Here is a 72,089-nt window from a genome sequence, read left to right on the forward strand (position 1 = left end):
ATCTTGACAGAAATTATTAGAAGCAGATGGCATGGGGTTGCATGGGGTTGCAGCAGGTATCCCATACCTGCCCTACTGTGGAACGTAGTTTAGGGGATTAATATCTGCCCTGCTCCAGGTTAACTAAGGGTATATTAAAATATAACACGTGTCTGAGTCTTGATTGATTGCTAGCAGGTTAGAAAATACTGTCGTAATAATAATTATAGGCCTAATAATAAACATCATTAGGCTATACTGGTAACTTAACCACAACATAGGATCCCACATTGGTATCTTCTGTTAAGTTTTATGCAGTTGGACACTTTTGGGGAAAGTACCTTTTGTTCTTGTATTTAAGTGTAGGGCCCAAAATGGCAGAAGAACAACTGCTTTCTCCTGTGAGGTGAAGAGCGGGAACCACTTTCCAGTCCAGGACCATCTCCATTCACATCTGTGAAACACGTGACCTCTCCCAACCCTACATTTTCTGTCCAGGATGCCCTCTTTCCTAGCCATTGAGGAATTCCTTGTTTTTCCTCTCAGGGAAAGACACACACAAGCAGTATGACTTTCTCTCTTGGCTTCCACACTTTTATAAGGAAGTCCCTGTAACAATGAAGTAATCATTTACACTTATTATTATTGTTGTTGTTATTATTATTAATTTTTTATTTTTTTGGTTTTTTGAGACAGGGTTTCTCTGTGTAGCCTTGGCTGTCCTGGACTTGTAGACCAGACTGGCCCCGAATTCACAGAGTCTACCTGTCTCTGCCTCCCAAGTGCTGGGATTAAAGGTGTGCGCCACCATGCCCGGCCATTTACATTGACTAAAACATCCTTGTCAATTCCACTGAACTGGGGCTCCTGGGAGCTGAGAGCTTATATATTACCTCTGCACTTATCATTAGTCAACTTAAAACTTCCATAATTTTGAAGGCTTACTTAATCGAGGGGGAAATAGACTAGAGAAAAGGGTAAATGAGCTGCCAGAACGTTGGTTATAAACGTTGCTTTGATTATGTAATGTTTTGTGTTTAAAACAAATGATGCTTTACTAAATTAATAAACCGATTGCTTTTTGTTCTTACTGTAACAGGGTGTAGTCCTTTTCCAGTACTTGAGACTACTTTATGTATTAAAGACCCTCAAAATGCGATGCGTCATCTAATAAATAAATGACCCTTAGTTCAAGAACCCCCAAGCAACACTCGGCAGTAAATCATACCATTCTTGCATTGTTATAACTTGGTAAGTGAGAGAGAGAGAGAGAGAGAGAGAGAGAGAGAGAGAGAGAGAGAGAGAGGGAGGGAGAGAGAGAGGGAGAGAAAGAGAGATTAATGATGATTAGATTTGAATTCTACTTTACTTTATTACTTTTTTATTTCTTTTTTACATTTGCTTTAGGAGATTTAATAGTAATAGGACAGACATTTTAGTGTAGTGTAACTGTAATTGATAGGAAATAGAAGGGGACACTGCCCATTATCACTGAGATCTTTGTGTCCTGTCTGTAGGTAATCAACAGGGATTTTATTATCTTCTTGGTTAAGGTGAGTCAAGTATTTCATATTTCACTTTGATCAGCAGTGCCATGCCTGCGGTATTTCACTGCAAAAAAAAAATTAATATTGTCCACCACTGAATTAAAATGGCAGAAGAGAAAATTACACAATTAAAAGAGGTTGAAAAATGTCTAGCATGCTCTCATTATGGTCAGTAATACCAGCCTTCAAATGAACTGAAGTTCAAAATGAGTTTGAGCAGGAGAAAAGCAAAGCAAAACAGGGGGGTTCCTGTCTTTCAGCCACTTAATTAAAGTAAGACCCTGTAGTTAACAGCTGCTCTTTGTCTTGTTCCCAGAAAAGAGAATGAAAAGTAATGATATAGTCGCTGACCCACGGATTGCTTCTGGAGAGTGTACATTTCCATCCATTGCTACTGACTCCCCAGGGTCAAGCACTGGGAAGTGTCCTGAGGGTTATGTTTGGACTCAGGAGTAGAAGGCAGGGTGCTTGGTGACTGTGTGGCTGTGGGGATGGCATCTCACATATATGTAGATTCTGACTCTAACGGTAGTTATTAAAGGCTGAGTCAGAATCCAGTTTTCAGGAGCACAGGGGTTCTAATGGGATGAAATACTACATCATAAGATGATATCCACAACCATCCTACTTATGGATTACAGCTTTCTTACACAAATGAGGGCAGCGAGATTAGGAGGTTAAACGGCTTGACTGACAGCCAGTTATTAATCAGCAAAGCTGAGGTTTCAACCCAAATGGATTGACTCAGAAAGCATGATCTTTTACTTGGCTGAGAGGTCATTGTTGTCTGTTTGTCACAGGGTTTTGCTGAACAGCCCAGGATGGGCCTCATACTCACGTTCTCCCTCCCTTAGTGTCTGGAGTAGATTACAGGCATATGCCTGGATTCATAAAGGCACTATTTTAATTCCAGTTACCAGGAAAATTCCATGGGTATATTAGGGCATTTCCCAGCTTGGAAGCCTAGGTTATTTTACTTAGGATAATGCCCTTAGGGTTCATCACTGTGTACCACATGCCATATTTTCCTCCTTTGTCAGGCTGAGTAAACTGGTGTGTCCCTATAATCCCATCACTCGGGAAGCAAGTGTCAGGCTGCCCTTGCCTACAGAGCAAGTTCCAGACCAGCCAGTAGCAAATAGTAAGGCTCTGTCTTAAATGCAACAACAAACAAACACAAGCCAAAGTAAGAAGAGGAGGAGGAGGAGGGGGGCGGGGAGGCTGGGCGGTGGTAGTGCATGCCTTTAGTCCCAGCACTTGGAAGGCAGAAGCAGGTGGATCTCTGAGTTCTGAGTTGAGGCCAGTCTGTCTTACAGAGCAATTTTCAGTGCAACTAAGGCTACACAAAGAAACCTTGTCTCTAAAAATGAAAAGAAAAAGAAGAAGAAGAAGAAGAAGAAGGCAGAAGAAAATGGCTAACAGTTTCCCATTGTCTGACACACTACATTTTATATATCTCGCTGTTGGACATAAGACTTGCTTCCTCGTTTAGCTACTGTGAGTAATGCTTCAGTGAACAAGGGTGCTTAACCATTTTTTAAAGCGACTGCTTTCATTTATTCAGTAGAGATTTTTAGTTTTCCCAGGCATGGTGACACATGCTGTTAATCCCAAGAATACTGTCTCGGGACTTCAGAGATATGCAGTTCTGGTTGCAGGCCCCATCTTTATACCCTTGAGTTACAAAAAACATGGAGAAAAGCCACCTTAAATCATCATTAGAGAGGCAGAGGCAGGCAGATCTCTCTGAGCTCAAAGCCAGCTTGGGCTACGTAGAGTTTCCCAGGACAGTTAGAGCTACATATTTCAACCCTGTTTCAAACGAATCAAACCAAACAAACCAAGGCAACCAAACAAACTAACCAAACAACAACAAAAGAAAACCACAGAGGATAAGTGGCCTGCCAAAGATGACCTCATGCCCCTCCTGCATTATTCCTTTGCCTTCTTAATTGTTTTGGTGCTGGCCATGATTTTAGCATATGGGAAGCCCATGTTCTAGCACTTAGCCACACACCTAGGCCCCCTTTGCCTTTTTAAAGTTGATTACGGTGATGGTGGTGGTGGTGGTGGTGGTGGTAGTGATGATAGTGGTGATGATGGTGATGGTGATGATAGTGATAGATTTTTGAGACCTAGTCTATATAGCTCTGGCTGTCCTGGAGCTCACTATGTAGACTAGGCTGGCCTGGAACTCATAGAGATTCACTTGCCTCTGATGAGACTGATGGACAAAGCTTGCCTGATTCTGGAACTGAGAACAAAGCCAGTTTTAGTTCTGTGATCTAGATTCCTGTAATTTTTGTCCCGTGCCAATATTCTTCTCACTACATTCTTATTTTTGAAAAAGGCATACGAGCAACAATAAAGTATTGTTAACATGTTAAAAATAAATAAAAACCATCCAACCAATCACACAAAGGAATATTGTTAGCTTGTGATACAGAAAATTTTGGAGTGTGTTTAACTTTGACAGAGCCTTTCTCTGTCCTTGGTAAACTTAGTTTGAGTGGGAAGGTCCCAGAAGACTCTAATGGTCAATGTAGCTGAGAGCCGGTGGCTTCCAGGTAGTTGTCTCTTGGATCAAGGAATGCAGTTCAAGAGCACTGAGGGAGAGTTTAAGTGAGAAGTTTATATTGATGCTTTAGGTTGAAGTGAAGACAGTGCAGAAAGACCTCCTTGGGCTGGGAGGGGGAGCGGCATTGAGCTGCCAGCATGGGGGTGGGGGAGTGGGGGGTTGGGGGTTGGGGGAGGTGGGGGTGGAGTGGGGGGTGGGGTGGAGGGGGGAGCTTTATTAAGGATTTGTGGTGGAAACTTCCCTGCCTCCTCTCAGTTCTAGCCCCACCTTCGGGTATGGCTTCCAGGCAAGGGAAAGAGGTGATGAGAAACCAACAACCAGAACTCTTTTCTAGCATTCCAGGAAAGACATTCCTAGAACTTGCTGCTTTGGGGTCCCTGATTTACCGGAGTAGTTTCTAGCTCCTGTCCTCATCACATATAGTAAATTTTATTATCTTTTATGTATGACTTTACACACATATATGTATATATATATATTTAAAATATTTTAATTTGTTATTTTGTGTGCATCTTGTGTTTGTGTGTGTTGTGAGAGCCAAAATCATGTTTTAAGTTTTAATTATTGTGCCTAAGAGTCACATAAAACAAAAATGCCTCTAACCTGTAAGCTCCTAGTCCAAGAACAGATACCCCTGTGATGCTGGGGCTGTTGTTTTTATATGATTCACAAGCCATCCTCTCATTTCCCTAAACAAGTGTGGTTGATCCAACTGCACCAGATGTACTTGACCACACTTACGAGGGAAGTATGTAGGCAGGAAGTACCTCAGGATGTCCTTGCCCCTTATTGGACAAAGGCAGGAAGTATGTAGATCCTATGAGTTTGCCTTTAGAAGTACCTGGCCAACTTAGCTCATTGTTATTTTCTGGAAATCCTAGGTATGGCCCTGGCCAGTGTCCATCTTCCTAGGCAGCAGTTAATAAAAACTTACTTCAGGTCTGGTTCAAAATTGTGGCAATGGCTTCATTCTTTTTTTTTTTTTTTTTTTTTTTTTTTGTTTTGTTTTGTTTTTTGAGACAGGGTTTCTCTGTGTAGCCTTGGCTATCCTGGACTCGCTTTGTAGACCAGGCTGGCCTCGAACTCACAGCGATCCGCCTGTCTGTGCCTTTGCCTCCCAAGTGCTCCCAAGTGCTGGGATTAAAGGTGTGCACCACCACGCCTGGCTTCATTCTTGTCTATGCTCCACAGTGCCACCATTCAAGTTCTTGGGTTAAATTCAGGTCAGCAGGTTTGGTGACTGGCACTTTTAACCAACTGAGCCATTTTACTGGCTTGTACTCATTTTCCTTACAAAAGTACTGATAGAAATTGCCCAATACACAACATCTTTCAGGCTGTTATCAGATGTAGGGTCTCAGGCTCTGCCTCCTCCATTGCCAGCTTTGCCTACTCAATATACCAATTAAAAGAGCCAAATCAACAGTGAAAGGCAGAAAGATTTACTCAATGTGGCAACTTTCAGAAGAGGAGCAAAGAGATCCAGTCTGCTCTCCGAGTGTATCTTTGGTGTCTTGGCAGGAGGTTTTTTTTTGTTTTTGTTTTGTTTGGTTGGTTTTGGTTTTTCGAGATAGGGTTTCTCTGTAGCTCTGGTTGTCCTGGACTTGCTTTGTAGTCCAGGCTGGCTTGGAACTCAATTGGCACACAGGAAATGAAGGAAAAAAGGGAAGTGGGTCACTGCCCCCAAGAAAAAGATCATTTTTCCAGGCCACACAGATTTGGGGACCTTTGAGTAAACAAAAGTTTTACCAAATGGGGAAGATTAAAACTATTTGCATAAAGGTCTTAACAAGATGGGAGAAATAAAAAGATTTTTTGTTTTGTTTTGTTTTTGTTTTTCGAGACAGGGTTTCTCTGTGTAGTCTTGGCTGTCCTAGACTCGCTTTGTAGTCCAGGCTGGCCTCGAACTCACAGCGATCTGCCTGCCTCTGCCTCCCACCCGAGTGCTGGGATTAAAGGATTGCGCGCCACCATGCCCGGCAATAAAAAAGATTTTTATCATTGTCCTAAATAAAGTTTTATAGTAAGTGATTAACGACTCATATTTGACATTTGTTAGAAAGGGAAAGTTTACATTGAAGGCAAAAGATAGACATAACCAGGGTGTGGTCATGCTTACCAGTGTCTGGTTTCCATTCTGTCTTGCAAAGGCTACAAGGCCAGCCTGTAAATGTCTTCTGGGGACAAGTTCCTCCTCTGGCTGTCCCCACCTCTCTGGCCTTTTTTTTTCTCCCTAGAGGAGTTTCCTGGGAGAACTATAATTTTTTGGGGGGTCCTTTGCCTGATAGCCAAAGGAAAGGACTCTGTGGGGACCAGGAATGGGGTGGGGTTGGGGTGGGGTTGGGGTGGGGGTGGGGTGGGGGTGGGGGGGGTGGGGTGGGGGTGGGGTGGGGCATGAGTGGCGACAACAGAGCCCACACAGGAATCAGACTCCAGAGACCTGACTCAAGGTGCAGCTCTAACTTTGTTGTGCAGTGTACAAGCTGGTGGCACTCAGAGGAAGGATAGCAGGCTACCAAGAAGAGACTTGATACCCTATGAGCATATACAGGGGGAGGAGGTCCCCCTAATTCACAGTCATAGGGGAGGGGAGTAAGGGGAAAATGGGAGGGAGGGAGGAATGGGAGGATACAAGGGATGGGATAATAACTGAGATGTGATATGAATAAATTAATAAAATATATTAATTAAAAAAAAAGAGCCTTTAAACAATTGAAAGCCCAGACCATCCCATGCTAGCCTCCAGTACCAATAGCAATCAATCAGGTTGGTGTGGCTATAAGGAAATGTGTGTTTGTGGTGGTGGTGGGGGGCAAGGTCACCTCAAGAGGCTTCCATAAAGAAGGGGGAAGCGGTCACCACCTCTAGCCTTGGATCTGTTTTGAGGCTTTACTAGTGTGCTAGGAGTCCCTAGTAGCTCAACGCTGTGTGCAGCGGAACCAGGATCTTTCGAGGAGCCTTAGGAGCCACCTAAGGCCCAAGTGACACCTCACTTGCCTCTATGGGCCTTCAGAAGGTTTATCTCGACACTCACAGAAGGACTCACAGCAGGCTCAGAGTTGTAAAGGGGTCCTGAAGGCTTTTGTGACAACTGATAAGTAGCTGGAGCAGAAACCGCCTGTGGAAGTGAACAGCTGGGAGTGTGTGATAAGGAGTAGAGCTGTGGACTTGGAAGTGAAGAGGGCTGGTTTCACCTTCTGTTCACCCTACAACTTCCTAAGAGCGCTTCAGCCAGTCTATGAACGGATACACTCTTTTTGGGGGGTGGGGTGGAGGGTTTCCAGATAGGGTTTCCTTATGTATCTTTGCCTGTCCTGGACTCCCTTTGTAGACCAGGTTGGCCTCAAACTCACGATGATCTACGTGCCTCTGCCTCTTTAGCTGGGATGAAAGGCGTGCACCAGCTCCTTGGAATGAATACATTCTACGGAGACATTTGTGCTCATCTCTTTGGCGATCAAACTGTTGAAATCAGAGTCTTTCCAGGAATATCCTGCAGGGAGCTCAAATGGTAGAAGCTTTGGGGACTAGGGTGGGGGTGAGGGGTGGGGTGGGGGTGGTCTCCAGAGGAGGAATTTGCCTCCTAGAGAAAGATTAAGAACTTTTCAGATGACCTTGCAAGAGATACCTAGAGCTGAGACCTTGAGATAGGGGACTACACCTTGACCTGACTGCTTAGTTATGCTTCCTATTTCCTGCTTCCTATTTGAACCCTACCCTTGTGTCCAACTGGGAAGACAGACATTGTGTGTGTGTGTGTCTCAGTCTCACCAGACCTCTTTGTTTCTCTTCCCTATGTAGCCAAACACATTAAATAAATCTCTGCTTTTGCTTTTCATTACTAGTTCAGCCTTTTAAATCTGGCTTTTGGAGGACGGGTGGCCACAGGTGGCTTTGAGCTGAAAATTGGTTGACTTAATTGAGAAGCTTTAATGTTCCAAGCTCCCTTAGGTTGGAAAACAAGATTTGGACTATATTTACTTAAAGCGTCTCTTTAATCTCCAGGGGTGCTGGTGGGGGCAGGGGTGGGGTGTTTGTTAATTGTTAGTAGTTTTTACTAGACGGTTTAGAGGTGAGTGTTCTTTCCCTCCTCTTCAAATGGAATTAGCGACTTTACTGGTGTTGAGCAATGGTAAACGCAGGTCAAAGCATGCCTCCTGATTCTTTCCCAGTCAGCACAGGCTAGCCAAGGTTGAAGAGTGACGTGGCTAACATTTTCAAATACAGTTTTTTTCCTTAGCCATGGACATCTATTTGGTTCAAAATAATGTAAGACAAAGATTAAAGGCTTAAGAGGAAATGGAAAACAAAAAACCCCATGCATTTCGGGTTGCACTTTACAAAAAAAATTCTTTTACATCTTATAATTTGTGCATTCTGGGAGGTGGTAGTGTACACCTTTAATCCCAGCACTACGGAGGCAGGGGCAGGCGGATCCCAGCCAACCTGGTCTACAGAGCCTGTTCTAGGACAGCCAAGGCTCTGTCTTGCCACCCCTGCCCCAAACCAAAACCCAAACAAAGCTGTGCACCCTGATTCCATTATAACTTTTTGTGGGTGATTGAAGAGTTCCTGGAGTGCTGCTAGATAAAATGGTGAGGGGCAGGGGGTGGTCTAAAGCTGGGCGTGGTAGCACATTCCTTTAATCCAGCACTCAGCAGGCAGAGGAGCAGCTAGGCCTGTAACAGAAACTGTCTTGGAAAAACAACAAGAACACCACCACAAAACCCAAGGGTGGGGGAGGGCTGGTTCTGTAAATGCTCGGAGTACATTTGAATTCCGTATTTAACCAATCATTAAAAACAAAACAAATCAAAAAACAAAACTACGGCATGCCTCTGATACTGCATACTTTAATACACTGCAAAATGGAACTCAGGTGGAACTGGGTATCCTGTTTATTTGCTGAGCTTGCTGCCTCGCTTAGACACAAGACGCCGTTTGTCTTAGGGCAACAGGTATGTATGTATTCAAACAGGTTTTTAGAGAAAACCAAAGAAAGTCTCCTTCCTCAGTGCAACAATAAAGAAAGAATAAGAAATCTAATGAGCGTTTTTTAACCTATCTATCTAGTTATTTCTTTGAGAAACAAAGCCAGTCTAGTTTCAGATATGTAGTCCCGTGCTTGGAAATCAGGTAGTACAGCTTGGGTCGCCAGCCTGCCCACTGGGTTACTCAGTAAACTGACTCCGCCCAGCTGTGGCTCCGCGGTTTGGGCGGCAGGCAAGCCGGAAGTCGGTCGGGCTGCCTCTGCTGCTCAAGGTAAGAGTCGCCTTCTGTTTAGTTTTCTGTGTCAAGAGTCTTGGCAAAGCTTATAAAATTCGAAGCTAGCTGGGCGGCAGCGGAGAGCGCAGGCACCTGCGTTGACAGGGGGCGGTCAGGAGGCTGGAAGAGGAGGGCTGCGCTCGCCAGCAGGTTTTCTTGATCTCCCTAACGATTTGGGTTCCTAATATGCCTCGTGACTTTGACTAAGGAGCCCTAATCCCAAGAAAAGGGTAGTTGCAGGGACAGACAAGGGTGGCAGCTGGGAAAGTATTGACTTTAGTTTGTGCTCTATAAGAGAGATTGAACAATGTCAACTTGCTTTTACGTTTAAACCTAGTGTCTTAATTGCCATGTGAAAGTTACTTTGTGGTGTGTGTGTCCCGCCGCTTTATTTATTTTTATTTTTATTTTTAAAAAATGTTTTGTCATGATGCCAAAGGTCAAAGGCAAAATTTCAACTAGCAAATGTGCTATCTGGAAGGTTTCCTGGAAGTTTTCTTTTCTTTCTTTTGTTTTTTTCAAGACAGAGTTTCAAGACAGCCTTGGCTGTCCTGGACTCACTTTGTAGACTAGGCTGGCCTCAAACTCACAGAGATCCTCCTACCTCTGCCTCCCAAGTTCTGGGATTAAAGGCCTGTGCCACCACCAGCCTGCTGGAAGTTTTCCTAACACAGCTAAACCATAAATTTTCAGTTCAGCTACATTCTTCCTCCCCTGAACTAAAAAGGGGGAAAAAGCAGAACGTTTCTATTATGCTTGGCTAATACAGCGGTGGGATTTCAACCTGTTGGTTTATTGGTAACAAAGCTAGAGTTGGTGGAGGGAGGTTTTGTTCAGCGGAGTTTTAGCAGCCATCTACCAGGCAAATGTATCCTTTTTGCTCCGCCTTCACTGTCATACCTCTCTGTTTAAATTTCAATTTATAAAAGCATTGTAGGCATGTCTTTTCATTTGCTACCCACAAGTCGCCAATTGTGGCAGGAGGATGTGATACAATTTTTTTTTTTTTTTGGCGATAAAAGTTCTTATTAGCTAATACCACATCTAAGAGAAGAGCACAGTTAGGCAAGATTCTAAGGAAAGAAGGCTGTTTTTACCCTATGTATTTTTTGTTTTTGTTTTTTGGTTTGTTTGTTTCGAGACAGGGTTTCTCTTGCAGTCCTGGCTGTCCTGGACTTGCTTTGTGGACCAGGCTGGCCTCGAACTCACAGCGATTCACCTGCCTCTGCCTCCCAAGTGCTGGGACTAAAGGCATGTGCCACCGCCGCCTGGCTTAACTCTATCTTTTTAAAAGGATTTTATTTATTTTATGTATATGAGTACTCTATATGCATGTACACCTGCAGGCCAGAAGAGGGCATTAGAGCATATAGATGGTTGTGAGCAATCATGTGGTTGCTGGGAATTGAACTCAGGACCTCTGGAAGAGCAGCCAGTGCTCTTAACTGCTGAGCCATCTCTCTAACCCCAAGAAGGCTGGTTTTTGTTGTTGTTTGTTTGTCTTGTTTTTCGAGACAGGGTTTCTCTGTGTAACTTTGGCTGGTCTGGACTCAATTTGTAGACCAGGCTGGCCTTGAACTCACAGCGATCCTTTTGCCTCTACCTCCCAAGTGCTGGGATTAAAGGTGTGCACCACCATGCCTGGCAAAAAAGGCTGTTTTAATTGGAGCCCTGACTAGGTCTCACTAGATTGCCCTGGCTGGCCTGGAACTCTCTGTAGATCAGGCTGGCCTCAAACTCACAGAGATCCACTTGCCTTTGCCTTCTGAATAGTATGATTAAAAGTGTGTGCCACCATGCCTGGTTAGATGTTTTATTTAATTTTTTTTTTTTTTAACAAATGTCTATGTATTACTGGCACTGCCTCTAAAGAATAAGAAGAGTAAATGAGAATGGGAATAAATAATTTGCTCTGGGTCAGTTCTGGGCCAGGGAGATGGTGCAGAACCTGGTGATCAGAGTTCAAGCCCCAGGATGCACATGATGATGTCTCCAAGCTGTCCTCTGACTTCTACATGCATGCTGAGGCATGCACTGCTCCTCCAGTAAAAAATAAAATGCATTTAAAAATTAAAGGACCATGGGCTGGAGAGATGCCTCAGTGGTTAAGAGCATTGACTGCTCTTCCAAAGGACCCAGGTTCAACTCCCAGCACCCACATGGCAGCTCACAACTGTCTGTAACTTGACACCCTCACACAGACATACATGCAGGCACAACACCAAAGCACATAAAATAAATAAATAAAAAAATTAAAGGGCCAACTGAAATACAGAAAAATCTAGGATTGTCCGTATAGTATGATGGGTTGTGTCATGGGAGATGGTGGTTGAGGGCAGTTAAATGGACATTAAAAAATGTAGATGTTTTAAAAACAGAAACAAAAGAGAAAAGTGACAAAGTGTTTGAAAATAGGAAACAAATTTAACTATTGTGTGATCAATTTAATGTATTTTTCTTTTTTCTTCCCTTTATTTTTTTTATTGTTTAAAAATAAAGAAAAAATTATTTTGAGATGTCTCTCTATGTAGCCCTGGGTGTCCTAAACTCACAGAGATCCGTCTGCCTCTGCCTCTCAAATGACAGGACTAAAGGTGTGCCTTCAATTTAATGTGTTTCTGAATAGTTATTATACAATTATAATGCATACGTTGTAGTTTTTGTTTCAAACTATAAGCTGCAGGGAATTTAGTAACGAATAGAATTATAATAAATGCTGCATGGGGCAGGGTGTGGTGTGCAAACCTTTAATCCCAGCACTCGGGAAGGTTAGGCAACTGACTAAGAAAGGGCTTTCTCCAGGGATGTGATCCTGAGTATCTACTTTTCTGTAGATAGGCCTACACTTGTGCAATAATAGGGATTGATGGGTTTAAAACTGCACATGAAATTGGAAGGTGTGTGTGTGTGTGAGAGAGAGAGAGAGAGAGAGAGAGAGAGAGAGAGAGAGAGAGAGGGAGAGAGGGAGAGAGGGAGAGAGAGAGAGAGAGAGAGAGAGAGAGAGAGAGAGAGAGAGATGCATGCCTTTAATCCCAGCACTTGGGAGGCAGAGGCAGGCGGATCCCTGAGTTCAAGGCCAGCCTGGTCTACAGAGGAAGTTCCAGGACAGCCCTGTCATGAAAAACAAAACAAAACAAACAAACAAACAAACAAAATGGGGACATTAGAGGAAGAACTGGAAGGAAGGAAATGGGATATAGATTTGACCAAAGGGTTATATGCATGTATGAAATTCTCAATAAACAAGTGGGGTTTTGGCCTACAGTTGCATTTCCCCCCCACCCCCACACCTGTTTATGGCCTTGACTGAGTTTACAACCTTCACTTCTGGCAGGTGGTCCCACTCTTAAAAGATTACTGAAACTGTCAGAGAACTTTTGTTTATGTGGGTTGTTGTGTCATGTGGGTATTTGTCACACTAGAAATTCAAACTGAAACTGGGTATGGTGGCTTACCTCTGTAATCTTAACACTTGGAAGGCAGAGGCAGAATGATTGGCTTGAGTTTGAGGCCAATCTGGACTACGTAGTAAGTTCTAGGCCATGTAGGCTACAGAGTGAGACACTGTCTAAAAACAGAAAAAGTCAAACTGAAGTTTAAAAAATTCAAATAACACCTTAGCATAAATAACATTTTAATGACAAATATGAACAGTACTTACCTAAAACAATAAAATAGCACTGTTTTAGATTTTTTTTGTTTTTTGTTTTTGTATTTTTGAGACACGGTTTCTCCGTGTAGCCTTGGCTGTCCTGGACTCGCTTTGTAAACCAGGCTGGTCTCGAACTCACATCGATCCTTTTGCCTCTACCTCCCGAGTGCTGGGATTAAAGGTGTGCACCACCATGCCTGGCTCAGCACTGTTTTAGATTTTGAAATGGGGAAAAAAAAAAAGACATACACACACACACACACACACGCACGCACACACACACACACACACGTTCACGTAGATGTTAGAATATGCATGTCTGTACATCTGTCTTAGAGTTTCTATTGCTTTGACAAAACACGATGACCAAATGCTAGTTGGGAAGGAAAGGATTTATTTGGCTTACACTTCCACAGCTCTGTTCATCATTGAAGGAATTCAGGGCAGGAACTCAAACAGAGCAGGAACCTGAAGGCAGGAGCTGATGCAGAGGCCTTGGAGAGGTGCTGCTTACTGGCTTGCTCAGCCTGCTTTCTTACAGAACCCAAGACTGTCAACTCAGGCATGGCCCCACCCACCATGGGCTGGGCCCTTCCCATCAGTCACTAATTGAGACAATGCCTTACAGCTGCATCTCATGGAGGCCTTTCTTCAACTGAGGCTCCTTCCTCTCTGATGACTCTAGCTTGTGTCAAGTTGACTCACAAGATTTCTCTGTGTAGCAGCTCTGGCTGTCCTGGACTCTCTTTTGTAGACCAGGCTGGCCTTGAGAGATCTGCTGCTCTGCCTCCCGAGTGCTGGGATTAAAGGCGTGCACTACCACGCCTGACCAAAGTCTCTATTTCTACCATCCGTCCGTCTGACCATCTGCCTGCCTGTCTATATCTGAGAAGAGGAATTAAAGGGAGAAAGTGCACTGTGCTTCCTATTGTGTTCTAAGGGTGACTACTGCCGGGCATAGTGGCACATGCCTTTAATCCAGGCACTGAGGAGGCAGAGGTAAATAGATTGATGTGAGTTCGAGACCAGCCTGGTTTACAAAGTGAGTCCAGGACCAAGACAGCAAAGACCACACAAAGAAACCCTATCTCCAATCCCCCCCCCCCAAAACCCCAAGTCTCCTTTTTAAGCAATATACAGTGTGGTATGCTATGTAGCAGTTTACAGTTTGCCTTGTTTTTATTACTCAATCTGGCATGAATTTGCTTCCCCTCTTTTTGATTTCGTTGTTGCCCAGGCTATTCTGGAACTCACTCTGTAGATCCACCTACCTCTTCCTCTCAAGTGCTGTGACTAAAGGCATGCACCGCTGCTGCCACCACCAGGCTCTTGCTTTTATTTAAATGTGTTTTAGGATTTTTGTGAGTTGAGTTAATCCTTGTGAAGCACTTAGTTAGTTGTTGTCTTCGTCTTTAAGAACTAGTTCATCCTTCTTTTTTTTTTTTTAGATTTATTTATGATTATGTATACAGTGCTCTGCCTGCATGTACATGTGCAGGCCAAGAAAGGGCATCAGATCACAGTGTAGATGGTTGTGAGCCACCATGTTTGGTTACTGGAAATTGAACTCAGGACTTTGAAAGAACAGTCAGTGCTCTTACCCTCTGAACCATCTCTCCAGATACACAACACACATACACACACACACATACATATATACATGCATATATATTTTCATATAAATACACATATTTAAAGAATTTTTTTTCTTTCTACCGCATTGGACCCTAAGATTGAGCTCAGGTCATCAGAGTTGGTGACATGAGCGTTTATCAGCTGAGTCATCTCACAGGTCATATATATGTATACATATATTTTTATATAGGTAGGAAATTGATAGCTGAGAAAATAAGAGGTCCCAGGTAGAAGGCAGAACATGAACTTGAAAAAAAAAAAGGGTGACCTTTATTTTAGATCTAGTGAGTTACATCATCAGTAAAGTATAGAGAAAAATATCCTGGGCACTTGAATTAGGCTAAAAAGTATGAAACATGACGTGGCTAAAAACTGCCACCCTTAGTTAGTCATTTCTGAGTAGGTGGTTAATGGGGAAAGGGAAGACAAATGAAAATTGTTCTTGAGAAAACTACCTGGCTGGGTGAAATAAGCTTAGGATGGAGAGAGAGTAGAGATGGGAGTGCGTCATTAACCTGGGACAAATGCCAAGGGCTTCAGAGGGAAGCAGCAGGCAGATGCAACAGAGGCAGGAAATGAAGGCCTGCACAAGGAAGATGGAAAGGGCCACAGGGGGTGGGGCAGGCGGGGGTGGGGGAGAGGGGAGTAAGGGTGGGGAGGTGTGGGAGTGGTGGTGGGGGTAGGGGTGGGTATGGGTGGGCTCTGCACAACATGCTAGAAGTCTGGGCTCAGATGAATCGATTTTACTACATTCTGAGAGTTTGAGGTTTCAAGTGCTGCCTGACTGGAAATATGTTGACAGGCCATAATCAGGCTAGGTCAACCAGGCAGCAGAATCAGACTGGAGGAAAAGGTATGCATTCAGCAAATTGAGTTTTATTGTCATTCAAAGGAACATTTGAGTCGGAAGATGGTAGTTGTGAGCTTGGAACAGGGGAAAGATTAAGAAGCATCCCAAAGAGCATCAGGTGATGAGCGGTGACCAATGGGTGAGAACTTAGGAAGACTAGGCCATGGTAGAAAGTCGCAGGGCTGGATGGGGGTGGATGGCTCAGTGGGTAAAGTACGTGCTGTGGAAGAATGAGTTTGGAGTTTGGGTTCTGGACATTGACGTAAGTGCGGGGTGGGTATGGTGGCCTTACTGTAATGCCAGGGTTTAGGAGGCACAGATGGGATCCCTGGAGCAAGCTAGCTAGGCTGACCAAATCCATGAGCTCTGGCTCAAGTGAAAGAGACTCTGCCTCACTATATAAGGGGGAGATTGATCAGGAAGACATACATCTGCACACACATACGGGGCTACAAACATTTGAACAACACGTATGCATGCATACACGCATGCACATATGCACACTCAGAGAGGAGGGGGCAGGGGTCATGGGGAGGGGGAGAGCAAGAGAAACAGAAACTCATGGGAATGGATATCTTCCGGTAAAAGGCAGATTTAATTTTTTTTTTTGTGTGTGTGTGTGTGTGTGTGTGTGTGTGTGTGTGTGGTGAGTTTCAAGACAAAATTCAGGTAGCAGAACCTGGCTCTAGGATTTCTGGTCTTCCCGCCTCTGTATCCCGAGTGCTGGGATTACAGGTGTCACCACCATGCCCGGTTCTGTGCAGTGATGTGGACGGAGCCCCAGGGCTTCCTACATGGTAGGCAAGCATTGTATCAATTACGTGTGTAGCCTCTAACACGTTTACAATGACTATTTGTGACATTTGACCTTTGTTCTAGTTAGATTGTCCTCCACTCATCCCCTAAAGTTCATTTTTACTATTTTCTTTCTTCCGGTAATTCTTTTGTGGTTCTTATTCAAACCCCACTCAACTGAATCCCCTTTCCTTCACTTGCCTGTTTATCTAAGGATTTGACCTCAGAAAGCAGGCCAGACCATTTTCTTACCACTCATTTTTTTATGACTCTAGTGTCTTAATCAGTGCCTTACTGTAGGTATTCGGGACAGTCATGTCCCCTACAGCCTACTGGGCTAGTATGAAGAAGGAGTACGGCTGGGAGCAGTGGCGCATGCCTTTAATCCCAGCACTCGGGAGGCACAGGCAGGCAGATCTCTGTGAGTTCAAGGCCAGCCTGGTCTACAAAGTGAGTCTAGGACAGCCAAGGCTACACAAAAAAAAACCCTGTCTTGAAAAGCCAAATAAATAAATAAATAAGTAAGTAAGTAAATAAATAATAAATAATAAATAATAAATAATAAAAAGAATGAGTACTAAGACCTGGCTGGCGCCGGGCGTGGTGGCGCAGGCCTTTAATCCCAGCACTCAGGAGGCAGAGGCTGGTGGATCGCTGTGAGTTCAAGGCCAGCCTGGTCTACAAAGTGAGTTCAGGGCAGCCAAGGCTACACAGAGAGACCCTGTCTCGGAAAACCAACCGTCCCCCCCCCCCCAAAAAAAAAAGACCTGGCTGGCTTTAAACCCAGGGATATCTACCTGCCTCCATCTCCAAAGTGCTGGGATTAAAGGTATGCATTACCATACTCTAGTCCCTTAGAAATTCTTAATATTTCTATTATTTTTCTTAGACCTCTTAAGTATTTATAATGAATCCAGTTTGTTCCTTTGTCATTTTAGACAATGTTTTTTTTGTTTGTTTGTTTTGTTTTTTTGAGACGGTTTCTACATAGCCTTGGCTATTCTGAAATTCACTACTCACTATGTGGACCAGGCTGACTTTGAGTTCACAGGGACCCACCTGCCTCTGCCTTCTGAGTGCATGTGTCACCACGTTCACCAGTGTTTTATTTTATTTACTTATTTATTTTTAAAATTTTTACAACAACTTTAGTTTTTTAAAGATTTATTTATTTGTTATTATGTATACAGTGCTCTGCCTGTGTGTATACCCGTAGGCCAGAAGAAGTCATCAGATCGCATTATAGATGATTGTGAGCCACCATGCGGTTGCTGGTAAATGAACTCAGGACCTCTCGAAGCGCAGCCAGTGCTCTTAACCACTGAGCCATCTCTCCAGCTCCACCAGTGGTTTATTTTAACAGCTCTCTGAAGTTCATGTGCATCAGTAAAAAGCCTTTGTATATGTCTTATAAGGATTACAGTCCATGCATGCACAACGCTGAAGGTGATGGCGTGGGTAGAACAGACGTCTGGCAAATATCTACTCCAGGAAATTATAGATTAGTGGGTTTTGCTTTTATTTCATCTACTAGTTTCACACTATTTTACAACACTACTTTTTGTTAAGAGAAGAAGATGGTTGTGTAGGGCATATAGAATCTTCCAGACAAAAGCCTTATAGATATAATGAGATATTTGTTTCTAATCATTAATCCAGATCAGGAAGGGATATGGGAAAACCACTTGCTGATGACCAAGTGAGCAGAGAAAAAAAGAAAGATCAGACTGTGTCGTGCTAGCACCCTGCAATTTTCTCAGCTTTCATCTTTATCTTGCATTTACACTTACGGTTTTCAAAAATCTTCTCAACTGTCTTAAATGATTAGGTCTGACAGACCTCAGATTGGTATTCATTGGGCCATTTACAGCCTTGAGTCATCACTCCAATTGTTAATTTAATTTAAATTTTAAAGAAGATTTATTTATTTTTATATAGAAGTACTCTATTCCATGTGTGCTTGCTTGCCAGAAGAGGGCGCCAGATCTCATTATAGATGGTTATGAGCTACCATGTGGTTGTTGGGAATTGAACTCAGGACCTTTGGATGAGCAGCCAGTACTCTTAACCACTGAACCATCTCTCCAGCACCCCTCCCCCCAACTGTTAATTTTAACAGGTCACTTTTTCCTCTTCCTGTTTCCTCCTGTGAAAATGAACTCTGGACCTTTTTTTTTTTTTTTTAAATTCAATCTGGTCAAGTGGAAATACTTGACCCAGTTTTTGGTTTCCCCATGATTTGAGATTCAGCTATCAAAGGCAATTTATTCCTTGGTGTAGACGTTTTCTGGGAAAGAAAAGTTACAAGAATGAAAAGGAGACAGAGTTTCTGAAATATTTGAGAAGGTTTAAGCAGAAGATTGGTGAAATCCCAGCTGTTAACCACTGCAGAGTGTGGTAGACATTAGCTCTCATTCCTGATATAGGAGTTAAGAGCGATGACACAAGATGGCAAGTGTGACTATCTACATCAAAAGATTCATTTTTATCTTTTATTATGTGTATGTTCCTGTGTCTGTGCACTTGAGTGTAGGTGCTGGCAGAAGCCAGAGGCATCAGATCCCCCTGGAACTGAAGTTAGAGGCGGGTGTGAGCTGCCTGATTCAGGTTCTGGGAATTGAACTCGGGTCCTCTGCAAGAGCAGCATGAACTCTTAACCACTGAGCTTTTCTCTTGCTTCTTCTTCTTCTTGTTCTTGTTTTTGTTGTGTTTGTTTTTAAGACAAGGTTTCCCTGTGTTGTCATGGCTGCCCTGGAACTCCTTCTGTAGACCAGGCTGGCCTTGAACTCAAAGACCCACCTGCCTCCGCTGAGATCAAAATTCTGGGATTAAAGGCGTGCACCACCACTGCGGGGCTTATTCTTTTTTTTTTTTTTTTTTTTTAAGACAGAGTTTCTCTGTGTAGCCCTGAGATCTGTTTGCCTCTGTCTATTTTAACCCTGTGATGGGATTAAACACCTGCTCTACCACTGCTTTACTCTCTGCAGCCTCTTTTGCCCCGAAGCACTGAACTACTTGTTTCTGTATGTCTGTTCTGCCTAGAGCTTTAGTTCTATAAGAAATCTCTATATTGTCCCTCAGATTCATATATCAACACATTTCTAATTAAGTCAGACTATTGTCTTAGGGTTTCTATTGTTGCAATAAATACCATGGCCAGAAGTAACTGGGGGAGAAAAGGGATTATTTCAGTTTAGTTCCACATCCCAGTCCAGGTAAGCATCTGTCCACCGGAACTGAGGCAGAGGCCATGGATGGAGGGTTGCCGCTTACTGGCTTGTTCCTCAAGGCTTGCTTTCTTACAGCACACAGGACCACAAGCCCAGAGGTGGCTCCACCCACAGAGGGCTACATTCTCCCACATCAACCATGAAATAAGTAAATGTACCACAGGCGTATGGACAGGCCAATCTTACGGAGGCATTTGAATTGGGTGTCCCTCTTCCCAAATGACTCGGGCTTGTGTCAAGTTGACGTAAAACTAGCCAGCACAGCTGTTTAGATGTCGTCAATTGCTGCAGTGAGCTCCCCGCTCACACTGTTCCTTGTGAACTCTAGCTTTTTGCTGGGCACGTTTACTAGCAGCATTTGGTTTCCTCATTAAAATATAGCTGCTTATCTATCTTATCTATCTACTATCTATCTATCTATCTATCTATTTTATCATCTATTGTGTGCACTTGGATGTGCCACTGCATGCTTGTGGTATCCAGAAGACAACCCATGGGTCCTGGCCATTAGACTTGCTGGCAGTTGCCTTTGCCTCCTGAGCATCTCTGCCCAAACTTCTTCATCCCTATAGGATAATAATTAATGTCTTTGCCGTGAGAATTATGCCAAATATATCATCTCACTGCCAGATTTCTCATCAAATGATTGTTCCCTTTCCTCTTTCTCTGTGTACCTATACTTTCCTCTGTAGGTAAGACTGTCACCTTCTCTTTGTCTTTGTCACACTGGGTTTCACACCCGGGGACAAGAGGGTGAGATATCTATTTAACAGACCAAAGTGCCTGGGCTTCCTCTTCCTGCGAGGCTCTTCACTACGTAATCCAGACATCTTGATTCTGTGTCTCCTCTCTCTCCTCTCTCTCTGAGCCCATGCATTCTCTCTCTGTCCCTCATCTCTTAGCTTTTTTTGTCTTCTTCTGCATAGTGAGTTCCTTGGCCCCAGTCCTTGGGACTGGTAAACCCACCAAAGAACTCAGTGATAACATTAACCTGTTCCAGGTGTGCTAGACAGTCCAGAGGTTTCTACGTGTGACCTGGAGGAGAGTCTTCTCTCCAGCAGTCACAGAGCTTGTGGAAAATCAGCCCAAAACTCACAGTATAAGCTTTGTTGAATTACAGTAAAAATTCAAGTTCCAGCCTCAGGGTGTCAGTGGTTAAAGTAAAGGTATTATTTGGTAAAGAATGGGATCTTGTAACTTAGTGTGGGGACGTGTGGGAGGTCTCTATTGGAGCTGAGAACTTTGAACCCTCAGATTCTCAAGGGTTTATCTCACCTGAGGAAGTAGTACCCTAAGCTCCACCCCTTGGAATATTGCCCTTTACCCCTTTTACTGAGGAAATTAGTCTGTCATTCTCTGCTAAGCCAGCAGTGACTTTCTCTGAAGGAGATGCCAGGCAAGACTATACTGATGTCCCTGAGGAAGGAGGGCCCACCAGTAGTTACCTTTAGACCTTTATGCAGACTTAAGGCAGAGCAGGCTCCTAGAGGGGAGACAGAAGGTTTAGTCCATGAGGAGGGGCGCTACACTGCTAAAGACCTTAATGAGTTTTCTAATTTATTCAGTCAGAAGTCTGGGCAATATGCGTGGGAATGGATGTAAGGGTGTGAGATAGTGGTAGAAGGAATGTAAAACTAGATCAGGCTGAGTTTACAGGCTAGGTTTAACAAGGAAGCTCTCACTGTTTAAAAAAAAAAAAAGAAAGATGTCAAAAGTGTGTTCGAATGGTTGGCTGAAGCATTTGTCTAAAGCTGGCTTACTGAAAAGGAGCTGGTGATGCCTGGTATCTCTTCACTTAGTGTTGATGGAATTTTTAAGGCTGCAGTGCTACAGAGGGTGCACTGTAAATCTAACTCTCCACAGTGGGAAGGCCCAGAAGACACGCCCTTCACTAACCCTGTAAGACACAGAATGGTGAGAGGGGCACCAGCACATTTGAAGAGTTTTCCTTGTGCTGGACCTTAGGGCTGGGGCTGCTGCTCAGTTTGATGAAGTAAATGCAGTGAGTTTAATTGGGCAAGGTGATCGTAGTTACTGTAAGGGGCAGCACAGACAGAACAATGTTCATAGTGGCTGAATACATAATGGTCAGTGCAGGCAAATGGAGTTCTACAGTGGCACAACTCTGTAAAGTACAAAGGTCCATCCTGTTGTATGGACCGCTGATCCTGGCCCAGCAGTCATGGGGTTTCCAGGCATGATCTAGATAAACCTCAGAGGTTAAGAGCACTGGCTGCTCTTCCAGAGGTCCTGAGTTCAATTCCCAGCAACCACATGGTGGCTCATAACCATCTATAATGTGATTTGATGCCCTCTTCTGACCTGCAGGTGTACATGTAGGCAGAGCACTGTATTAAAAATAAACAGAAAAATTCTCAAACAGGTAGAAGAAAGGCGACATTGAATCATGGCAAAAGGCAATTTTGGCCAGTGAATCAATTTTCCAGACTTGAGCTGATATGCAGACCCAGATCCCCTTGAATGCAGGCATAGCCAGGTTCCTCCCCTGAGGAAGGACCTTGATAAAACACCTAAAAGTTTTACTGTTAGCCTTTCTCGAGTGTCTCCCCTGAGAGACCTAAGGCCATTTACAGGGGTAACTGCACACTGGGGGAGAGGAAACAATGAGATTTTTTTGGGTCTACTGGGTACTGGTTCCAAATTGACGCTGATTCCGGGAGATCTCAAGAGACATTGTATCTCTCCAGTTAATGTATGGGCTTATGGAGGGCCAGGTGATTAATGGAGTTTTGGCTGAAGTCCAGTGGGTCTCTGAACTCAGCCTGCGGTTATTTCCCTAGTCCCAGAATACATAATTGGGATAGGTATACTTACAAGTTGGCAGAATTCTCACATTGGCTCCATGACCTGCGTAATGGGGGCTATTATGGTTGGAAAGGCTAAATGGAAGCTTTTAGGGTTGTCTCTGCCAGGGAAAAGAGTGAATCAAAACCAACATCACGGCATTGGAGGAACTGCTGAAATTAGTCCCACCATAAAGAACTTGAAAGATGCAGGGGTGGGAGGGTCCCACCACATCCCCCTGGAGGATGACAGTTGGCCATTGAAAACTCACTCACTGAGGTAGTAGCTCTGCTTGCAGCTGCTGTGCCAGATGTAGTGGCCTTGTGTGAGCAAATAACACATCTCCTCATACACAGTGTACAGCTATTGTTCTAGCTAACGCATTTTTCTCATACCTGTTTATAAGGACCACCGGAAGCAATTTTCTTTCAGTTGCCAAGGTCAGCAGTGTACTTTTACAGTTTTTACCTCCAGGATATATTAACCCTCCTGCTCTGTGTCATAACGTAGAAGAGATCTTGTTTTTGTTTGTTTGTTTGTTTGTTTGTTTTGTCTCTTCCACAGAATATCCCATTTTGTGCACTGTATTGACAGCATACTGATTGAACTCATTGGTAGCACATATGCATATCAGAGGACAGGAAATAAAATAAATCTAACAAAAATTTAAGGGCCTTCTGCCTCAGTGAAAGTCTTGGGAGCTCAGTGGTGTGAGGCATGCACAGCTATTCCTTCTAAGGTGAAGGATCACGTTGTTTTAAACAAAATAGTCCCAGTCATTTGATTTTACCAATAAAGAGCCAGATGCTGGGGTGAAAGCCTACTAGCTCAGGGAGGCAGAGAAAGCACCCAGCGGACCTACCTACTCAGCTCACACCTAGAGGAAAAAGCCAAAAGCTAGAAGCTTCTTCTTCATATTGTCTCAAATACCCTTCAGCTCAGTGCCCCTCCTTTCTGTTTACTCTCCGTTAGCTGGTTTCTTGCTCTGCCTCTTGACCTAGGTTTAATTTTATTTAATCATGTGTACATAAACCTCTTGGATAAAAGGTGTATGCTAGGGCTGAGCTACTCTGCGACTAGAAACAGATCTTTACAGTTCACAATCTTGGGGCTCACAATGGGATCAAATATCTTACAACAGGATAAGTTATTGTACTTGGCCCCTCCCACCACCAGGAAAGAAGCACCACATTTAGTGGGCCTATTTGGATTCTGGAGACAGCACAGTTCACACTTGGGTGTGTTACTTTGGCCTATATATCACGTAACTTGGAAAGCTACTAGCTTTGTGTGGGGCCTGGAACAGAGAAGACTGTTCAACAGGTCCAGACTTCTGTGCAAGCTGCTCTACTGACTTGGACCATGTGATCTGATAGACCCAATGGTCAGGGTGTCAGTGGCAGGTATGGATGCTGTTTTGAGTTTTTAAAAAATATTTATTTATTTATTATATGTACAGTGCTCTGCCTCATGTACCCCTGCATGCTAACAGAGGGCACCAGAACACATTATAGATGGTTGTGAGCCACCATGTGGTTGCTGGGAATTGAACTCAGGATGTTTGGAAGAGCAGCCAGTGCTCTTAGCCACTGAACCATCTCCCCAGCCCTGTTTGGAGCTTTTGGCAGGCTTCATAGGTAACATTCTCTCTTTGAAAGACAATTCTTGGCCTGCTATTGGACCTTAGTGGAAACAGAATGTTTGACAATGTGCCACACTGTCTTTCTGTATTCCCTGGGAGGTCCAGATAGCACCTGAACACAACGCCTGTCTGCTCCCAGGTGCTAAAGTGCTGGGTCAAAAGTTCCACCTCTTCCAGGACCGCCAGGGTCCAGCAGAGAAGAGTGGAACACAGAACTGAGATCTGTGCCAGATCTCCAGTTCAGCCAGAGGCTCAGGAGAAAAGATTTCTCCATAATAAATGTTACTGTTCTTTTAGCTGGGCTGCTAGTACCAGGATAGTTGGCAGAGAGGAGCTCAGGGCTCCGAAACCCAAGCTAGGTGCCAACAGGGACCCAGCCTGACTTGGGCAAGTCAATGGCTACTTCAAGAACAGCCAGTTGCCAGGCAGTGGTGGTGCACCCTTTAATCCCAGCACTTGGGAGGCAGAGGCGGGCAGATCACTGTGAGTTCAAGGGCAGCCTGGTCTACAAAGTGAGTCCAGGATAGCCAAGGTTACACAGAGAAACCTTGTCTCAAAAACAAAACAAAACAAACAAAAAAGAACAGCCGGTAACAGAGGCTCAGATCTCTGAACCTGAGAGGCAGTGGCGGGAGCCCAGGTGGACAGAGTAGCTGCTTTGAGAACAGCCAGCTACTTGCCTTCACTGATGAGCACTGCAGTGACAGAGTGGTGTGAGAAGGCAAGAAAGATGGTGGCAGGGATCCGTGCTGACACATGGGTGAATGGCAGATGCTCCAGGAGGCCAGCAGTGCATGGCTACCTGACTGGCAGTCAACCTTGGGAGTGGTGAATCCTTCAGGGAGGAGGGGAGCCAGTCCTTCCTTCCCCAGAATAAATGACAAGTCTCAGACTGTTTCTTGTAAAACAGGGACATTCTAAACCTTGGGCAGTGGGAGAGGTTTTGGGGATGAATGTGTTTGACTCATTGGGGCTGGGAGTGCCAGGGATACTTTATTTACATGCTGCATCACAGTCCTATCATAAGAAGGGGAAAGCAGTACTTAATTATCCTGTGAGCATGGGGGAGTGGTGTGGGGAAAGAACTCCAAGTACAGTTAGAGGTATGGAAAAATGTCATTAGCTGAAAACTGAGTACCGAGACATCTCATTAGTACCAGGGAGGGTATTTCCACTAATTCCCAGCTGCACACTGACTGGGTTTCTTGGGAAAGGGTTGGGCCTGTAGTCTCCCTGAAGGCTATGTGATACTCCTTAGAGGATCTGAGGTCATTTAACACTGAGCTCAGTAGCTATCTGGTAATGCCCGATTTTGACCTTAACAGCAGGGTCCAACAGGCCACCAAGTTACTATGTGACCTGAGATCATCATGAACTGGGTGTTATCTGACCCACTGAGTCATAAAGTAGGAGATGCACAGCAGCAATCCATTATGAAATGGAAGTGGTATATATGTGATTGTGTCCTGTTACAATGCCATCTGCTGCCAAGCATGTACCTATAGATACTTTCATGAGGTGGTCCCTATGATCAGTTGACTGAAGAAGAGAAGACCAGGGTCTGGTTTACTGATGGTCTGCATGTTATGCAGGTAGATCCCAGAAGTGGACAGATACAGCATTACACCCCGTTTCTGAGACAACACTGAGAGACACTGAAGAAGGGAAATCTTCACAGCGGGCATGACTTTTGGCAGTACACATGATGCTATGGTTTGCCTTTGCATCATGGCCAGATGTGCAGATGTTCAGGGATTCATGAGCTGTAGCCGAAGAATTGGCTGGATGGTCAGGGACTTGGAAAGCGCATGTTTGGAAAATTGGGGAGAAAGACATCTGGGAAAGAAGTATGTGGCTGAATCTCTCCAAATGGGCAAAGGATGTTAAGATACTTGATCCCATGTAAATGCGCATCAAAAGGTGACTTCAGCTGAGGAGGAGTCCAGTAATCAAGTAGACAGGATGACCTGTTCTACGGACAATCAGCCTCTTTCCCTAGTAGTTCCTGTCCTTACCCAATGGGCACATGAACAAGGTGGCCATGGTGGCAGAGATGGGCATTATGCATGGGCTCAACAACATGGACTTCCACTCACAAAGGCTAACCTGGCTATGCTGCGGCTTAATGCTAGATCTGCCAACAGCAAAGACCAACACTGAGCCTCAGGTACGGCACTATTCATTCCCTGGCGCCAGGTTGACTACATTGGACCACTTCCAGGCAAAGGACACCACTTTGTTTTCATGTATGTAAATGCTTCTGCCCAAACCACCGTCCATGGGCTTACAGAATGCCGTGCCCACCGTCATGGTATGGCACACAGTATTGCTTCTGACCAAGCGACTCACTTCACGGCCAGAGAAGCGTGACAGTGGGGTCATCATCTTGGAATCATGTTCCCTAGCATCCTGAGCCAACTGGCCTGATAGAAAGACAAGATGGCCCTTTGAAGTCACAGTTGCATCACCAGTTAGGTGGCAGCAGCCTGAAGGGCTGGGCCAGGGTTCTCTAGAAGGCAGAATATGCTTTGAATTAGCATCCAGTATATAGTATGGCTTCTCCCGTAGCCAGGATCCACCAGTCCAGGAATCAAAGGGTGGAAAAGGGAACAGTTCCACTCACTAGCGTTTCTGGTGACCCACTAGGAGAATTTTTGCTTCTTGTTCCTGATGACCCTAAATTCTGGTGGCCTGGTAGTTTTGGTACCAGAGGGAGGAGTGCCCCTCCCAGGAGCCACAACAAACATGTCATTGAACTCAGACCACCCCCACCCCCACCCCTCAGCTCTCACCACTTTGGGATTCTAATTTCCTTAAACCAACAAGATAAACTAGGTACTGTGGTGGTGCTTTAATCACAGCACTCAGGAGGCAGAGGCCAGCTTAGTCTACAGTGTGAGTTCCAGGACAGCAAGGGTTGTTACACAGAGAAAAACAAACAAACAAACAAACAAACACAACCCAACAGGCTAAGAAAGAAATAAAAGGAATAACTGTGCTAAGAGGGGTGATTGATCCAGATTACACTGGGGAAAGTGAATGGCTTTCCACAATGGAGCTAAGAAGGGTTAGGTCTGTAGTGTCGGAGACCCTCTAGGGCCTCTCTCAGTCCTGTGATTCAAGTCAATGGGACACTACAACAGCCTAACCCAGGCAGGATGACAAAGGGCACAGACCCATCAGGAATGAAGGTGTGGGGCACTCCTCCATGGAAAGAGCCAAGTCCTGCTGAGAGGGGCTTGCCCACAGTGGAGGGTTGTAGAGGAAGGTAGTTATGAATACCACCAGCTAAGGCCATGTGACCAGTTGCAGAAATGAGGATTATAGTTGACGTGTTTCTGATGTATTTTGCTTTTGTGTTTGTACAGATAGAAGAAGGAAGCTTTTGCCGTTGTCTGCTTGCCCTCGCCTTGCTCGCACATCCACGCCTTCACTGGCTTGAGAGCCGACTTCCTTGGGATCCCAGGGTATAATGAAGACCAGCTGAGACATCCAGCCTTGTGGACTGAGCAACTACTAGGGTCTTGGACTTTCTGTTCACAGCTAGTCATTGTATAGCTGGACTGCAGCCTGTAAGTCATTCCAATAACTCTCATAGGGGTGTGTGTGTGTGTGTGTGTGTGTGTGTGTATACACCACGGAATATATATATGTATATATTCTATAAGTGCTGTGACTCTAGAGAACTCCTGACTCATACATGAGTCCACTGATGTGGCTGCTGGGAACCAAACCCTGGTCCTCTGAAAGAGCAGCAAGTGTTCTTAGTGCGCTGTGGCGCATCTCTCCAGCCCCTTTGGTTTGTGCAGCTCATTCTTCGTAGTTAAGACAGACTGTCACCTCAGGCATCAGCTGGGGCTGCACAGAGTGGAGAACTTGAATGTGGTACAAGAGAGAGTGGGTGTGGAGAGAGCACATGTGCAGAGGTCAGAGGACATCTCTTTGGAGTTGGTTCTCTCCTTTTACTTTTTTATGGGACCCAGGGATCAAGTTCAGGTAGTCAGCCGTGGAGGTCAGTGCTTTTACCTGCCGAGCCATGACACTGGCCCTGTTGTATTTTCTTAATGAATGGCGCATAACTCTACCTAGTTGCCGTAATAATGCAGGCCAAGATCAGATACTCCACACTGTGACCACTACCTTCTACTGGGTCTTGCACTTGAGCCCATGAGATAACTAAAATGCTCAAGGCTGGAGTCAGAGAGTCCTAAGCCTGCATTCACCTTGGATTCCAGAAAGAGTGCAGTCTAGGAGGGCAGGTGAGAACACTAACCTATGATGATGCTGCTGCATCCTGGAGTAGGGGCAATCAGCCACAGCAGCGATGGTGTCATTGGACCAGAACTGATGTTATGGGGAACCAGACCACTCTTTTTTTTTTCCGACACAGACTTTCTCTGGGTAGCCCTGGCTGTCTTGAATTCACTTTGTAGATCAGGCTGACCTCGAACTCACAGAGATCTGCTGCCTCTGCCTCCCAAGTGCTGGGATTAAAGGCGTGCACCACCACCGTCCAGTGTGCCAGAGCACTCACGTGCCTTTTGGTCAACCACCCCAATTCCTCAGGTCACTGCACTGCTCTGCCTTCTCCTGATTCATGCATTGATCGAGTCCCTTGCATCTGCTTTTTGCCATTACACATCTCTTCAATTGGAATTTTGGGATGGGTGGCTGAGTCTAGCCTGTTGGGGTGCGTGGAGCTGGGTGCATTTCCCCTAAAATTCTAGTAACAGAATTGCTCCTAATGGAAAGTCTTGGAAGCATTCTGCTTAATTAAGAGTTACAGTCTTTGCCAGGCATTTCATTTCTGTGGAGAATGAGCCACCTCTGGGCTTTTCCATCTGCAGCCTGTCTGGTGTTAACCTCACATTCTGCCGTATAACCTGACCCTGGCCAGTTAATTATAGCCCGTTAGAAAACTGTGGGTTCTCAGGTCCTGAATATATACATGGAGTGAAGTCGTTGATCTGGGCCATGGGAGGATGGGGTTGTATGAGGAGGTGGTTTTCTAACACACAACTGGGGAGAAGAAGCCAAGAAGAGGTTTGCATGGCATTTAGCTGACAGTCCTTTCTTAATTCAGACGCGTCTGGGACTACAGGTGATAAAAACACCGCTTCTGGCTGGGTGGTGGTGGCGCATGCCTTTAGTTCCAGCACTCGGTGGGCAGAGGCTGGCAAATCTCTTGAGTTCAAAGCCAGCCTGGTCTACAGAACCAGTTTCCAGTACAGTGAGGCCTGGCTATACAGAGAAACCCTGTCCTGAAAAACAAAAAAATAAAAAAGCAAAGCAAACCAACCAAACAAAAATAGTGTTTCTGGATATTATTACAAATTAAATGATTCACCTGCCACCTTTATTAGTTTAATAGGAGGTTGGCAGTAGCCACAGCCGAGATCTACTCAGGTGATGCTTGTTAAATCCAGAAGGGACATCCTTTAACTTTCTTCAGGTGAGGTGGAGTGAAATCTTTTGTTTTTAATTGGATCCACTTACTGTTCTTTCATCATACTGTTTTTTTTTTTTTCTTTCTTTAGAGACAGGGTCTCACTGTGTAGTTCTGGCTGTTCTGGAACTCCTTATCTAGATCAGGCTGGCATCAAACTCAAAGAGATCCTCCTGCCTCTGCCTTCTGAGTGCTATCACCAAAAGTGCTGTCACTAGCTACCCTTTTGGACTTTGGGTCATATTTTCATTTTGTTAAAAGTAAATAACTGATTTTTTTTTTATGGTAGGGAAATAGAGTCTTGCTGAAGTCTCACAGTTGGTGTTTGGTAAAACAGATTTAGATCACATACCATACTCTTGTTTTTATTATGCATCTTGGGAATTTGGAGAACCAACCATTGAAAGCAAGTAGTTATGTGGGATTCCTGTTGTGTGTTGTAAGAGCTGTCATATTGTATTTTAATTATATCTGCAGGTGGCGTCTTGTTAGTCTTCATTCGGTGATGGCAGCTCCTGGGTTTACCCTCAGTGCCCTGGTGTTTGCGCTGCTCGCTTGTTCTGTGACTGGTTATCCCAACGGAAGAGTGCCTATGTCCTGCGACGGGATGATCCCCCAACACGGCCACAGCCCGCAGCCTGAGCCAGTTCACCAAGTCACAGTGAGTCAGACGAAGTTCAAACCTGGAGACCAGGTCCAAGGTACGAGTACTGGAGATAATGACGTGCATTTTGAGTTAGAGTTTCTTCCTGCTTGTTGAGTTTTTACTGTGACCAGAATTAAATAATTTCATTTTAGCCTACTCATTTGTGCTGTTACCATGGCATTGTCTACTTTCATTTTTTTGTTTACTACTGATGTCTATAATATATAAGTGGCAATCTATTCATAATTAAGGACAAGGTCTAAAATAAGTTTTTTTAGGATACCAAACTATATATTAAATTAACATTGTGTACAGTATCTTGAATATTATTAACTATTAACTAAATTTATTTTATGTTGTTCCTCCTCCCTGTAAAAAGTAATGTAATCTCTTATGTCTCCCTGATTCTCCTGGAAAAATGTAGGCTGACTGTTAAGGTTTTCCTATAGCCAGGTGTGATAGTATGTGCCTTAGTTCTGGCCCTCTGGGGGCTGAGGAAGGACAGGGTTTGAGGCAGCTTGGGTTACAGATATAGCAAGACTGTCTCAGAAAAACAAAACAAAACAAATCTGTGATAACATTTTGAAATTCCTGTATTTTGCAATGATAAACATGCATCGTGTCAATAGGAATACTTTTTTCCCCCCCGCCCAAGACAGGGTTTTCCAGGTTTGCCTTGGCTGTCCTGGACTCGCTTTGTAGACCAGGCTGGCCTTGAACTCACAGCGATCTGCCTGCCTCTGCCTCCTGAGGTCTGGGATTAAAGGTGTGCGCCTACGCCAGGCAAGTTCTTACTCTTTTCTAGACTTTTCTGAATTAATTTATCCTATAGATTGTTCCCTAGGCATCACTCATGCTTTTAACCCCCCCCCCGTGCCCCCCCCCAAATACCTATTACTATCTCCAGGTGCCAGGCCTGATGGCACAGGTCTATAATCCCAGCTTCTCAGCAGCCTGAGACAAGATCATCATCCAATGCCAGCCTACAGAATGAATTCAAGGCTATCCTGAGTAACTTACTGAAAACCTGTCTCAAAATAAAAAGTACAAGATGGTTGAAGATGTAGTTCCATATTAGAGTGGTTACCCAGCACGGCGCACAGTTCTAGGTTCAATACCTAGTACTGCAGAATAAACAACCAACCGCCCCCCTCCAAAAAAACACCCCAAAACATGACAGGCATGCTCTATGGAACATGGTTTAGATGTCCTTCGGCAGGATGATTTCTAACCTCTGGTTTTGCAGAGATACACCTGATCCAAACTAAACGAGCTGCTTTTACATGCTCTCTCATGGAATATTTCTAAATCCTTTCCTCCATCTTCTTTTTTTTTTTAATCTGTCGCTCAGTTACTCTATCAGGACCGCCATTTAGAGGGTTTCTCTTAGAAGCCCGTGACGCCGAGGATTTGAGTGGCCCTCCTGTTGGTGCCTTTACACTGATTGACCGTGAAGTGTCGCAGCTTCTGACTTGTGAAGATGTAAAGGTTTGTGTGTGATTTGAAGTTGATTTCTGTTGGTTCTTGTGGGCTGTTTTCACTCTAGGATGGTGACTGCATGACCAGCGATGGCATCACCATGTGTAGCAGACATTTGAACAGGTTTACAGACATCGTATCTTACCACTGGTTTCCATAGCAACATCCAGGGCACGTAGGATTAGTACCTTGAAGAGTTTATACTTGGTGGTATTTATATGACATTGGCAAATATTGACTTAAAAATTAAGACAGTTACACTGGATGTGGTGGTGCACACCTTTAATCCCAGCACTCCGGAGGCAGAGGCAGGAGGATCTCCAAATTTGAGGCCAGCCTGGGTCTACAGAGGTAGTCCTAGGACAGCTAGGCCTATACAGGGAAACCCTGTCTCCAAAACAAAACAAATGAATTTTAAGACAACTTCTAGTGTGCTTGTGTGTGTGTGTGTGTGTGTGTGTGTGTGTGTGTGTGTGTGTGTGTGAGTGTGTGAGTGTGTAGGAGGGGCAGGGGACATGCAACATGGGTGGAGGTCAGAAGATAACTTTATGGAGTCAGTTGTCTCTTTCCACCCTTACATGTGCTCTGATAACCAAATTCAAGTGTCAGACTTGTGTCCCTGGAAACCAAATGCCTTTACCTGCTGGGCTGTCTTACTGGCTCCCAGTTACTGATTTTTAAATGGTTTCAGTATTGAAGAGACATAGTTTTAGAATGGGACAGGGGTATAAGTTTTGACATTTGTTTTTTTATTTTTGTTTGTTTGTTTGTTTTTTTTTTTTTTTCGAGACAGGGTTTCTCTGTGTAGCCTTGGCCATCCTGGACTCACTTTGTAGACCAGGCTGGCCTCGAACTCACAGCGATCCGCCTGCCTCTGCCTCCCGAGTGGACATTTGTTTTTTATCCATTTATTTAATAAAGACCATGTCAGGAATTTTGCCAAGTGCAAGAGATATGGTAACAAACAAGACCTACTCCTTTTCCTAGAAAAACTCGAACTCTTTTTCAAAATAGAGAGCTCCTGGACACAGGGTAGCTGGCACAGGGTGTGACACGCTCACTTGGGAGAGACACATAACTACAGCAGTATGATAGCCTAGGCTGACGTGTATACACCGTGGGAAATAGAGGAGCAGAAGTCACAGATTGCAGCAGGGCAATTCTGGGTTTGCTTTGAAGAATGCATAGGAGGTTGTCAGGTGAAAGAATGTGGAAAATGGGACTGATCAAAAGCAGAGTTTGCTAAAATAGGATATATATTTGGAGGCTTGAAATTGTTTATTTTTCCTTTTGAAGAAATTTTTTTTTTGAGACAGGGTCTCACTGTGTAGCCTTGGCTGTCCTGGATTCCCTTTGTAGACTAGGCTGGCCTCGAATTCACAGTGCTCTGCCTGCCTCTTTCTCCCGAGTGCTGGGATTAAAGGCATGTGCCACCACGCCTGGCTTGAGGAATCTTTTCCCTTTTTTTTTCGAGACAGGGTTTCTCTGTGCAGCTTTGGCTGTCCTGGACTCACTTTGTAGACCAGGCTGGCCTTGAACTCACAGAACTCACAGAGTTCTACCTGCCTCTGTCTCCTGGAGTGCTGAGATTAAAGGCGTGTGCCACCACCAGCCTGCTGAATCTTTTATTTATGTCTATTAACGGAAGGGATAGAAATGTAAAGTGTAAAATAAAACAAAGAATCTTCAAATAATGACACATCCAATATTTCATGGTTTCCTTCAGCATTTAAGTTTTTGATGTCCCAATTTATCAGAGTTGTATGTTGTCAGCCAGCAGGTAACTTTATTGAGGACCTGGCCTTGCTCTACACAAAATATTCTCATCCCAATGCTACCATCCTAGAGCCGTCATTCATTTTGCAGATGATTGCACTTCTGACCAATTGCACAACTCCTGTGCTGTTGAGTGACAGGATGGTTGCTCTTTTCTATTTTATTTCAGGGCATTGCTGTGAGTCACACAAGTTCATCCAAGAAGACGGAAATTAAAGTCTACTGGAACGCTCCTACCACTGCCCCAAATCACATACGATTTCTGTGAGTATGAGAGCTCACATCCCCGTAGCCACTGACGTTGAGATTGAAACCATAATGAAGTAAACCACTTTGGTACCGAATGTTCACTGGTGTAGGGAGAGCTTTTGTCATTATGAGTTACAAAGGGAAGAGTTGTCTTGTTTCTTTTTGTTGTTATTGAGACAGCGTCTTGCTATGCAGCATTGCTTGGCCAGGAGCTCCCTACGCAGATGAGGCTGGCCTTCAACTTGTAGCAATCCTCCTGCTTCTGACTCCCAAAGGGACCTGGCTTTTTTTTTTTTTAAAGATTTATTCATTTATTATGTATACAATGTTCTCCCTACACATATACCCGCAGGCTGGAAGAGGGCACAGGATCTCATTATGGATGGTTATGAGCCACCGTGTGGCTGCTAGGAATTGAACTCAGGACCTTTGGAACAGTAGTCAGTGCTCTAAACCTCTGAGCCATCTCTCCAGGCCCGGACCTGGCTTTTTATCCTTTCCTTGAACATCAAACTTCTGACACAATGCCCAAGACTTTGTACTGAATTTTTTTTAAAGCCTCTTTTTACTTTATTCTCCCAGGTGCTTGGATTACAGGCCTGGCAGGACTTGGTACTTGAGGGGCATTTAGTAGACATCATTGAATGAATGAAGTATTACACTACTTTAGAACTCATAAGAGCCATCAATTAGTACTTGACTCTGTAGTGTACAGAGCAATACTTCCTGTTTTAGTGTGAGAGTGTAAATAAGGTAGGGCTGAAAGTTGGACGACTTCTTTGGCAGCACTGCAACTTGTAGCCAGCTTATCAGAAAATCAACCTCTGCATGCCTCTTGGAATTGTGAAACCAGAATTACAATAGTGTCCTTTCCCTTAGTCATCTGCACAAAGCCGAATGGAGCGTCTTTAAAGGCCCGGTCATGATTCCTGAGTGGTGTTCTGGACCCAAGTGTATCTTACAGGAGAGAATTCTCTCTGGTCATGTCTGCTTTCTGCTTATCTTTGTCCACAGGCCCCCAGCACTCTGGAGCTCTGCTTCATACATGTGTGTAAGAGATTAAGGTGGACCTCAGTGAGCACTTAGGTTCCGGCAGCCTCTCTAGGTCTTCGCTCGGTAGCTGCCATGTACACATGCTCCTGGGAGGAGTGTGACTAGTCATTCATTGTGAAATGAGTAGCAATGTGCTCTTGGGTTAGGGAGCAGAAACCCATGGAGTTTGGTTGTGTGATCCAGCACTCATAACAAAAGTGAGAGAGGTGGGGAGAGAGAGCAATAGACTTTATCTAGTAATGGGTGGAGGATGGTTGTTAGAGATTTGCCCCAAACATGTGTGGTTTTCATGTATCTCTTTCCACATGTTTTCCACTTGAAGTTTTGATTTCTTGAGATGGGCCACTGTGGGGTTTTTGTCTAATCCCATTGGTGCTCTCTTTCAGAGCCACAGTTGTGCAGCAATATAAAACCTACTGGGTGAAGATTCCTAGCCATGTAATTTCCCAACCAAGTGCTCTTCCCTTTACAACACCTAAAGCCACAATACAACCTTTGACGATGTCATCTTCTGTCTCTCACTTAACCAAGCCGGTAAGTAATATTTCTGCATCTTTGCCAAATGTGATTTCCAGGAGCTTTCCTGGCATTAGCTGTACCCGGCTATGGGAGGGAGTTTTTGAGCTCTCTGCAGTAATTTGAAGGAAGTCTTCACTACAAAATTATGATTTATAGGTTTGAATAAAGATTGTACATTCAAAGTATAGGTAACATTCACAGGTAGCTTTGCTAGCAAGCAGGGAGTGTGTGCTCACTGAAAAATGAAGTTGAGAAAGCTTCTCCCTCCTTTTACTCTCTTTTCTTCCTTTTTTTTTCTGGCTATTAAACAGAGAGGAAGTGTCTCTATAACAGCCCTGGCTGTCCTAGAACTCACTTTGTAGACCAGGCTGGCTTCGAACATACAGAGATCTGCCAGCCTTTGCCTTCAAGTACTGGGATTAAAGGCATCAGCCACCACTGCCCGGAGGAGAGTCTTGAGTTTTATTTTCCTAAGATTAGAATGTTGGGGAACTCAGTTGAGTATGGCAGTACCTGCCCATTATCTCTGTAGTTAGGAGGCAGAGGCAGGAGAATCGCTGCAAATTTGAGGCCAGGCTGGTCTACATGGTGAGTTCTAGGCCAGTCTTACTATATAGTAAGACTATTTCAACTCCCTCCCTCTCAGCAAACAAACACACAAACAAACGAAACAAACAGTGTAGGAAGTTTGAGGCTAGCCTGAGCTACAAGAGCTCCCTGTACCCCCACCTCCTGCACCAACAGAACCAGAACATTCAGTGTGCTGAGCCCTAGAGAAAAAAAATCTTTTGCAATTGAGTCGGCTGGAAATCCCTTTACGCTTTCTGATTCAAAAGAATGATTGAAAATAAAAAATCAAGGGTAATGCATATTTGAAAACCCCAGGAAGGCTTTCTCTGAAGGACACTTTGAATTAGACTGCTATTTCAGAGGTTCACGTACGGAATGAAAAGGTGTCGGCACACTGCCGTAGTTGAAAGAACACGCTTGTGCCTGAACACTGGCTTGCCTGCCTTCCGTGGGCCTTTGGAGGGAAGTATTCCGGTTTCAGCTTCACTCAAGGATGAGAAACGATCATGTGCAGCTCTTTCTTACCGAGAATAGCCATCAAAGTAATGAATACATTTTTCCACCTGTACCTCACAGATGAGAGGTAAACTCCAGGTCAGTGGTTCCCAACCTTCCTAAAGCTGTGACCCTTCAAAACAGTTCCTCGTGTTGTGGTGACCCCATCCATACAATTATTCTTGTTGCTACTTCATAAGTAATTTTCCTACTGTTTTATGAACCGTAACACAAGCATCTGTTTTCTGATGGTCTTAGGCAACCCCAGTGAAAAGGTTATTTGACCCTCCAAAGGGGTCGCGACCCACAGCTTTGAACTACTCCTCTAAATAAGGGGCTGGAGAGGTGGCTCAGCAGCCAAGCGCACATGTTGCTCTTTTAGAGGACCCGAGTTTAGTACCACATTAGGTGGCTCACAACTGCATAGAACTCCAGCTGCAGAGGATCTGATGCCCTCTTCTGGCTTCCCTGCATCTGGAGCATGTATGCACACAGACACATAAATGCCAATAAAACTAAAAAGGACTAAGTAAACCATATGCCCTACATAGTAGTAGTCTTATTTGGCTTCCTTCGAGTCTGCAGCTTTAAACACCTCCATGTTTGATCACATTAAAATGAACGGTGGTCTTTTATTTGACTGTACAGTTAAGAGGTTCTTATCTGCATTAGTTCTCGCGTCACTAATAATTATTTAAAAGCTGCTTTAAGTGAATAAATGGTTTGTACATCAGCTTCCTAATAGGAAATACTGTCCTTTCACATGGTCAGTACAAGGGTCAATTCTTCCTGGAACTTTTACCATGTGCTAAGGTGATAATCTGTAATCATAGGGAGATTCATTCAGAGTTGTGGCATTTTTAGGGTTAGAAGAGACCTCTGAGTTTATTTGGCTTGCCAAAAGAGAAGAGGCCCTTAGAAAAAGAAATAGGTTGTTTGACAGGTGGACTAGACGAAGCAGAGCTCAGAGACCACAGTCACATTTCCAAGGCCCTAGTGGCTTCTATCTTCACCCCAGTGGTTAGTCTGTATGTCCCCAGTAAGCCTGGTGACAGAATCTTTAGCCCTGTTCTCGTCTCACATACCACCCTGATAAGCTCTGCTTGCTTTCTTTGCCAAATTGTAAAGCTGATTTTTTGGGGGTGGTGTGTGGGTGGGTTCAGGGGGGTCTCCTTAGGTACCATGGTGGGAGCCTCTGGGTTCAGTCATGGTAGAACATTGGCTGTGCCTCCCGACACATTGTTGGAATAGTGGAATATGCAAGTATCCCGTCTTTTCCTGTATCATTTCACTCCAAATCTGAATGTATATTTTTTAAAATGGATTTTTAAATTATTTATTTATTATTATGTATGCCGTGCTCTGCCTTTATGTACACCCACAGGCCAGATGCTTGTGAGCTACCATTTGCTGGGAATTGAACACAGGACCTCTGGAAGAGCAGCCAGTGCTCTTAACCACTGAGCCATCCTTCCAGCCCCTGAATGTGTATTTTAAAAGCTGTTCCCAAGATTTACCCAAACATTGGCCCGTGTTTGGCTTTTGTACTTTTTAAAAAATACCATCTGAAAATTAGAGGGTACCCAGTCAGGCAAGATTGCCAGTGGAAACTTATCTCTAGGAGACTTCTCAATGTACAGGGAACCTTGCTCCTGGCCTTGGATGGTATGAAGTGTTTTGTATATTAAGTGAGCATAAGCACTCTTGTACCACACTTGAGGCCAACTAGTATAGTTTTTCAAATTGTAATTAAAACTAATTAGGCTTAAAAATCCACAGCTGAAGAATCTCCTGTCATCTCTCATTTGTGATGCGTCTTGTGCTCCCTTCTTTGAATTTCTATGAAAAGCTTTTTTTTTTGGGCTGTTCAGTCCTTGGTAGTAAACTGATTGTTTTATAATTAAGACCTTCTGGCGCTTTTTATTTTTCTAGTTCAGTGCCTCTGAGTGTGGGAACAAGAAGTTCTGTGTTAGGAGTCCTTTGAACTGTGACCCAGAGCGAGAGCCCGCCTGCGTCTTCTTGTCCTTCACCAGAGATAACCAGTCCGTGGTGGTTGAAATGAGCGCTCCCAGTGAAGGCTATGTGTCATTTGCATTGTCTCATGACCGATGGATGGTTTGTATCTATTGCTTATGTTCGGGATGATAGCAGGAGAGCCATCAGGGTGAGCTGTCATGAGCAGTAGATTAGCTGGGTCTTCCAGAGTTGAGTGATCAGACCTAAAGGTAGAATAGGAAAGGAAAGAGTGGAAACAGACCCGAATTTCAATGGCTGTTTCAGGATTTCAGTAGTCAGGCAGTTATTTCTCAGAGCAGGAATTACAGTTGAAAGAAATGACTGCATAAAATGGCGTGTTTGTAATGCCCTTCAGACCACTCAGGCACCAGAACTAAAGCCCGTGACTTTACTGTTGGTCCCCACCCTCATCTTACAGTGTGCCCACTGTCTTACGGTTAGTCGCACATTTTCCCACCAGCAAGTGCAACGGCGTGTTCTGACTGCTCCTTTGTATGATGTGCAGATGCTTGCTCTTCCACAGCAGGGGGCGCTGGATGGGTTTAGGGATTCTGGGGGTGGCAGCCTTGTGCTCCTGGGGAAAAGCAGAATGCTTCAGAAGCGTCCAATTTCTCCTTCGAGAGGAAAGAGGACCCTTGTGCAGATGTAAGTCCTCGTCATGGAGGCTTGGCGGTGAGCAGGGTGGATGACTCCCAGCGTAGCTCCCTCACGAGGAAAGGTGAAGTCTTTGTAGACTTTTCCGCACGTCGGGGTTTAAACTCAGCATCGCTGTTTTTAGGGACCCATAGCTCAAAACAATGAGCCGACACCAGATAAAACAGAACTCTGACATGGCTGTGAAAGAAGAACCAAGATTTATTCCACCCAAGAAGGTGGCACAGGCCTTTAATCCTAGCGTTCAGGAGATTAAGGTAGGAGAATCAGGAGTTCAAGGTCGCGGCGAATTTGAGGCCAGCGGCAACATACAACGATAGTAACAAAACAACATTTGCTTCATGCACTTCTAAAAGACAATTTCAGCCTTTCCTCTTCAGAGCTACTTTTATGGGAAGCTTTATCCATTTTTATGAAAGATAATGCTGTAATTGTGCAAAAAAATATTTCCCTTGCTTTCTCCCTGTAATTACCTTCAGACCTATAGCTTATTCTTTCGGGTGTTCTCAGTACTAGCAAAATGAATCAAATTTGGTGCCTGAGATGAGTAATGAGGTTGAGTTAAGAGCCAAGTGTGATTCTAAAGCAATAAGGAAAGGGGGTGGTAATAGCTGTTGTGCAAATGGGATGGAATTGGCTATGAAACAGATCTGAAGATGAGTCCAGATAGGATTGAAAGGCCTTGTTGGATAAACACATAATTTCCTTTAGGTGCATCTCTGGGCCACGGCGTTCATTTACATATGTCAGTTATGCATTATTATACATGACATATTACAGCATACTTATTTGTCATTGAAACACCCTGTGTAGCTCAAATTCATGCTACAACGTAAGAGCACACTTCCTCCTACTGGCCAGAGCGAATGTGGGTGGGAAGGATTTAGTTGTGTTGAGTGTGCTGATGGACCTCCCTCAGATACGTTAGTACTTGTGAATTGTAGGCGGGATGGCACAAAAGCATTTATCTCTAATTCAAGATATTTTTATCTCACTTAGAAATCTTACCTATCTCTCTTATGGTGCTCATCAAAAGTGTTTATAAAAAGACTTAATTATGCAGGTGCACTGGGTTTCCAATGAGAACCGCTTAATGATCAAAATCAGCTGTACACCTGGGTACCTAAATTGGTGGAAATGGATCCTCTTCAGAGTATACTTTTAAAGTGGTTATTTCTATTTAAGATTGTTAGATTAAAAAACTTTAGTGTATTTTTACAAACTTTTTTTTTTTTGAGACAGGGTCTCACTATGTAGCCCTAGCTAGCTTGGAACTCTGTAGACCAGGCTGGCTTCAAATCCCCATAGCGCTGCCTGTCCCTGCCTCTTGAATGCTGGGAGTAAAGACATGCGACACTACATTCAGGGCCCTCTTATTTTTGACTATATAATATAAATTTAGATACTGAAGATGTGTGATATTCTAAACGCTGATTGGATAACCTACCTTAGAAAAACTGACTCATAAATTGACAGCAATTGCTTTTATCACTAAAACTGATGAAAAGTATAGTTTTCTGAATTTTTGCTAACAGTGGCTTGCTTATTTTTGCAATTTGGCCTTCCTTATCTGTGATTTTTTTTATTATGTGATATAAAGTCTGTTAGGAAAACACATTACTAGTTTCTATCCCCCTTTCCCTCTTAAATTAAACAAAACAAAACAAAACCAGAGGAAAACATGATATTCCAAAGGATACCAAAGAGCGGCAAGGTTTGTGTGAGCGAAATGGCACCAGCTTCCACAGCCTCTTGGACACACCCTTTTTAAAATCCAGTTCCTTCGGAAGAGCAGCCAGTGCTCTTAGCCACTGAGCCATCTCTCTTTTTCAAACCTCAGGTACATCTATCTGGAGGTTCTCCAAACCTTCCTTCCTCTTAGAGTTGTAGGTACTTCATCCCATCGATATGGCCACTGAGAACAACTTAACCTTCAGCAATTTCTACCCTTTTACTATATTAGGGATGAGGTTAGGATCTTAACCCTTTAATCCTATGGGTATCAGGGGCCACCAGTCATCAGTCAACCTATTAACACACCATTAAAAAAACATATAAAGGCTGGAGGGATGGCTCAGAGGTTAAGCGCACCATCTGCTCTTCCGAAGGTCCTGAGTTCAATTCCCAGCAACCACGTGGTGGCTCACAACCACCTGTAATGAGAGCTGGTGCCTTCTTGTGGTGGGCAGGCACACATGTGGCAGAATACTGTATAAATAATAATAAATAAGTCTTAAAAAATATAAAAACGTTGGAGAGTCCAGAGGTCTTTAGGTGTTTACACTAGGGGATAGGGATGAAGGCAGCATATGCATCTTGCTGTATTGTGCTCACCATGTGTTACCTTGTTGCATACATAATCTTTCATTGGCCAAACTCTAGGTTGTTCGCAGTTCTGACCTTACTTGGACCCTGGATTGTAGATTCCATTGTTGTTCTTTCTGTCTCAAGCTTCTCCATTGATGCTGTTTCTTTTTTTTTTTTTATTAATTATTTATACAGTATTCTGCCCACATGTGTGCCTACCCACCACAAGAAGGCACCATATCTCATTACAAGTGGTTGTAAGCCACCATGTGGTTGCTGGGAATTGAACTCACGACCTTTGGAAGAGCAGATGGTGCTCTTAACCTCTCCGCCATCTCTCCAGCCATATGTTGTTTGTTTGTTTGTTTCTCTCTTTCTTTCTTTCCTCCTCCTCCTCCTCTCCCTCCTCCTCCTCCTCCTCCTCCTCCTTCTTCTGGTGTTGGGGATTGAACTCAGGGCCTCAGTTCATATTACTGTGAGCTACGTCTTCAGCCTCACTGTTCCTTTTATAAAATTTAAACCTGCAGAAACATACAGAGAATAGTACAATGAGTGCTCTAGATTTGCAGTTCCTCTGTCTCAGCTGACTTGTGTGGTATATATAGATGGTTTTCTCCTCTTAAACTCTTCGAGGGTAAGTAGATACGACAGCCTGTCATCCCAAAGATTTTCGTACATCTGTCCCGAGAACAAGAACATTCTCATGCAATTACCACCATTTCCTCACATTGAGAAAATTTGATAATGACACAATCATTTTGTGCATTATATAGTTTATATTCTATTTCCCCCAATTGTCCCAATAATGTTCCCCTGTAGCTAATTATTTTTTAAAGAAAATTCTTTTTTTTTTTTTTTTTTTTTTTTTGAGACAGGGCTTCTCTATGTTACCTTGGCCATCCTGGACTCACTTTGCAGACCAGGCTGGCTTCAAACTTACAGCAATCCATCTGCCTCAGTCTCCCGAGTGCTGGGATTAAAGGCAGCACCACCACGCCTGGCCCCTACTTTTTTTTTTCCTCTTGATTCTCCCCCTCCTTCTTCAATCAGGCCAGCAGTTTTGTAGAACATTTTGTTATTTACAAGGTAGATTCACATTAGGAGTTTTGGTGCAAGGCTGAAGAGATGGCTCACCTGTTAAAGGCAAGGCTCACAGCCCAAATTATAAGATTTTTGGCATACTGAGCTGGTGGTATGGCTTACTGATAAAGCTACTTGCTACCAAGCTTGGTCACCTGAGTTCACCTTGGGACCCACATAATGTAAGGAGCTTACATTATCCACTGACTTTCCCTTAGGTACTGGACACACACACACACACACACACACACACACACACACACACACACCACACACACACACACACACACACACACACACACACACTACTAATACTATTCTTTGGCACAGTACTGATAATGATTCACTAATAGTGAATCAGTGTATCAAATCAAGGTGCACATCGTTCTGACAGTGACGTCTGCCAGCTTTCTCTATGGTGAAAGTGTAAAATGCTGGCCTTTGTATTTAGTAAATAATGCGCAAGGTGCTATTTTAATTCTTTGTGAACTTTCTGCCCTTCCGTTACCCATTACCAAATGACTTCAGCACAAGACACTCCTCAGCCAGAGATCACATCTGGTTTTGCAGGGTAGAGACTTTCTAACTAACTTTCCAATTGATATTCTGAGAAGATTAGCTTTCTGCCTCTTGTTGACACTTGAACTATGCATCGATAGATTTTATTTTTTTTTATTTAAAAGTTTTATTCTCTCTCTCTCTCTCTCTCTCTCTCTCTCTCTCTCTCTCTCTCTCTCTCTCTCCCTCCCTCCCTCCGTCCCTCCCTCCCTCCCTTCCTCCCTCCCTTCCTCCCTCCCTCCTCTCTCTCTGTGTTCACTCATGTGTGCATGTGCGCAAAGCATGCGTGTGAAAATCAGAGGCCAACTCTAGAGTCAGCTTTCTCCCCCCCTGTTTCTGTGGGTGCTGAGAATTGGACTTGGGCCATCAGGTGTACTCTTTACCTGCTGAGCCACCCTGCCACTCAGAGATGAGTAGATTCTTCCTGTCTGCCATGTTGTAGTTTATTGATGGAGCCTCTTCTGCCTGCCTTCTGGCCCCTCTTGGCATCTATCCATTTTAAAGCATGTCTTAATTTTCTCTGGGGTCAAAAGATGTTTTCCACTCATACTTTTCACCATTCCTCAAAATAACCTGTTTCTTTTTCCTAGGAATAATTAGTAGAAGTCAAGATCTGAGAGCTAATATGTTCCTGTTCTTCCATGGATTGATTATGACTGTGGTGTTTGGCATAGGTGGGAACTGGACTACTGAGTTACCCACCTCTGCCCTCCCATGTGCTTTTTAAAAATGTTATTTTCGAGCCAAGCATGGTGGCACATGCCTTTAATCCCAGCACTCAGGAGGCTGAGGCAGGTGGATTGCTGTGAGTTCAAGGCCAGCCTGGTCTACAAAGCTAGTCCAAGACAGCTAAAGCTAACACAGAGAGGCCCTGTTATTTTCTTTAAACTTTCTTACTTTGAATGTGTCCTTGTGGGGCTCAAAGGCTAGCATGTGGGAGTTGGTTTTCTCCTTCCAGCATGTAGGTTCTGGAGATGACACTTAGGTCATCAGGCTTGGTGCTGATGGCCTTTACCTGCCCGCACCAACCTTCCTATGGACTTTTGCTTCAGCTCCAACATTGTGCTTTTATTCTCTACTGCATTGTCACCATCTGTGATGTGGCTAACTGGTCTTCCTGTATTGTTCCGGAACCCCTCCCTAGTCTTCCTGTCTCCATAATCTCCCTGCTGCGGTTCCTGTATGGGGTGATTCCATGCTCCAAACATGGCTTTCTGTAACATCAGTATTTAAACAGTAGCGTCTTTTCTCACCCTTCATTTAGGAGAGTGAACACTGAGTTCCCTGCCCCCATTCTTTGGTTTGCTGTCTTCTCTGATATTCAGGATGTCTGTGGTTCTTCTAATCAGCTTGCCTCTTATGCTACCATTTTGATTGTATTAAAAATAATTTTTTTTTGATATGTGCACCTATTTGCAGGTACATGTGGAGGCCTGAGGTTGAAGCCAGGTGTCTTTCTCAATTACTCTCCTCCTTATGCTTTTGTTTGTTTGTTTTTTAGAGACAGGGTTTCACTGTCCTGGAGCTCACTCTGTAGACCAGGCTGGCCTTGAATTCACAGAGATCCACCTGCACTTGCCTTCTGAGTGCTGGGCTTAAAGGCGCGCGCCCGCCCACCATATATACATACACATGTATATGTGCATTGAATACACATATATGCACATGCATATGCATATATGTAGCAACAATTAGTAAAGACTACAAAAGAAGGTAGTAACTAAAGGCCTTGTTAGCTTAATGGGACATGGGACAGTGATTTCAGACTGACAGTATTCATTTTGTACTTTGAAGTTGCAGCCTGCCTTCTTACAGCCAATCTTAAGAGGAAACAACCTAGCTTTCAGAGTTAAGGACTATTGAAGACCAAAGGGCCAGTGGGAATTATACAGACAAAAACGTTCCTCCCTCGACTCTGGTATTTTTACCTCAGTGATGCCACATTAAATCCACTGAATATATACAATATGCAGCAATATTTGATAGCTTAGCAAAATATGTGTGTTACAATTCATGTCATTGATGTATGTAGGGCATGCGTATTTATTTGTAAGTCAGCTTCTTGCATAGTGCTCACAGTTAAGTGAAAAGAAGGTAACAAAACTTTATTTTCCCCTCTGAGTAGGACAATATAGCCATACGTGCAAATGTTTGAATGCGTATGCATGGCAGTGCTAACGGTGGCATCCATTTGTGGGTAGAGGAACAAGAAAGCATGCTGTGTGTGTGTGTGTGTGTGTGTGTGTGTGTGTGTGTGTGTGTGTGTGTGTATGTGTGTGTGTGTGTTTAAAAAGAATTTAGTCTGTCTTTTACATGCCAGGCTAGTGCTCTATTGTTAGATTGTACATGACCTCCAACATGTCTGCTTGATCTATTATCTTAGATAGAAATTTTAGTGCTCCTTTATTCTTAAATAATTAACTAGCTTTTGAGACAGGGTCTTACTGTGTGGCCCTGACTGGCCTGGAACTGATATGCAGGGTCGACTGGCCTAGATCTCAGAGATCTTCCTCCCTAGTGCTGGGATTAAAGGTCTGTGCCCTCACTTCCAGCTAACTACTTATTTATTTTTTAGACAGGGTCTTAGTATGTAGCTGTGTCAGCAGCCCTCAAGCTCACAGAGGCCTTAATCTCTGCTTGCCTTTGTCTCCTGGGTACTGGGGTTTAAGGTGTGTGCTACCACACGTAGCTAAGACATTATATTTTTAGCCAGGAAACAAGCAAGCGGTTCTCTAGACTTCATAGATCATTTACTGCTGAGTCAATTATGCTTTCAAAGTATCAAATGCTATCTGATTAGAGACCCCTTTGAATAATGCACTTGTTTTTCAGGGTGACGATGATGCTTACTTGTGCATTCGTGAGGACCAGACAGTGTTTATACGGCCTTCCCATTTGACAGGGCGAACTTATCCCGTGATGGACTCCAGGGTGAGTGAGAACATGCCGAGAACCCATCTTGTTGGTCCACCTTCCTGCTGTGGTACTGCCACTGATGTGCTTGTGCCTCCAGCTCTGGCAGTTAGCCTAGCCCAGGCAGGGGCCCGGCAGCAGCGCTGTTCGCAGGATGACTACCAAGAAACACCCTGCTCTTAGAAAGCACAAGACAAAGCTCTCTGCTAGGAAATGGCTAAGTCTTGCTTATGTCACTTAAATCCTTTTTTTGTTACATCTTATGAAAAAGTATTTTATTTGCACCTTTTGAAAAGCTTGTAGGACGGGTTGGGCAGGGTGCCCTGGGTTCAGTCTCCGGCATGCATAGCGTGGGTGTGGTGGCACGTGACTGATGCTAGTGCATAGCCTGTGGAACATGTGGGTCAAAAGTTCTAGACTGGGGTGGAGCGTATTTGTTGCTCTCGCAGAGGACCCCAATTCTGTTCCCACCACCACATGGTGGTTCACAATCTTCTGTCACTCTAGTTCCAGGGGATCCAATGTCTTCTTCTGACCAGTGTGGACACCAGGCATACACATACGTACATGCACGTAAAAGAAGATGAGTAAATCCTAAATCCGAAAAGAGAAAAAGAAGAGAAGAAAACGTTTTAAGATCACCCTTGGTTACCTAGTGTGAGCAAGGCTAGCCTGACTGCACCCTGTCTCACAGATAAACAGTCAAATTTCTGTTACTTACAGACACATTTCTTTCTTTCTTTTTTTAATTTAAATTTAATTTTATTTAATTTTTTTGCAGGCGTATTTCTTTTTTTTAAATTTAAATTTAATTTTATTTATTTACTTAATTTTTTTTTTTTGGCAGACGCCCAGGTGGTTGCCTTGCGTGCCGCTGGTTGGCATCTGTGCCAATGTGAAGCAGTTATTTTTCTCTCATAGGACAATTGGCAAGCCAATGGGCTCTGAAGGAGCAGCGGCTCTTCCTTAATGATGCAGTGAATGAACTGTGACTAAGCATTGGCTTCTTGCCATGACGTCACCATGTGCCTGGCCTTTCTGGGATGCCCTGCACACTGGCCTCCAGGGTATGGCTTGCTGCTTTTTTTTTTTTCATTCTTCGCCATTTCCATTTTTGTGTTGTTGTGCTGGTGGCCAGGCGGGCTTAGCACACGAGCTAGATGTTCTAATCAGGGGAGAGGAACCGTGAAGTTCTGGCTCAAAGTGAAAAATAATGTTGGCCAAGAGGCATAAAGACAAACTGGAATAATAGTGAAAAAAAAATTTTGGTATTCTCTGAAGGGGACAATCAAGAAAGGGTACTGCCATTAAAACACGTTCCTCCCCAACTGTAGAGGAAGGAAACAGAACTGGTCAGGGTTTTGAGCATACCTTATTCTTAGCAACTTTTTGGAAAGTGTTGAGGAGCCCCCTTGTGTGTTTGTAGGGGACTCTGGAGGACATGGCCTGGAGGCTGGCAGATGGTGTCATACAGTGTTCGTTCAGAAGAAACATCACCCTTCCTGGGATTAAGAACAGATTTGTGCTAAATGCAAGCTACTACATATTCCTTGCGGAAGGTGCAGCTCATGACGGTAAGCAGTTGGGTTAAATCTACCTTGGCATTCTGCTGTTTCTCTCCCCTTCCTCTCGCCCCCTCTCCTTTGCTGATTCCGCTACAATTGCTCATTTTAAGGTGTGGAAGGGGTTCTTTTTGACTTTGCATTGTGTTTCTGCCTTTGTTTCTCTGAAGACTACACAGAGCGTCATCCAGGTTACCAGACAGAGTTGCTTACGATTCCAACAGCCCCTGCTTTATACAATGAATTTGGGCCAGAACTCAAAGTGCCTTGTAAGATGTAAGATGTCTTAGGGCTTTGCTGAGTGTAGTGACGTGGCCGTTCCTAGGAACAGTGCCTTCGGGCCATTGCAGGAAATACTAGCTCAAGTGGAGCAATCTGTCCAATCCAGATCTGGCCTCCATAGACGTGAGCTCCTCCATGGGGCAGGGAGGAGGCCGAGTAACATCCCTGGCAGCAGATTCAAACTAGCAGGGGGATGGGTCTGCTTGCTCCTCTGCTGTGTCATTTTCTATCCTGCATCTTCCTAAGTAAAATGTGTGATCCCAGTATTCTTTAGGAATCCAAATGATTAGTTTTAGTTAATTCTGTTCTGTTTTGATACAGTCTTACTGTAGCCCTGACTGGCCTGAAACTCTCTGTAGACCTGGTTGGCCTTGAACTAATAGAGACTGGCCAATCTCTGGCTATGGAGGGCTGGAATTAAAGGCGTGCAGTACCCCATGATCAGCCTCATCTTCATTTTTTTTGTTTTCTTTCTTTCTTTCTTTCTTTCTTTCTTTCTTTCTTTCTTTCTTTTCAAGACAGGGTTTCTCTGTGTAGGCTTGGCTGTCCTAGACTCACTTTGTAGACCAGGCTGGCCTCGAACTCACATCGATTTGCCTGCCTCTGCCTCCCGAGTGCTGGGATTAAAGGCGTGCACCACCATGCTCAGCTCATCTTCATTTTCTTAAACAGTATCAGCACCTTTGCCACCTTGTTTATTTCTTTTTCTTTCTTACTTTTATTTCGTATTTTTTGTTTTTTTTTTTGAGACAAGGTAGCCTTGACTGTCCTGGACTCTTTTTGTAGACCAGGCTGCGCTCAAACTCACAGTGTTCTCCTGCCTCTGCCTCCCTGGCATTTAATCCTCTGCTGGGATTAAAGGTGTGTGCCACCACCACCTGGCTCCCTTGTTTATTTCTAAAATTCATTATGACACTAAATTTATCTGTGGTTAGGATTACAAAGCACTTAATTTATTCTATTGACATCACCTTCCCGATGCTTACATTCCTGATTTAGTTTGCTTCTCTGTTACTCCAACCAGAGGCACTGTGTGAGTGTGTGTGTGTGTGTGTGTGTGTGTGTGTAAGGTTGTATTTGACAGTTACTCTCCACCATCAAGAGGAGCCTGTGTGGGCGCTTGAGGCAGGAATGAGGCAAAGACCATGGAGGATCACTGCTTCCTCTGCCCTGCTCTGCTACTTACATATCCCAGGACCACCTGCCTAGGGATGGCACTGCCCACAGTGGGCGGGGCCCTACCACATCAATCATTTATCAAGAAAAAGACCTATAGACATGTCTAATGGCCAGTCAGATGGTAGCAATTCCTCAATTGTGGGTTCTTCCCAGGTGACTCTAGTTTGTATCAAGTTGATAAAAAACTAGCCAGCATAGTTACATTCCCCACCCCCTCCCCGAGGCAGAGTTTCTCTGTGTAGCCTTGGCTGTCCTAGACTCACTTTGTAGACCAGGCTGGCCTCAAACTCAGCAATCTGCCTGCCTCTGCCTCTGGAGTGCTGTGATCAAAGGCGTGGGCTACCATGCCCAGCCAGTTACATTTTTGCACATAGTTACAAGTTAAGTGATCACTTGAATACTTTGCCTTTACTCTGGTTGTTTGTAACCAGGAGTTTTGAAGTGTCTTTTTTGTTACCATCTCTAAGAAGACTTGTAATTTTAGTTCTGATTTCCCATTTAAATGGATAGCTTTAAAAAAGCTTAAGAGCTGGGCATGGTGGCCCACGCCTTTAATCCAGTACTTAGGAGGCAGAGGCAGGCAGATCGTTGTGAATTCGAGGCCAGTGTGGACTACAAAATCAGTTCAGGACAGCCAAGGCTACATAGAGAAACCCTGTCTCAAAAAACCAACCTGCCCCTGCACCCTCACCCAAAAAGCTTAAGCATTTGTCTGCACCATCTTTCCTCTTTTTATTTTTATTTTTCATTTTGTTATACAGGCAGTATAACCTGTATCTTTCATAAATTTTTATAAGTTAATTTAGTTAATTCCGATGTGTGTGTGTGTGTGTGTGTGTGTGTGTGTGTGTGTGTGTGTGTGTGTGTGTAGGGGGTTTAGGTAGTCTGTGGTGTTCTTGTGGAGGTCAGAGGACAACTTTGCTGAGTCAGTTCTCCTTCCAGGTTATCGGGTTTGCACTGTAAGCACTTTTTCCTGCTGAAACATCTCACCAGCCCTGTCCTTTTGAAATTACTGTGATATAGCCTGTTGCCTGATATCTATCATCTGTTTTCAACAAAAGCTTATATATGTATTATATTAAGTTTCTTAACTCTTTTTTGTACTTGCATAGCTTTCTAAAACTATGTAGGTTCTGTAATTTATTCTGTTCTACTGATGGGCATTTAGTTTATATTTTCATTTAAAACAATGGAAAATGTTGCTATAAATATTCATATGCATGTATTTTGGTTCAAAATCATTATGTACAAGGAGGCAGAATGACTGTAAGGGCCAGAGGGGGTCGACGACTCCAAAAAAACAGTGACTTCTAGACACAACAGGGATGATGCACATATGAACTTACAAAGATGGTGTCAGTGGGCACAGGACCTGCACAGGTTCAAACTAACAAAATCTCAGCAAGGAAAACGGGGGGTGGGGGGGTGGGGGGGGGTTGGGGTTGGAGCCCTATTTCTAAGCAAGAGGATATTTGTAATTGATATCTGCTAGGAAAGGAAAAATAGATTTTCTCAAATGCAGTGTCACTGGGTATATCATCAACCACATGTCAGGGTTTAAAAGTTATTCTACCTATAGAGTAGCATGAACATCATACACAATACATACACACACACATACACATGCATATATATGCACACACACATATACATATACATGTATATACACACATTTGGAATAATCCCATATTTTCCTGATTTAATTTTATGGACAATAAATAGTAATAAAAGACAAAAATAAAGCCAGACATGGTAGCACTTGGGAGGCAGAGGCAGGTGTATCTCTATGAGTTCAAGGCTAGTCTGGTCTACACTGTGGGCTACATAGTGCGATCCTATCTCAACAAAACAATACAAAACAAAAATCCACCAAACAACAAAACTCCAAAAGAACCAAAGAAAGGGAAAATATAATAATAATAATTTTTTTGAAAAATTGTTTTAGATTCCTATCTTTCTAAAGAGGGCACCATATCTCATTATGGATGGTCGTGAGCCACCATGTGGTTGCTAGGAATTGAACTCAGGACCTCTGGAAGAACAGACAGTGTCTTAACATCTGAGCCATCTCTTCAGTCCTCCTCCTCTTTTCCCCTTCCCTTCATGCCTCCCTCCCTCTCTCTCCCTCCCTCCCTTCCTCCCTCTCTCCCTCCCTCCCTCCCTCCCTTCCTTCCTTCCTTCCTTCTTTCTTTCCTTTCTCTCCTTTTCAAGACAAGGTTTCTCTGTTTAGTTTTGGCTGTCCTGGAACTCACTTTACAGGTAGACCAGGCTGGCCTCAAACTTAGAGATCCGCCTGCTTCTGCTTCCCAAGTGCTGGGATTAAAGGCATGTGCTACCATTGCCCAGCTTTGAGATTTCTGATTCTACGTGTTTGTGTTTTGCCTGCTGTGTGCCTATGCACCATATGTGTTGTGTGCCTGGTGCGCTGAGAGGCTTAGAAGAGGGTGTCAGGTTCCCAGATCCTCGGTAGGAGCAAATGCTCTAAACCACTGGGCCAACTCTCCAGCCCTTTCCTCGGTTTCTTTATGTCACTGCTATTCAAGACTCCGATTTGTTACTCAGACCATCTGACAAGTCCTGTATCATCAAAATGCCTCCCTTAGTTGTCTCCCAGTCTTCTTCCCAGGCCTGGTATCTGTTATCATACCCTAGGATTTTAGGATGCAGGCATGGTTAAAGGCTTGTAGCTTTAAAACACATCTGTCAGTGTTTGAGATGCACTGGGAATTTTCAGTGACTCACCATCAGCCATTAGTTTGATATTGTTTAACCTGTTAATAACACACACTGTTTCTTGTCACTTTAACCCTTCCATTCCTAGCCTTTGTTTTGATTCATCTCACTGCTGGCTAAATTGCTTTTTTAAATTTCAGAAACACCACATGTTCTCTCTCTCTCTCTCTCTCTCTCTCTCTCTCTCTCTCTCTCTCTCTCTCTCTCACACACACACACACACATATATATATATCTTTGTGTTGCTTTTACAAAATGGGAATGCCAACTTTTCCTATTTGATTGCTTTCATTACCACAAGATGTTTTCTTTCTATTCTGTGTCCACCTCTCAGGCCGAATCTTTAGGCACTTGCGGCAACCTTTGATAACATACGAAAAATATGACGTGACAGGCACTCCGAAGAATGTAGGAGGATCCCACTCTTTACCGCTTTTGAAGGCTCATGGTGAGTTAGCGGGGCATCTTTATTACATTTTGTGGAATAAGCTAACCAATAAGCAGGTATTGGCTGGATAAGGAACAGTGGAATGGGTCACTTAGCAGACTTTCATGATTCTTATATTTAAACATGAACATTTTCAGGGAGATCGCCTATCTGAAGTTTGCCAAGTTTGTTGTTGTTTGTTTTGTTGTTGTTGTTTTTTTTTTTTTGAGACAGGGTCTCTCTGTATTACCCTTGGCTGTCCTGGACTTGCTTTGGAGACCAGGTTGGTCTTGAACTCACAATAATCCACCTGTCTCTGCCTCCCAAGTGTGGGATTCAAGGCTTGGGCCACCACACCCGGCTGTTTGCCATTTTTTTAAAACTAAAAGTGGAAAGGAAGCTTAATTCAGTAGTATTATCACTAATGACCCATTAAAATCAGCTGTGGGAATTTTATTATTTATTTATTTGTTTATTATGTATACCTGTGAGCCAGAAGAGGGTATCAGATCATATTGTAGATGGCTGTGAGCCATCATATGGTTGCTGGGAATTGAACTCAGGCCTTCTGGAAGAGCAGCCAGTGCTCTTAACCTCTGAGCCATCTCTCCAGCCCCAGCTGTGAGAATTTTAAATCCTTCCATCTATAGTTAAAACATTGCTCTTGTTGTTCCTAACTGCAGCCAGGGTTGAATATTACTGGATTAATTAATGTTTATAATTTTTGTTTTTTATCAAAATAAATGCTAATTAAAAAGTGCTCTGCAGTTTTGGTTGTTTACTTGTAGCAGTGGTTTGGTTTGGCAAATGCAGTTTCACTCTTGGATTCTGATGACATGTCAGTAGTTGAACATAGGAAGTGCTCAGTATCGTGCTTAGGTTATGGGTGTTTGGTTGAGGGATGTCAACCCATATGCTTTGAGTCTACCAAGGAAAGTTGATTTCCATTTGCAAAATGCCCTGGCTTATTGTCTGAACGGTAGAATTCAAAAGCAGGGAAACACTGAGAGCCGTCTCCTGTTACAAATCATTAACCTCTCTGGGATTTTCTTACCGCATTCCCTTCATATTCTTCAGCATCCTCCATCATGGCGGTGGCTCCCCATGACTTCCACCACAGCTCACCTTGAAAACCACTGTCCTGTCTTCAGCTGGACTTCTGCTCCTGCTGTACCTCCAGTTGGGCAGGAATTAGACTTGAAGTCACATGCCTTTGCCTTTTGTTTGTTGTAAAGATTAAGGAGAAGAAAGCTGCAGACAGACTGTTGGAAGGATGGTTAGGACACAGTTGCGATAGTCGAGGTTTTTGAATGCTCGGACCCTTTGTTTCCCCACTCATCCAAAGGGGAATAGTAATATAAATACCCACACGACTGTGGCAAAGACCAGATTGATTAATACATGTAAAGCACTCGGGTGTGTGTGTGTGTGCTGGTACCTTGCTGGTTGTTACAAGCAACAGTGATGGCCTAATAAGACCTATGGCACAGAGTGGAGTTTTTGCCCGGGGGTCGGGGGGGGGGGTATGGGTGGGGTGGGTGGGTGAGGAGGTCATATTTCCATCACCCTAATGTACTTTGCTGTTTGTATTTCTGACCACTTGGCTTGACCATTGATGCAGCAGCTTACTACTGTGTAGCATGAACCATTGCATCATTTTTTTCCTCCCATAGGTGCCTTAATGTTTGTGGCATGGATGACCACAGTTAGCATAGGAGTACTGGTTGCCCGGTTCTTCAGATCTGTTTGGTCAAAAGCTTTCTTCCTCGGTCAAGCAGCTTGGTTTCAGGTAGGTGACAAAAAAAGGCTTAAAGCCATTTCCATGTTGCTCGAAATTGCAACATAATGTTTTTGTGCTTTTGACTTTTACATTATTTATTTGTGTGTGTGTGCACGCGCGCGTGCGTGCCCTGCATGCGCACATAGCGTTGTGTGTGGAAGTCAGATGACAACTGTGGGAGTCAGTTTTCTTCTACCATGTGGTTTTTAGGACAGTGTTCAGGTCAGCATGCTTTGCAGCAGATCCATTCACCTGCTAAGCTTCTTTTTTTTTTTTTAGTGTTTTGAGACAGGGTTTCTCTGTGTTGCCTTGGCTGTCCTGCTAAGCCTTCTTGATGGCCCACACGTGCTTTCCTTTTTCTTTTCTCAATTACAGCTATTGTAGGTTTTCTGTCCTCTTAGTTTCCTAATCAACTGAGAGCTCATGCAAGATTACTTACGAAAGTATGGCTTTTCCAGGAGCAGGCTGAACAGGGGAACATGTTAGGAACAAATCACCAGTGTTCTTAACCACAGAGTCATCTCTCCAGCCCCTTATTTATTCTCTTTTTTTTGCTATGTGTCTCTGCCTGTGAGCTCTCTCATGCCTACTCACTTGTTCTTCTCCCCTCCTCCTCCTCCTCCAATCTGCTCTGGAGATTTTCCAGCTGGAAGACCATCTCCTTTATCAGCCCAAGCCTTCTACTGCCTTTACCTTTAAATTTATTTATTTATGTGTGTGTGTGTGTATGCGCACACGCAAGTGCAAGCACACATGTGGGTACGCATGGTCACGATGTGTGCGTATGGGAGCATGTGCCGCAACGAGTATGTGGCAGTCAGAGGACAATTTTGTGGCGTTGATTCTCTCTGTACAAAGTAAGTGGGCTTTGTCTGTGAGATCTCCATTCCCGCTGCTGGGAGGATAAAGAACCCGCTAGGAATTGAATTCTCATCACCAGGCTTGTGAAGCGTGTGCCTTTCCCCACGGCGCCATCTAGTCCATCCTTCTGCTGTTCTTAAACATACGGTGTTGAGAGGTGTGGTGACATGCACATATTCACAGAAACTTACGAGGCCACTATGTACTACAGTATGTACCATATAGGATCCCCTTTTCCTACAATAATTTTGACTGACAGCAGTTGCCCAACACATAACAGTGCCTATTTTCACTCTCAGGATTCTCTTGACTTTCCACAAAGTACTGTATCTTCCATATAGTTTTCATTTATTTCCTTTGATTATACCACAAGCCTTCCAGGCTACGGTATGTTTTGTTTCCCCGCTGTCCCTTTGCGCGTGGCATAGCAGAGTGCTCTGCGTGGTGACAGAGCTAAATACATACCTTTGCGGGACAATGAAGGTCTCAAGTAAGCGTGCTTTGTGTGTGAGGTCTCCATTCCTGCCACTGTGAGCAGGCAAAGCCTTATGAGTCCTTTTGAATGATGAGGTGGCAGCCTTAGCTTCCTTTAGCTTTCTTTAGCTTAATGGTCTATGACATTTTTTTTCTACTGTTGTGATGGAAGTGGAATATATACATTCAGCAAATCCCCCGTGGTTGTCCTGCTGTGACACCAGCTGTCTTTGATAAAGTTAGCCATCTTCCTCCCTTGCCATCTCCCCTTGCAGGTGCATCGGATGCTCATGCTTGCTACATCTGCGCTCACCTGCATCGCTTTTGTTCTGCCTTTTGTGTACAGAGGGGGCTGGAGTTGGGTAAGTATCCCTTCCAGTGGATGTGCCCTCTAAATCTGTTATGGTGTCAAAGCAGATTGCTGTTTTGTTCTCAGAGGTGGATAGTGAGACATTTCTGGGTATATCCTCCCCTTTCTCCTCCTTTCTTTGAGTTATCTGATGACGTCATCTGGTTGGGGATGAAGGGAGACTGAGTACGGATTACTTGGTACTGAAATGTATTTTTAGGCTGCATTACGTTTTACACATTTCTTTTAGCATGTGGGCTTTCCTTATAGAATGTTGATGGCTAAGATTTGCTTCTGTTATTTGAATGGTGTGTGTGTGTGTGTGTGTGTGTGTGTGTGTGTGTGTGTGTGTGTACATGTATGTAACTTCAGCACCAAGGGCTAATGTAGTGGTGGTTAGTTGCCTGATGTGGGTACTGGGAACTGAACTTGGGTCCTCTGGCAAAGCAGTAAGCACTCTTAACTGCTGAGCCGTCTCTCCAGCCCAAGTGTGATGTCTAAGAAACACGATCAATTAAATCTCTCATGATTATAATTAAGCTAATAGAAATTGCATCTCTACTATATGACCAGTAGTGCTTAGTGCCTTATATATACTTTGTTGTTGTTGTTGTTTTTCTTTGAGGCAGGGTTTCTCTGTGTAGCCTTGGCTGTCCTGGACTCACTTTGAAGTACTATTTTTAATAAATTAATTAAAAGACAATGCTTACACCACTTCCTCCCTTTCCATGTCTCCTCCCTCCAACTCTTCCCTCACTCTTCAAATTGATGGCCTCTTTCTTTTTTTCCTTCCTTCCTTTTTTTTTTTTTTTTTTTTTGAGACAGAGTTTCTCTGTGTAGCCTTGGCTGTCCTGGACTCTCTTTGCAGACCAGGCTGGGCTCAAATGTACAGAGATCCACCTGCCTCTGCCTCCCAAGGGCTGGGATTAAAGGTATGCGCCACCGCTGCTCTTTTTTCTTTAATTCTTTAATTCTCCCTCCTCCCCTCTTTTTCTGTCTGTCTGTCTGTCTGTCTGTCTGTCTGTCTGTCTGTCTCTCACACACATACTTTATACTACACACAAACATAAATATATAAATATATAAATATATCCGCTGTGCCCATTTGGTGTTGATTGTGTATCTATGATCTCAGGGCAGACGCTTTATATTGGCTAACAAGGGGACTCATCTGGAGGAGAGGCTCGTTCTCCCTCTCTCAGCAGTCATGCCTGTGGGACTTCGTGACATTTTCCCCCCTTCTGTGTTAGCATGCCTCTTGGTGGTGGTGTTCAAGTCTTAGTTAGGCAGCCATATTACTTACTGAGCTATCCTGAGGTGAAGGTTCTGTGCCGCATCCGGAACACACACTCTCACAGCCGACTTCCTGGTCCTCTGGCTCTTCCTATCACTCCACGCCCTCATCCGCAATGTGTATCGTTTTAAATTAGATTTAAATTGTCAGGTGAGATTGACTATTTTAACGGCAGCCTTTGTTCAGCACGCAGGCTACCACCCGTACCTTGGGTGTACCGTGATGGTTTTAGCTGTCCTTCAGCCTCTGCTGGCGACCTTCCGACCACCTTTACATGACCCGAGGTATGGATGGCTCTTACAATATAAACATCCCCAGCGTGTGTGTGTCGTTAGATGGGCAACTAATTCTCTTTCACAGTACAACCACTTTGCAGTGGTTGTAGAATGCAGTGATTGATTGTATTTACATCAGTCTACATTGGCTTTTAAAATGGGTTTCAGTTCCCCAGTTCCCCAGCAATAGCGAAATTGCATGCTTCTTATTCTCCTGGGAATCAAGTATTATTCCTTCACTTTAAAGACTGCCGGCTGGTTCTGTATTTTTGGTAGGAGGAAAGTGTTTAACTGGACTCATTGGAGTGTGGGGACAGCTGCTAGAATAATATCAGGTAAGTAACTGCAGTGCACTTGCTCATATATAATTGCTGCCTGTTTACACTGCAAGTTGTAATTTGGCTTAAATGGTTTTAGATGCATTAGTAATTGGAGTAATTGGTCGTTGAGGAGAAATTAGCCTGGAACATTGAAATCCAGAAAGTAATTTCTACAAGTAACTATTTAAGTCATTATTTAAGCTTAAAGTTTTTTTTTTTAAATGACTTTAAAATTGCTTTTGTCCCCCGACATTTTTTTTTCATGTCCCCACATTTGCCTTTGCAAACAAATGAGGTTATGATAATGACCAAGCACTCAAGCAGGGCGAATGATGGTCCTGTGGGTCAAGGTGGGTGAAATGAGCTTCGTACAAGCCCTCCGACGCCAGGCCGTTTCCCTACGGTTTGCACTCACCGGGCTGGTGGTTTCCTGAAGGCAGGTGGTGTTATCTCATGCATCTCTTCTTTTCAGCACTGGAGCGTGGACCCCACGACCTCATAGATAGCAGGCAAGCACACTGCCTCTGAGCTACAACCCCTGGCCTTTATATAGTTTTTTTTTTTTTTTCATTTTGAAGATACAGCTCATCAGTTTGCCAAGTCTAGCCTTGACCTTACTCTGTAGTTCAGACAGTTCTTGAACTTGTGATCCTCCTGCCTCAGCCTCCCAAATACCTGGGTATACAAGCCTGTGCCAGACACATCTTCTACTTAGTTCCTAGGGAGGCACCAGTCACCTGTACATTTCTGTTGCTTTCGGGATTAAGTGTGGCGCCAGTGGTGAGGTCAGCAGTCATTCCCTCTTTTCTCCCCTTTTCTTCATTGCAGACTTACATTTCTGGAAAAGTTAGGTACCTCTGTTGTTACTGATGTTGGGTATTGAACCCAGGGCTCTGTGCCTGCTGGCTAGTGCTCTGCCCCTGCACTACAGCCTCAGTTTGTGTGTGCTTTCTTAGCAACTGACAGATCGCAATGTCCTCTTGTCTTATAAATCTTACAATAAAGCCCTATAAATAGCCCTAAAGATTATTCTTTTCATAAATGTTTAATATATATTATATATATTTGTTTTTTCGAGGCAGTGTTTCTCTGTGTAGCCTTGGCTATCCTGGAACTCACTCTGTAGGCCAGACTGGCCTCGAACTCAGAGATCCACCTGCCTTTGCCTTCCAAGTGCTGGGATTAAAGGCGTGTGTCACCACTGCCCGGCTGTTTAATATGTTTTAATTGATGTAGTGTACACAGTTATTCTTTTTCCTGGGCACTGTATTTGAACACATTTCTTTTTTCTTTTCTATGCAGTAGCAGCGATGTTCCTAGGGATGGATTTACCAGGACTGAATCTTCCCAGTCCACAGAAGACCTATGCAATGATGGGGTTTGTAGTCTGGCACATCGGGACCGAGGTGGTTCTGGAGATACATGCTTACCGGCTCTCTCGAAAAGGTAACCTGCTTGGAAAGTCCTAGTGTGAGGCCGCAGGGATGGTGCATGTTGTGCAAGCACGAAGATCTGAGTTCAAATCCCTAGCACCCACATAAAAAGCTAGGCATGGGCATGTGTGTCTGTAACCCCTATGCTGTGTGGGAATGAAGACGGGAGGATTGCTGGAATTTGCTGGCTGCTGGCCTAGCTCCACGTTCAGTGAGAGACCCTGCATGAAGGAATAAGCAGGGAGTCCCCATGTGTGTTTGTGTGCCTGTATTTATATATGCATATGCATACGCACACAACAGACATGCATGCATGCACTCGAGCATGCAGGTGTGCACATGTCAGGTTCAGAAAGTTTGCAACACTTTAGTAGCTTGAAATGGCCAAATGTATATCCTAGAAAATTGGGGCATGCTAGGACTCAGGTTTTATCTTATTTTTGTGACAACTAGTTTCTTGGTGTGTTGCCATCCTTATAAACTTAACGTTGTTCTTGGCAGTTGAAATCCTGGACAACGATAGAGTTCAGATCCTTCAGTCCCTAACTGTTGCGGAAGCAGAGGTGAGAGTCTCTTGCTCAGTGATACAAACTGTAATGACGTGCGTTCTGCTAAATCTCACCTTTTTATTTCAGGGCCATGTTTTTAAGAAGGCGGTGTTGGCGATTTACATATGTGGGAATGTGATTCTTCTCTTCATATTCTTCTCTGCGATCAGCCACGTATGAGCACCCAAAGACGTTGTTATTAATTTATTTTTTTGGTGGGCCTGGGTCATGACTATCATCAAAGCAAAGAGACCCGAAGCTTGTACTGACCGCCTGGAGCATGTTTTAATTCGGAAGACCCATGGATGTTGCTGCAGAGGAATTCTGACGTCTGGTTTTCCCAGCTCGCACCCAAGTGGGCTGTATAGCCTGTGCACCGACGTCAATCAAGCCTTTGTGTGTAATTCTGCATCTTGAAGGGAACATTGTACTTGAGGTGATGTGACTCTCAGCATCCAGATGTAAAATGGTAAACTGGGATATGAAGATAGTTATCTCAGGCAGAGAATAAACGCAGATTGTGTATTTGGGAATGAGACAGGGTTTATGTAACCCAGGCTGGCCTCCAACTGGCTGTGCCTTCAAGGATAACCCCAAACCTCTGACCTTCCTGCCTCGGCTTCTTGAGTGGTGGGATTACAGGTGTGCACCACTATATCTGACTGTAATTTGGTGCCAATGCTGCTTTATAGAATATGTTTATGTTGACTAGCTTATTTAAGAGGTCTTTGCTGTTTAAAAAATTTATTTCATTTTGTTGTTTGTACACATACACACATAGTTAGAAACACACACACACACACACACACACACACACACACACACACACACACGGACATGGACACACGTGGACACGTGGACACACACAGACACTCCTCTCCCCCAAATAAACATGTTTTTCCAGTCCAGGGTGTTAGGATATTTTCTTTACCGTCTGTGTGTGTTCCATTACTTCTGGTTAAAGGTAGATGTGTGGTTGATTTATTCAGTGGATGTTTCAGAGATTAAGGATCTCACTGATTTTTTTTCCCACCCATGGAGCTGTCTTGTTTCAGCTCTACGATCAGTTCTTATAGGAGCTAGAGAACAAAGCTGTGACTTTCACATTTGCTAAAACTCACTCTTGTGAGTGTGCCCAGCGTATCCAACACAGAAGAAGGGTGTTCTCATCTCTTGTGAAGATGAAATGATCGGGATGGGTTCCTCTGGAAGACATCCTTGGTGCGCTAGTGACTTAGCACAGGCGGTGCTGTTTTCCTCCCTACTTAGTCATTTTCGATCTCAATGTTTGCTATGAGGACTTACAGCCAGTGGGTGGCGCTGTAATACCGGAGGACTCATCCTGTTCATGTTAAATGTTTTTATTATGGGACTATTTTTCTTACACTCTATATACGGCTCTTGAATTTTTTTTTTTCTTTCCGTTTTGGGTTGGCGTAAATTAGTGACTGGTGTTATTACCTTCTGATTTAATATTTTATTTGTTTTCTTTGATTATTTATAATGACTGACGTTTTCTTTTAAATTCTTACAACCCTGTAACAAAAGAAGATAATTTTCTTAGCCAAACAAAATTGCACATTTAAGAAATAAAACAATTGGGAGGATATGTTTTATTTCTTTGGCTACTCTTTTGCATTATGATATAATTTCTGCTTGGCCCCAAGACTCTGTTTTCATCTCTGAGTAATGACTGCAGCTTCAGGTTGTTATTTCTAACCAAGAAAGGGAACATTTTCTGTTTTTCTCTATGTAGACCTTAGCTGAGAATAGCTCAGGTAGGAATACTTTGTGTCCATGTTCAGTGAATGCCATGTTACAGTTTATACTATCCCTTGAGAATGTCTTTATTTCAAAGAAAAAGGGCTGGTGGTGTAGCTCAGTGGCAGGATCACCGAGTGGCATGTGTGAGGCTCCATCGTGGCCCAGGGGAAATGACATTTGGAGCAACAATTTAAATCTATATGAAAACATTTTCTTTCAGTTTTTCATTGTAAGTGCTAAAGGCTAAATATATGCCTTAATAAGTCATGTTTAATTCAGTCTGTCAAGGAAAAATTCTTTTCAGGAAAAGATAGAATTTGCTTTGGTTTAGTTTGCAGATAGGTAAACTTGCTGGATTTCTATTTCTGAGGCCTATATTATAATACTTCAAAAGACATATTTTTATTAATTCTTTTTTAAAATTTTTAATTTTTAATTTTTTTTGGTTTTTCGAGACAGGGTCTCTTTGTGTAATCTTGGCTGTCTTGGATTCGTTTTGTAGACTAGGCTGGCCTCAAACTCACATTGAACCGCCTGCCTCTGCCTCCTGAGTCCTGGGATTAAAGGTGTATGCCACCATGCCCAGCTAATACAATTTAATATATTGTATTTTGATTATGGTCACCTCAAATCCTCCCAGACCTCTATTACTTCCCCACCCCCAAACTGCATGCTTTTTCTTTTCTTTTCTTTTTAAAAATAATTTGTTCTATCTATACACTCCTGGGTTTTGAGCCATTCACTAGGGAGCAAGGTCAATTTATCACAAAGAATACTGACTCACTCCCGTGAGCAGCCATCAACTGTTCATTGGTCCTCAGGTAGGGATGGGGCTCACGGATGTCTTCCACCCTACGCTAGAGTTCAGACAGGCTTGATCTTGTGCAAGTGTTAAGCAGGCAACCATAGGCACTTACTCTGTGCACTTCAACCAGCTGTGAGTTTCTGCATAGCATGTTCTTTTTTATGGAGCTATATTTGCTCCGGTTTGCTCCTCCATTGACTTGTGGAAGGAAATCTATCCCTTACTCTTAGCGTGCCCGTTGTTTCCCTTAGGAACTTCTCGGCTCTGCTCCTTGTGCATGGCTCCCACACGGTACAAATGGTGCTGCTTGCCCTTCAGTTTTTCTTCTTGTTTCTGTAAACAATCTGGGTAAAAAGTATATATATTTATATACCTAATATATATGTATATATATATACATATGCATACATATATATCTTGATAGCTAATTTTTTTCTTTGTTTAGGTATATTGTCAAAACAGTCAGTAAAACCATGTTCTCTTAAAGAAGGAATATTCTGTAAAATAGAGATGAATATGTTTTTCACAAAAATTAAAAAAAAAATTGTGGCTAGGTTAGCATGCATACACTGAGTCTGGTTTTGTTTTTCTTAGCTTCTAGTCTGAGGAGAGAGATCAAACCAGGAAACAGGTGTCCTATAACTTGTTACTGGATACGGGAGTCACGTACGTGTTAGCACTTCTCAATTTGTATCAGGATTTGGAGCTGCAGGTGAGGTGATACCTCACCCCTGCCCATATCCGGCACCAGCCTAGGAGGCCATGGAAAAGACAACACAGAAGATGCCAACTAGGAAGCCGTGGGGGCCATGTGGCTCTTGGCTGAAAGTCTATTTATCTAAGTATTCTAGAGAAGCAAGGGGGGGGGGGGACAGGGGACAAAGAACAAAGGCCCTCATTCAAGATAATCCATTATTAATGGAAAAAGATAAACGAAATTTTCAAGTTCTTTATGAACTGGATTGGCCCTCTCACAGCTCCTATGCCCTCCTTCCTTCCTTGTCTAACCACACTCGTTCCGGTGCTCACAACATTGCTGCTCACCCGCCCGTACTGCCTTTCTGTTCTCATCCTAGCCAGAACTGGCAGATTTCTGTTTTACTTCGCGTTCTTTCATCTTCCTCGTGCCTCCTTATCCTGTTCCCAGCTCTGCTCACTCCTTGTCCTGGCATCTTTGTAAGTGGGTGATGGGATGGGAGGCAGATGCCACTGTAAATTAGAAAGGGCCAGGAGCTGGGAGGCCCGAGAACCACATTTACTTCTGAGTTCATGGCATTTGTATCCCAGGAGTCCTCATTGTCATTTAAAAATCTACCCCACTGGGCTGGAGAGATGGCTCAGAGGTTAAGAGCACGGACTGTTCTTTCAAAGGTCCTGAGTTCAACTCACAGTACCCAAATGGTGGCTCACAACCATCTATAAAGATATCTGGTGCCCTCTTCTAGTATGTAGGTGTTTCAGGCAGAACACTGTATAATAATAAATAAATATCTTTAAAAAATATATCTCACTAAGCTTCCTGAGGACTGAGTAAAATGATACCAAAGGTGCTTGCCTTGTACATGCTGCTCGTAAGGTCTCTGCCACTTGATTACAGTGTTAAACATTAATAGCTTTGCATATGAAGTGTGTATTTTTTTTTTTTTATTATAAGAATGTATGATGCTTATCTTGGATGAAATAGTCCAGACACAAAGGACAGTTCTTAAATGATTCTCCTGTCATGGGATCCTGCAGGGTCAAATGCGTGGAGAGCCAAGGTAGACTGCAGGTCAGTGGGTGGAGGGTGGGTAGTGAGGGGATGGGAGTTGTCGTTCTATGAATGCAAAGTTTGCGTCTGAGGAATGGGTAGTGGCGGTTGTAAGATGTTCTGGCTGTACTCAGTGAACTGAACTCTGATTGCTGAAGCATGATTGAAATGGGAAGAAACAAGTGGAAGTTGAGGAAAGCGTTCATTGCAGCACCGTTCACATCAAATGACGGGTGGTGCAACCCACATGTTTGTGGACAGATGAGTGCACTGTAGTGAATGTATATGCCGTGGAATGTTGTTAGCCACACAATGGAATATGGCCCTGGTCTCTGCTGTAATATAAACAAACCTTCAAAATACTGTGTTAAGTGAAAGAAGCCAGAGACAAAGGTTGTCTATTGTATAATTTCATGTGTATGGAATATCAGAACGGCTAAACCAGCAGAAACCGAAAGAGTGCTGATGCTTGCTAGGGGCTAGATGAAGGGAAGAAGGGGAGGGTGACTCCTTAGTGGATGCGCACCTTTATTGTGATTGGACAAAAATGTCTTAGACCTTGATAGACAGGCACAAGATGCATGCCAAGGATTGTCCATTTTAAGAGCAGCTAAATTTGGTGCTATTTGGATTTGCCTTCAGCAGATTTGCCTGTTGCCCTGGGATTTATACTGTTGGGTGAAAAAGATTAGCCTGGCATGGTGGAGCAGGCCCTTAATACCAGCACTCATGGAGGCACAGGCAAGTGGATTGCTGCGAGTTCGAGGCCAGCCTGGTCTACAGAGTGAGCTTTGGGACAGTCAAAGCTACACAGAGAAATCTTGTCTTGAAAAACCAAAAAAACCAACCAATCAAGCAACCAACCAAAGAAACAAACAAAGAGAAAGAAAGAAAAAAGAAAAGAAAAAGATTGAGAGGTCATGCTGGCCATAAACTAAGTTTCAGTTTAGTCTCTTAGAAGTTAATGTGATTGCATTCTATGCCTGCTCTTTAACTCTGTTTTGGGGGCAAGGATGGTCCAACAGGATATACTAAGAAATTTGTCTTTTTCATATGACAGTGTGTTCACATCTAAAGGCAACAAACTACACTGTGTTCTGCTTCCCTCCATTTAGGTTTTCATTCAGACCTTGATAATAGTGCTCAGAGTAAAACTTCCTGAAACCATGAATTCTAAATGTCTGATGATCTCTAGCATTACTTTTTTGGACATCAGATATTTTGATGTTCAAAAAAACAATATTTTGAGTGAGCCCTTGCCCAGCCCTCACAAACAGACAAGCAAGTGGTGTAAACGTTGAAACTGTTAGTTTCTGGAGTCAGCAGAAGTAGGAAGGTTCTGGTAAGGAATGCATACTTTGGAGTGGTGGGCCGGGGATCTCTGTTTTGCAGCCAGAGCCCCATTTTGCTTTTATAGTGGCCGTCAGTGTGCTGCTGAGTGTCAGGGGAACCAGCAGAGGCTTTCTGGGATAGAGACCTAGAGGACTCAGGGCAGGTCCCGGGGATAGGTTGCAAAGAATCTTGGGAAAAATGTCTCGGGGAGGGAGACCCGAATTCCTGCCTGTTTGCATTTCTGGTTGACTGTGGATATGAAAGGAATTGCAGCAGGCCCTGTGACGACTTGATACTTGGTGGCAAATGACTGAACACTTGTCGTTATGATCAGTGCAGGACAAGAATGTCTGGTCTCTCCAAATGATTGTATTGTGTAGCCGAGGTGGAAGCAAGACCATGTAGATGCCACAACCCTCTGTGTGGATTGACCTAAGACCCACTAGCCAATTGACTGGTGGCATCCAGAAAGCTGGCTGGGTACACAGCGATGCACAGAAAGCAACAGCATCTCCAGATGTTGGTCGTGACCGTGAAATCTGAAAAATACGGTACCCTCCACAATAACATTTAAAAAAAAAACCGTAAGAATAAATTTAAGAAAAAAAAAAAAAAGGAAAACTAGAAGCTCCGCTGGAAGCAATCAAAGAGGATCTAATGGAATGGAAATAAATATGGTGCTTTTGGATCAGAAAACAGTAATGTGGCGTTGTTTCCCACATAATTCTACAGAGTCAACACAGTCTTGGCCAGTGTGCCAGCTGAACCTTTCTGTAGAAGTTGGTAAAACTGATCCTAAACTTTCTTTTAAAAATATTTTAAATGTGTGTATAAGTGTGTTAGTACACGAGTGTGGATGCCCACCCATTGAGTACCCCTGGGACTGGAGTTACAGGCTGTGAACTGATATGCTCCAATGGAAGAGCACTAGGCAGTCTAAACAGCTGAGCCATCTTTCCAGCCCCTTACCCTAAGGACCGAGAATAACCAGAGCAGAATGAAAAAAGTGCAGTGATGGGGAAGTGTTGGGGGATGGTCTGATGTATTTTGACGCTAATTACTGCTTGCTGTCTCTCTGACCCAGCTTTTGCTTAATAAAAAGCCATCCCACCTGGACAGGGCAGGATATAGGTGGGGCTAGGAGAGAGAGGGATCCTGGGAAAAGGAAGAAGAAAGTACCACCATGAGGAGAAGGGAGAGAGACCCTGAAGGGAAGAGAGGAGGCTGCCATGGCTTAGCTGGAGGAGAAGCACATGGCCAGCGTGAATGGAGAATCCAGCCCAGATGAAGAACATTAACAAGTATTTGGGATTATGGATGGGAGATAACTTGATAGAAGTTGTTAGAAACAGACGACATGGGATTGAGACAAGGATTTCATGCCTGCCCCACTATGAGAGATAGTTTAAAAGATTAATATCTGTCCTGCCCCAGGGTAACTAAGGCTATTTAAAAATATAACAAGTGTCGGGAGGATCCAAGATGGCGGCGAGCAGTGTGGACCGTGTTTGAAAGCTCCAGCGAACAATTCAGGGAATTGCACAGATTTCTGAGCCAGGAACACCAAGGTCCCCATAACACGGCAGCAGAAGTGCTCCACGGTTCGGAGGGACCAGGGTGCGGAGGACCTGCCTGCCCCTGCACACGGGAGGAGCGAGGACTTTCTCGGATCAGAGCGGCGGTGGTGGGGACAGCAGTGCCATCAGAGGCTCCGGCAGTGTCAGCTGCTCCAGCGGCTCCAGTGGCGGTGGCTGAGGTTTGCAGCTCAGAGCCTTCCAGTGGAGGCGATTAGTGTGGTGGACGGTGGGAGTTGCTGCGGGCGAGGGGACTCTGGACAGGATTTGGGTCACGTGGTGCCTTGAGACCCAGGCTGGACTCAGCGGACGGTTCGGCCCGGAGTCCTGGGTTTGCTCAGTGAGCTGTGCTGTGGAGAGGCTGGCTCGGCTCGGCAGGCAATTCTGCCCGAGGCGCAGCTCCCCTGCTGTGACCCAGGCTAGGCGGAGTGCGGGCTTCTACCCTGGGCTCCGGCTCAGCGCAGACGCAGTTTTCCTGCTGTGACACGAGTGGGGCAGAGCGCTCAGTTATACTCCAGATGCTTGCCCAGCGCAGACGCAGTTTTCCTGCTGTGATGCGAGCAGGGCGGAGCGCTCAGTTATACTCCGGGTGCTTGCCTAGCGCAGACGCAGTTTTCCTGCTGTGACGAGAGCGGGGCAGAGCGCTCAGTTATACTCCGGGTGCTTGCTCAGTGCTGCCGCAGTTTTCCTGCTGTGACGCGGGCTGGGCGGAGCGCTCAGTTATACTCTGGGTGCTTGCCCACTGCAGCCTTGGTTTTCCTGCTGCGACGCAAGTTGGGTGGAGCGCTCGCTTCTACCCTGGGTGCTTGCTCAGCGTGGTCTCAGTTTCCCTGCTGTGACGCAAGCCTGGCGAAGCGCTTATTTCTACCCTAGGTGCTTGCTCAGCGCTGCTGCAGTTTTCCTGCTGTGACACGGGCTGGGCGGAGTGCTCAGTTATACCCTGGGTGCTTGCTCAGTGCAGCCTTGGGTTACCTGCTGTGACACAAGCTGGGCGGAGCGCTCACTTCCACCAGGTGCTTGCTCAGTGCAGTCGCAGTTCTCCTGCTGTGGCAGACGGTTCAGGCCCTGAGAAACTAGCTGAGCTCGACGCGTGGCTTGGGCCCAGTATCCCTGGCTGTACTTAGCAGGGGACCCAAAAGGTTGTGGATACCTTGGCCTGACCCAACGATCATTCAGAGACCCAGAACGATTGCAGGACCCACAGCAAAGGGGAGCTGAGGATCACTGGTGGTGAGAGCCCAAAACTACAGGGATAACCTCCTGCCATCCACACCAGTGAAGTATCAGGGCTTCCAGCCTACGGAAATCGTGAGAAAACAAGTGAATCTATCATTAGACTCCCTCCACTCAACTCTGGAAGTCACCCAACAAAAACAGAGACGGCAAGATGTCTAAGGGACAGCGTAAAAACATTCGCAAAAAACCCCAAAACAACATGACGTCTCCAGTTCCCAGCTATCCCAAAGAAAACAACCCGGAGAACTCACATACAATGGAAACACAAGAAAATGACCTCAGATCCTTGGTAATGAGGATGTTAATGGAGGAAACAAATAAAATTCGAAATCAGATGCAGGAAGAAGCTGCGAAGCAGGTGCGAGACATAAAAGAAGCACATAGAGTGGAACTGGAAAATTTTCAGGAAAATATAAACAACCAGATGAAAGAAATTAAAAAATCTGTTCAAGATATGAAAATGAAAATGGATTCAATGATAAACACATAGACAGAAGAAAAACGAGAACGCGAGGCCTCAGAGAAGAAGGCGAATGACACAGTGCAGAGCTTTTCTAACAGAATCCAAGAGATGGAAGAACGAATCTCAAGTCTAGAAGATACAATAACAGATCTTGAAGCAACCAATAAAGAAAATGCCAAATCTGGAAAACTCCTGACACAAAACATCCAAGAAATTAAGGACACCATGAAAAGAAGAAATCTGAGGATAATAGGCATTGAAGAAAGAGAAGATATCAGACTCCAAGGCCCAGAAACTCTTCTCAGCAAAATCATAGAAGAAAATTTCCCCAATCTAAAGAAAGAGATGCCTATAAACATACAAGAGGCATACAGAACACCAAATAGAATTGACCAGAAAAGAAAAACTGCCCGTCACATAATAATCAAAACACAAAACATACAGAACAAAGAAAAAATATTAAAAGCTGCAAGGGAAAAGGGCCAAATAACATTTAATGGCAAACCTATCAGAATTACACCCGACTTCTCAGCAGAGACCATCAAAGCCAGAAGGGCCTGGACAGAGATCCTGCAAACCCTAAGAGACCACAGATGCCAGGCCAGACTACTTTACCCAGCAAAACTATCAAAAACATTGATGGAGAAAACAAAATATTCCATGACAAAACCAAATTCAAACAGTACCTATCCACAAATCCAGCTTTACAGAAGGTACTAGAAGGAAAACTCCATCCCAAAGGGTCAAGCTACAATCAAAACTACTCAGGAAATAGATAACTATACCATGGCAAAAACACAACTACACAAACGCTCAACTGGAACCAACATCAAAATTAAGACTCTTAATAGTAACTGGTCGTTAATATCTCTCAACATCAATGGTCTCAATTCTCCAATAAGAAGACACAGACTAACTGAATGGGTGCATAAACAGGATCCAACATTCTTCTGCATTCAAGAAACACATCTCACCCATAATGATAGGCATTACCTCAGGATAAAAGGTTGGAAAAAATATTCCAAGCAAATGGACACAAGAAGCAAGCAGGCGTAGCCATTTTAATATCGAACAAAATAGATTTTCAACCAGATTAATCAAAAGGGATGAGGATGGACACTTCTTACTCATCAAAGGTAAAGTCAACCAAGATGACATCACAATTCGGAACATCTATGCTCCCAATACAAGGGCACCCACATTTGTAAAAGATCTGCTAAAAAGGCTTAAACCACACATCGATCCCCACACAATAATAGTGGGAGACTTCAACACCCCACTCTCACTGAAGGACAAGTCATCGAAACAGAAACTAAGCTGAGAAATAACATCATTAACCAATGCCATGGGTCAAATGGATCTAACAGATATCTATAGAACCTTTCACCCAAACAAGAAAGAATATACCTTCTTCTCTGCACCCCATGGAACCTTCTCCAAAATTGATCACATTGTAGTTCACAAAGAAAGCCTCAACAGATACAAGAGGATTGAAATAATACCTTGTATCCTATCAGATCATCATGGGCTTAGGCTGCAATTCAACAACAACAGAAATAACAAAAAGCCTACACGTATGTGGAAACTAAACAACTCTCTGCTAAATGACACCTGGGTCAGGGAAGAAATAAAGAAAGAAATCAAGGAGTTTCTGAAATTCAATGAAAATGAAGGAACAACATACCCAAATTTGTGGGATACATTGAAAGCAGTGCTAAGAGGAAAATTCATAGCACTAAGTGCCTTTAAAAAGAAATTGGAAGCATCGCACATAAACACCTTAACGACACAACTGGAAGCCCTAGAAAAAAAAGAAGCAGAAACACCCAAAAGGAGTAGACGTCTGGAAATAATCAAACTCAGGGGTGAAATTAACAAATTAGAAACTAAGAAAACAGTCCAAAGAATCAACAAAACCAAGAGCTGGTTCTTTGAGAAAGTCAACAAGATAGACAGACCATTAGCCAAACTAAAAGGCAGAGAGACAGCATTGAAATCAACAAAATCAGAAATGAAAAGGGAGACATAACAACAGACACTGAAGAAATACAAAGAATCATAAGATCCTACTTTGAAGGCATATATGCCACAAAATTTGAAAATCTAAGGGAAATGGACGATTTTCTTGATCAATTTCACTTGCCAAAGTTGAGTGAAGAACAGATAAACAAGCTAAATAGTCCCATTTCCCCTACAGAAATTGAAGTAATCATTGATAGTCTCCCAACCAAAAAAAGCCCAGGGCCAGATGGCTTCAGTGCAGAATTCTACCAGACCTTCAAGGGCGAGCTAATACCGATACTCTTCAAGCTACTCCAAAAGATAGAAAGGGATGGAACATTACCAAACTCATTCTATGAGGCCATCGTTTCATTGATACCTAAACCTCACAAAGACTCAACAAAGAAAGAGAATTTCAGACCAATTTCTCTGATGAACATCGATGCAAAAATACTAAATAAAATACTTGCAAAACGAATACAAGAGCACATCAGAGATATCATTCATCATGACCAAGTAGGCTTCATTCCAGGCATGCAGGGATGGTTTAATATACGGAAATCCATCAATGTAATCCACCACATAAACAAAATGAAAATAAAAAACCACATGATCATCTCTTTGGATGCAGAGAAAGCATTTGATAAAATCCAACACCCATTCATGTTTAAAGTTTTAGAGAGATCGGGAATACAAGGCACTTTCCTCAACATACTAAAGGCTATATATAGGAAGCCAATAGCCAAAATCAAAGTAAATGGTGAGATACTTAAGGAAATTCTTCTAAAATCAGGAACAAGGCAAGGCTGCCCACTCTCTCCATATCTCTTCAATATAGTACTCGAAGTTCTAGCCAGAGCAATAAGACAACATAAGGAGATCAAGGGTATTCAAATGGGAAAGGAGGAAGTCAAATTATCCCTATTTGCAGATGATATGATAGTCTACATAAGTGACCCTCAAAATTCCACCAGAGAACTCCTACAGCTGATAAACGCCTTCAGCAAATTGGCTGGATACAAAATTAACTCAAAAAAGTCTGTAGCCTTCCTATACACAAATGATAAGCTTGCAGAGGAAGAAATTAGGAAAAGTACACCCTTCACATTAGCCATAAGCAATATAAAGTACTTAGGAGTTACTCTTACTAAGCAAGTGAAGGACCTGTTTGAAAAAAATTTCAAAACCCTAAAGAAAGAGATTGAAGATGACATGAGAAGATGGAAGGATCTACCTTGCTCATGGATAGGGAGAATTAACATAATAAAAATGGCCATCCTACCAAAAGCAATCTACAGATTCAATGCAATCCCTATCAAAATACCTACACAATTTTTTAAAGACATTGAAAGTTCAATTCTGAACTTCATATGGAAAAACAAAAAACCCAGAATAGCTAAAACAATCTTGTACAATAAAAGGTGCTCTGGAGGAGTCTCCATACCTGATCTCAAACTGTACTATAAAGCAATAGTAATTAAAACAGCATGGTACTGGCACAGCAACAGGCTGGTTGATCAGTGAAATCGAATCGAAGACCCAGATATGAATCCACACACATATGGTCATTTGATTTTTGACAAAGAAGCCAAATCCATTCGATGGAAAAGGGATAGCATCTTCAACAAATGGTGCTGGTCTAACTGGATGTCTATGTGTAAAAAAATGCAACTGGACCCATATTTGTCACCTTGTACAAAACTCAAATCCAAGTGGATTAAAGACTTCAACATAAAACCAGAGACACTAAATCACTTAGAAGAAAAAATGGGAAAGAGCCTGGAACATATTGGCACAGGAGACAACTTCCTGAACAGAACACCAACAGCCCAGGCATTAATGTCAACAATTAATAAATGGGACCTCATGAGGCTGAGAAGCTTCTGTAAGGCAGGTGACACGTAAAGA

General features: G+C 43.8%; 1 protein-coding gene across 2 annotated transcripts; it reads left to right on the top strand.

The window, feature by feature from the left end:
- Positions 1–9,301: 9,301 nt before the first annotated feature.
- FRRS1 (ferric chelate reductase 1) lies at positions 9,302–60,162 on the top strand. Of its 2 annotated transcripts, none has more exons than XM_084755894.1 (17): positions 9,302–9,366; positions 27,347–27,550; positions 29,902–30,125; positions 31,422–31,558; positions 33,495–33,589; positions 35,014–35,161; positions 38,144–38,326; positions 45,659–45,757; positions 47,166–47,313; positions 51,830–51,943; positions 53,596–53,711; positions 55,313–55,399; positions 56,867–56,964; positions 57,232–57,290; positions 58,578–58,721; positions 59,210–59,271; positions 59,344–60,162. In XM_084755894.1, exons 3-17 carry the CDS (start codon positions 29,930–29,932, stop codon positions 59,434–59,436), a joined length of 1,779 nt encoding a protein of 592 aa, XP_084612020.1. In that variant the 5' UTR covers positions 9,302–9,366; positions 27,347–27,550; positions 29,902–29,929; the 3' UTR covers positions 59,437–60,162. The 2 variants fall into 2 exon arrangements, with proteins under 2 accessions (XP_084612020.1, XP_084612021.1); XM_084755895.1 differs by lacking the exon at positions 9,302–9,366 and adding an exon at positions 9,395–9,519.
- Positions 60,163–72,089: the final 11,927 nt, after the last annotated feature.

The sequence above is a fragment of the Acomys minous genome (assembly GCF_964271855.1).
Source record: "Acomys minous genome assembly, chromosome: 14".
Taxonomy (NCBI): Eukaryota; Metazoa; Chordata; class Mammalia; order Rodentia; family Muridae; genus Acomys; species Acomys minous.

Coding starts and splice junctions, on each gene's coding strand:
- FRRS1 (XM_084755894.1), top strand. CDS start 29,930: ATGGCAGCTCCTGGGTTTACCCTCAGTGCCCTGGTGTTTGCGCTGCTC. Junction 35,162..38,143: donor TCTCTCACTTAACCAAGCCG/GTAAGTAATATT, acceptor TTATTTTTCTAG/TTCAGTGCCTCTGAGTGTGG. Junction 45,758..47,165: donor ATCCCGTGATGGACTCCAGG/GTGAGTGAGAAC, acceptor GTGTGTTTGTAG/GGGACTCTGGAGGACATGGC.